Consider the following 71,598-nt stretch of genomic DNA (forward strand, 5'->3'; position numbering starts at 1 on the left):
CTCCATGTAATCTGTTCTCTCACGTCCTACATGTCATGCAAATTGCCTCAATGCCCTAGGCTGAGCGGCACTGAGAAATCAAAACTGCTTCGCATTCCTTCCACAAAGTCATACCTTGAGGCCCCACACTTACAGGAGAAACTCGGCTTGCGTTCCTGCTGTAACCAAAGCACAGTTCTTCCTCTTACACGGCAGGGTTTTAGAAGAGCCTAAGCCCCGATAGCGTTACCAAAGCGTTCCTTGGGAGAGGCAGTTCGCTACATGCAGAACTCCGTGCCAAGAAAACATTCTTCAGGGAAGGGACCACTGTGTAGTTTGAGGGAATATTTACTTGGTAGAAATCACAAGGGGGTAGGCTGCGTGTTCACTGGAAACGGGGACCTGATGGCACAAGGCTTGCTTTCCCATTTTGAAAGCTCCATTCATGCCGCCTTGAACCTACCTAAATACCAGTGTTTTGGACGAGTTTCTAGTCACTGTAGGCAGGGCTCTGGGAAGGGAACGAGTTTCTTCTAAATCAACAGGGTGCTTTCGTAGCCTGGGTGGGAGCTCCACCTGAGCCGCTCTAGAGCTCAAAGGAAACTTGACGTGAGTCGTTTCCTCAAGGTAAAGCCTTGAATAGCCCCGCTGAAGCCGAAGCGTGGAGCAGTTTCCTGGAGACATGACTTGCAGTTCTGCTTTCTTTTAACCTTAGTACGCTTATGAAGACACCTAGTAACTCTCGTGGGCACCCTATTCCCTGCAAGAACACCGAGGACCGGCATGCTCGACTGGGAAGCTAAGAAACATCCAGGCCCGGAAACCTTTCCCAGTCACTCTCAATATGCTAAGTGTAGGGCAACACACTGCACGCCTCCTTGGGAGAGCTAGATTTCCTCAGCACTCCAACAGCTCCGGGCAACCGGTTGTCTCACGTCTACATGTCATGCATATCTGCCTCAATGCCCTAGGCTGAGCGGCACTGAGAAACCAACACTGTTTCACATTCCTTCTACAAAGTCATACCTTAAGACCCCATACTTACAGGAGAAAGTTGCCTTGCGTTCCTGCTGTAACCAAAGCACAGTTCTTCCTCTTACACTGCAGGGATTTAGAAGAGGCTAAGCCCCTATAGCGAACCTAGAGCATTCCTTGGGAGAGGCAGTTCGCTACATGCAGAACTCCGTGCCAAGAACACGTTCTTCAGGGAAGGGACCAGTGTGTAGCTAGAGTGTATAGTAACTTGGTAGAAATCACAAGGAGGTAGGCTGCGTGTTCACTGGAAACGGAGACCTGATGGCACAAGGCTTGCTTTCCCATTTTGAAAGCTCCATTCATGCCGCCTTGAACCTACCTAAATACCAGTGTTTTGGACAAGTTTCTAGTCACTGTAGGCAGGGCTCTGGGCAGGGAACGAGTTGTTTCTAAATCAACAGGGTGCTTTCATAGCCTGGGTGGGAGCTCCTCCTGAGACGCTCTAGAGCTACAAGGAAACTTGACGTGAGTCCTTTCCTCCAGGTAAAGCCTTGAATATCCCTGCTGAAGCGGAACGTGGAGCAGTTGCCTTGAGGCGTTACTTGCAGTTCTCCTTTCTTTTAACGTTAGTACGCTTTGCAAGACACCTAGGATCTCGCTGGGCACCCGATTCCGTGCAAGAACACCGAGTACCGGCAGGCTCCACTGGGTTGCTAAGAAACCTCCAGTCCCGGATACCTTTCCCAGTCACTCTGTGTATGTTAAGTGTAGGGCAACACACTGCACTCTTCCTTGGGAGAGCTACATTTCCTCAGCACTCCAACAGCTCCATGGAATCTGTTCTCTCACGTCCTACATGTCATGCAAATTGCCTCAATGCCCTAGGCTGAGCGGCACGGAGAAATCAAAACTGCTTCGCATTCCTTCCACAAAGTCATACCTTGAGGCCCCACACTTACAGGAGAAACTCGGCTTGCGTTCCTCCTGTAACCAAAGCACAGTTCTTCCTCTTACACGGCAGGGTTTTAGAAGAGCCAAAGCCCCGATAGCGTTACCAAAGCGTTCCTTGGGAGAGGCAGTTCGCTACATGCAGAACTCCGTGCCAAGAAAACATTCTTCAGGGAAGGGACCACTGTGTAGTTTGAGGGAATATTTACTTGGTAGAAATCACAAGGGGGTAGGCTGCGTGTTCACTGGAAACGGGGACCTGATGGCACAAGGCTTGCTTTCCCATTTTGAAAGCTCCATTCATGCCGCCTTGAACCTACCTAAATACCAGTGTTTTGGACGAGTTTCTAGTCACTGTAGGCAGGGCTCTGGGAAGGGAACGAGTTTTTTCTAAATCAACAGGGTGCTTTCGTAGCCTGGGTGGGAGCTCCACCTGAGCCGCTCTAGAGCTCAAAGGAAACTTGACGTGAGTCGTTTCCTCAAGGTAAAGCCTTGAATAGCCCCGCTGAAGCCGAAGCGTGGAGCAGTTTCCTGGAGACATGAGTTGCAGTTCGGCTTTCTTTTAACCTTAGTACGCTTATGAAGACACCTAGTAACTCTCGTGGGCACCCTATTCCCTGCAAGAACACCGAGGACCGGCATGCTCGACTGGGAAGCTAAGAAACATCCAGGCCCGGAAACCTTTCCCAGTCACTCTCAATATGCTAAGTGTAGGGCAACACACTGCACGCCTCCTTGGGAGAGCTAGATTTCCTCAGCACTCCAACAGCTCCGGGCCATCGGTTGTCTCACGTCTACATGTCATGCATATCTGCCTCAATGCCCTAGGCTGAGCGGCACTGAGAAACCAATACTGTTTCACATTCCTTCTACAAAGTCATACCTTAAGACCCCATACTTACAGGAGAAAGTTGCCTTGCGTTCCTGCTGTAACCAAAGCACAGTTCTTCCTCTTACACTGCAGGGATTTAGAAGAGGCTAAGCCCCTATAGCGAACCTAGAGCATTCCTTGGGAGAGGCAGTTCGCTACATGCAGAACTCCGTGCCAAGAACACGTTCTTCAGGGAAGGGACCAGTGTGTAGCTAGAGTGTATAGTAACTTGGTAGAAATCACAAGGAGGTAGGCTGCGTGTTCACTGGAAACGGAGACCTGATGGCACAAGGCTTGCTTTCCCATTTTGAAAGCTCCATTCATGCCGCCTTGAACCTACCTAAATACCAGTGTTTTGGACAAGTTTCTAGTCACTGTAGGCAGGGCTCTGGGCAGGGAACGAGTTGTTTCTAAATCAACAGGGTGCTTTCATAGCCTGGGTGGGAGCTCCTCCTGAGACGCTCTAGAGCTACAAGGAAACTTGACGTGAGTCCTTTCCTCCAGGTAAAGCCTTGAATATCCCTGCTGAAGCGGAACGTGGAGCAGTTGCCTTGAGACATTACTTGCAGTTCTCCTTTCTTTTAACGTTAGTACGCTTTGCAAGACACCTAGGATCTCGCTGGGCACCCGATTCCGTGCAAGAACACCGAGTACCGGCAGGCTCCACTGGGTTGCTAAGAAACCTCCAGGCCCGGATACCTTTCCCAGTCACTCTGTGTATGTTAAGTGTAGGGCAACACACTGCACTCTTCCTTGGGAGAGCTACATTTCCTCAGCACTCCAACAGCTCCATGGAATCTGTTCTCTCACGTCCTACATGTCATGCAAATTGCCTCAATGCCCTAGGCTGAGCGGCACGGAGAAATCAAAACTGCTTCGCATTCCTTCCACAAAGTCATACCTTGAGGCCCCACACTTACAGGAGAAACTCGGCTTGCGTTCCTCCTGTAACCAAAGCACAGTTCTTCCTCTTACACGGCAGGGTTTTGGAAGAGCCTAAGCCCCAATAGCGTTACCAAAGCGTTCCTTGGGAGAGGCAGTTCGCTACATGCAGAACTCCGTGCCAAGAAAACATTCTTCAGGGAAGGGACCACTGTGTAGTTTGAGGGAATATTTACTTGGTAGAAGCCACAAGGGGGTAGGCTGCGTGTTCACTGGAAACGGGGACCTGATGGCACAAGGCTTGCTTTCCCATTTTCAAAGCTCCATTCATGCCGCCTTGAACCTACCTAAATACCAGTGTTTTGGACGAGTTTCTAGTCACTGTAGGCAGGGCTCTGGGAAGGGAACGAGTTTTTTCTAAATCAACAGGGTGCTTTCGTAGCCTGGGTGGGAGCTCCACCTGAGCCGCTCTAGAGCTCAAAGGAAACTTGACGTGAGTCGTTTCCTCAAGGTAAAGCCTTGAATAGCCCCGCTGAAGCCGAAGCGTGGAGCAGTTTCCTGGAGACATGAGTTGCAGTTCGGCTTTCTTTTAACCTTAGTACGCTTATGAAGACACCTAGTAACTCTCGTGGGCACCCTATTCCCTGCAAGAACACCGAGGACCGGCATGCTCGACTGGGAAGCTAAGAAACATCCAGGCCCGGAAACCTTTCCCAGTCACTCTCAATATGCTAAGTGTAGGGCAACACACTGCACGCCTCCTTGGGAGAGCTAGATTTCCTCAGCACTCCAACAGCTCCGGGCCATCGGTTGTCTCACGTCTACATGTCATGCATATCTGCCTCAATGCCCTAGGCTGAGCGGCACTGAGAAACCAATACTGTTTCACATTCCTTCTACAAAGTCATACCTTAAGACCCCATACTTACAGGAGAAAGTTGCCTTGCGTTCCTGCTGTAACCAAAGCACAGTTCTTCCTCTTACACTGCAGGGATTTAGAAGAGGCTAAGCCCCTATAGCGAACCTAGAGCATTCCTTGGGAGAGGCAGTTCGCTACATGCAGAACTCCGTGCCAAGAACACGTTCTTCAGGGAAGGGACCAGTGTGTAGCTAGAGTGTATAGTAACTTGGTAGAAATCACAAGGAGGTAGGCTGCGTGTTCACTGGAAACGGAGACCTGATGGCACAAGGCTTGCTTTCCCATTTTGAAAGCTCCATTCATGCCGCCTTGAACCTACCTAAATACCAGTGTTTTGGACAAGTTTCTAGTCACTGTAGGCAGGGCTCTGGGCAGGGAACGAGTTTTTTCTAAATCAACAGGGTGCTTTCATAGCCTGGGTGGGAGCTCCTCCTGAGACGCTCTAGAGCTACAAGGAAACTTGACGTGAGTCCTTTCCTCCAGGTAAAGCCTTGAATATCCCTGCTGAAGCGGAACGTGGAGCAGTTGCCTTGAGACATTACTTGCAGTTCTCCTTTCTTTTAACGTTAGTACGCTTTGCAAGACACCTAGGATCTCGCTGGGCACCCGATTCCGTGCAAGAACACCGAGTACCGGCAGGCTCCACTGGGTTGCTAAGAAACCTCCAGGCCCGGATACCTTTCCCAGTCACTCTGTGTATGTTAAGTGTAGGGCAACACACTGCACTCTTCCTTGGGAGAGCTACATTTCCTCAGCACTCCAACAGCTCCATGGAATCTGTTCTCTCACGTCCTACATGTCATGCAAATTGCCTCAATGCCCTAGGCTGAGCGGCACGGAGAAATCAAAACTGCTTCGCATTCCTTCCACAAAGTCATACCTTGAGGCCCCACACTTACAGGAGAAACTCGGCTTGCGTTCCTCCTGTAACCAAAGCACAGTTCTTCCTCTTACACGGCAGGGTTTTGGAAGAGCCTAAGCCCCAATAGCGTTACCAAAGCGTTCCTTGGGAGAGGCAGTTCGCTACATGCAGAACTCCGTGCCAAGAAAACATTCTTCAGGGAAGGGACCACTGTGTAGTTTGAGGGAATATTTACTTGGTAGAAACCACAAGGGGGTAGGCTGCGTGTTCACTGGAAACGGGGACCTGATGGCACAAGGCTTGCTTTCCCATTTTCAAAGCTCCATTCATGCCGCCTTGAACCTACCTAAATACCAGTGTTTTGGACGAGTTTCTAGTCACTGTAGGCAGGGCTCTGGGAAGGGAACGAGTTTTTTCTAAATCAACAGGGTGCTTTCGTAGCCTGGGTGGGAGCTCCACCTGAGCCGCTCTAGAGCTCAAAGGAAACTTGACGTGAGTCGTTTCCTCAAGGTAAAGCCTTGAATAGCCCCGCTGAAGCCGAAGCGTGGAGCAGTTTCCTGGAGACATGAGTTGCAGTTCGGCTTTCTTTTAACCTTAGTACGCTTATGAAGACACCTAGTAACTCTCGTGGGCACCCTATTCCCTGCAAGAACACCGAGGACCGGCATGCTCGACTGGGAAGCTAAGAAACATCCAGGCCCGGAAACCTTTCCCAGTCACTCTCAATATGCTAAGTGTAGGGCAACACACTGCACGCCTCCTTGGGAGAGCTAGATTTCCTCAGCACTCCAACAGCTCCGGGCCATCGGTTGTCTCACGTCTACATGTCATGCATATCTGCCTCAATGCCCTAGGCTGAGCGGCACTGAGAAACCAATACTGTTTCACATTCCTTCTACAAAGTCATACCTTAAGACCCCATACTTACAGGAGAAAGTTGCCTTGCGTTCCTGCTGTAACCAAAGCACAGTTCTTCCTCTTACACTGCAGGGATTTAGAAGAGGCTAAGCCCCTATAGCGAACCTAGAGCATTCCTTGGGAGAGGCAGTTCGCTACATGCAGAACTCCGTGCCAAGAACACGTTCTTCAGGGAAGGGACCAGTGTGTAGCTAGAGTGTATAGTAACTTGGTAGAAATCACAAGGAGGTAGGCTGCGTGTTCACTGGAAACGGAGACCTGATGGCACAAGGCTTGCTTTCCCATTTTGAAAGCTCCATTCATGCCGCCTTGAACCTACCTAAATACCAGTGTTTTGGACAAGTTTCTAGTCACTGTAGGCAGGGCTCTGGGCAGGGAACGAGTTGTTTCTAAATCAACAGGGTGCTTTCATAGCCTGGGTGGGAGCTCCTCCTGAGACGCTCTAGAGCTACAAGGAAACTTGACGTGAGTCCTTTCCTCCAGGTAAAGCCTTGAATATCCCTGCTGAAGCGGAACGTGGAGCAGTTGCCTTGAGGCGTTACTTGCAGTTCTCCTTTCTTTTAACGTTAGTACGCTTTGCAAGACACCTAGGATCTCGCTGGGCACCCGATTCCGTGCAAGAACACCGAGTACCGGCAGGCTCCACTGGGTTGCTAAGAAACCTCCAGGCCCGGATACCTTTCCCAGTCACTCTGTGTATGTTAAGTGTAGGGCAACACACTGCACTCTTCCTTGGGAGAGCTACATTTCCTCAGCACTCCAACAGCTCCATGGAATCTGTTCTCTCACGTCCTACATGTCATGCAAATTGCCTCAATGCCCTAGGCTGAGCGGCACGGAGAAATCAAAACTGCTTCGCATTCCTTCCACAAAGTCATACCTTGAGGCCCCACACTTACAGGAGAAACTCGGCTTGCGTTCCTGCTGTAACCAAAGCACAGTTCTTCCTCTTACACGGCAGGGTTTTAGAAGAGCCTAAGCCCCGATAGCGTTACCAAAGCGTTCCTTGGGAGAGGCAGTTCGCTACATGCAGAACTCCGTGCCAAGAAAACATTCTTCAGGGAAGGGACCACTGTGTAGTTTGAGGGAATATTTACTTGGTAGAAACCACAAGGGGGTAGGCTGCGTGTTCACTGGAAACGGGGACCTGATGGCACAAGGCTTGCTTTCCCATTTTCAAAGCTCCATTCATGCCGCCTTGAACCTACCTAAATACCAGTGTTTTGGACGAGTTTCTAGTCACTGTAGGCAGGGCTCTGGGCAGGGAACGAGTTGTTTCTAAATCAACAGGGTGCTTTCGTAGCCTGGGTGGGAGCTCCACCTGAGCCGCTCTAGAGCTCAAAGGAAACTTGACGTGAGTCGTTTCCTCAAGGTAAAGCCTTGAATAGCCCCGCTGAAGCCGAAGCGTGGAGCAGTTTCCTGGAGACATGACTTGCAGTTCTGCTTTCTTTTAACCTTAGTACGCTTATGAAGACACCTAGTAACTCTCGTGGGCACCCTATTCCCTGCAAGAACACCGAGGACCGGCATGCTCGACTGGGAAGCTAAGAAACATCCAGGCCCGGAAACCTTTCCCAGTCACTCTCAATATGCTAAGTGTAGGGCAACACACTGCACGCCTCCTTGGGAGAGCTAGATTTCCTCAGCACTCCAACAGCTCCGGGCAACCGGTTGTCTCACGTCTACATGTCATGCATATCTGCCTCAATGCCCTAGGCTGAGCGGCACTGAGAAACCAACACTGTTTCACATTCCTTCTACAAAGTCATACCTTAAGACCCCATACTTACAGGAGAAAGTTGCCTTGCGTTCCTGCTGTAACCAAAGCACAGTTCTTCCTCTTACACTGCAGGGATTTAGAAGAGGCTAAGCCCCTATAGCGAACCTAGAGCATTCCTTGGGAGAGGCAGTTCGCTACATGCAGAACTCCGTGCCAAGAACACGTTCTTCAGGGAAGGGACCAGTGTGTAGCTAGAGTGTATAGTAACTTGGTAGAAATCACAAGGAGGTAGGCTGCGTGTTCACTGGAAACGGAGACCTGATGGCACAAGGCTTGCTTTCCCATTTTGAAAGCTCCATTCATGCCGCCTTGAACCTACCTAAATACCAGTGTTTTGGACAAGTTTCTAGTCACTGTAGGCAGGGCTCTGGGCAGGGAACGAGTTGTTTCTAAATCAACAGGGTGCTTTCATAGCCTGGGTGGGAGCTCCTCCTGAGACGCTCTAGAGCTACAAGGAAACTTGACGTGAGTCCTTTCCTCCAGGTAAAGCCTTGAATATCCCTGCTGAAGCGGAACGTGGAGCAGTTGCCTTGAGGCGTTACTTGCAGTTCTCCTTTCTTTTAACGTTAGTACGCTTTGCAAGACACCTAGGATCTCGCTGGGCACCCGATTCCGTGCAAGAACACCGAGTACCGGCAGGCTCCACTGGGTTGCTAAGAAACCTCCAGGCCCGGATACCTTTCCCAGTCACTCTGTGTATGTTAAGTGTAGGGCAACACACTGCACTCTTCCTTGGGAGAGCTACATTTCCTCAGCACTCCAACAGCTCCATGGAATCTGTTCTCTCACGTCCTACATGTCATGCAAATTGCCTCAATGCCCTAGGCTGAGCGGCACGGAGAAATCAAAACTGCTTCGCATTCCTTCCACAAAGTCATACCTTGAGGCCCCACACTTACAGGAGAAACTCGGCTTGCGTTCCTGCTGTAACCAAAGCACAGTTCTTCCTCTTACACGGCAGGGTTTTAGAAGAGCCTAAGCCCCGATAGCGTTACCAAAGCGTTCCTTGGGAGAGGCAGTTCGCTACATGCAGAACTCCGTGCCAAGAAAACATTCTTCAGGGAAGGGACCACTGTGTAGTTTGAGGGAATATTTACTTGGTAGAAACCACAAGGGGGTAGGCTGCGTGTTCACTGGAAACGGGGACCTGATGGCACAAGGCTTGCTTTCCCATTTTCAAAGCTCCATTCATGCCGCCTTGAACCTACCTAAATACCAGTGTTTTGGACGAGTTTCTAGTCACTGTAGGCAGGGCTCTGGGCAGGGAACGAGTTGTTTCTAAATCAACAGGGTGCTTTCGTAGCCTGGGTGGGAGCTCCACCTGAGCCGCTCTAGAGCTCAAAGGAAACTTGACGTGAGTCGTTTCCTCAAGGTAAAGCCTTGAATAGCCCCGCTGAAGCCGAAGCGTGGAGCAGTTTCCTGGAGACATGACTTGCAGTTCTGCTTTCTTTTAACCTTAGTACGCTTATGAAGACACCTAGTAACTCTCGTGGGCACCCTATTCCCTGCAAGAACACCGAGGACCGGCATGCTCGACTGGGAAGCTAAGAAACATCCAGGCCCGGAAACCTTTCCCAGTCACTCTCAATATGCTAAGTGTAGGGCAACACACTGCACGCCTCCTTGGGAGAGCTAGATTTCCTCAGCACTCCAACAGCTCCGGGCAACCGGTTGTCTCACGTCTACATGTCATGCATATCTGCCTCAATGCCCTAGGCTGAGCGGCACTGAGAAACCAACACTGTTTCACATTCCTTCTACAAAGTCATACCTTAAGACCCCATACTTACAGGAGAAAGTTGCCTTGCGTTCCTGCTGTAACCAAAGCACAGTTCTTCCTCTTACACTGCAGGGATTTAGAAGAGGCTAAGCCCCTATAGCGAACCTAGAGCATTCCTTGGGAGAGGCAGTTCGCTACATGCAGAACTCCGTGCCAAGAACACGTTCTTCAGGGAAGGGACCAGTGTGTAGCTAGAGTGTATAGTAACTTGGTAGAAATCACAAGGAGGTAGGCTGCGTGTTCACTGGAAACGGAGACCTGATGGCACAAGGCTTGCTTTCCCATTTTGAAAGCTCCATTCATGCCGCCTTGAACCTACCTAAATACCAGTGTTTTGGACAAGTTTCTAGTCACTGTAGGCAGGGCTCTGGGCAGGGAACGAGTTGTTTCTAAATCAACAGGGTGCTTTCATAGCCTGGGTGGGAGCTCCTCCTGAGACGCTCTAGAGCTACAAGGAAACTTGACGTGAGTCCTTTCCTCCAGGTAAAGCCTTGAATATCCCTGCTGAAGCGGAACGTGGAGCAGTTGCCTTGAGGCGTTACTTGCAGTTCTCCTTTCTTTTAACGTTAGTACGCTTTGCAAGACACCTAGGATCTCGCTGGGCACCCGATTCCGTGCAAGAACACCGAGTACCGGCAGGCTCCACTGGGTTGCTAAGAAACCTCCAGGCCCGGATACCTTTCCCAGTCACTCTGTGTATGTTAAGTGTAGGGCAACACACTGCACTCTTCCTTGGGAGAGCTACATTTCCTCAGCACTCCAACAGCTCCATGGAATCTGTTCTCTCACGTCCTACATGTCATGCAAATTGCCTCAATGCCCTAGGCTGAGCGGCACGGAGAAATCAAAACTGCTTCGCATTCCTTCCACAAAGTCATACCTTGAGGCCCCACACTTACAGGAGAAACTCGGCTTGCGTTCCTCCTGTAACCAAAGCACAGTTCTTCCTCTTACACGGCAGGGTTTTAGAAGAGCCTAAGCCCCGATAGCGTTACCAAAGCGTTCCTTGGGAGAGGCAGTTCGCTACATGCAGAACTCCGTGCCAAGAAAACATTCTTCAGGGAAGGGACCACTGTGTAGTTTGAGGGAATATTTACTTGGTAGAAATCACAAGGGGGTAGGCTGCGTGTTCACTGGAAACGGGGACCTGATGGCACAAGGCTTGCTTTCCCATTTTGAAAGCTCCATTCATGCCGCCTTGAACCTACCTAAATACCAGTGTTTTGGACGAGTTTCTAGTCACTGTAGGCAGGGCTCTGGGAAGGGAACGAGTTTTTTCTAAATCAACAGGGTGCTTTCGTAGCCTGGGTGGGAGCTCCACCTGAGCCGCTCTAGAGCTCAAAGGAAACTTGACGTGAGTCGTTTCCTCAAGGTAAAGCCTTGAATAGCCCCGCTGAAGCCGAAGCGTGGAGCAGTTTCCTGGAGACATGACTTGCAGTTCTGCTTTCTTTTAACCTTAGTACGCTTATGAAGACACCTAGTAACTCTCGTGGGCACCCTATTCCCTGCAAGAACACCGAGGACCGGCATGCTCGACTGGGAAGCTAAGAAACATCCAGGCCCGGAAACCTTTCCCAGTCACTCTCAATATGCTAAGTGTAGGGCAACACACTGCACGCCTCCTTGGGAGAGCTAGATTTCCTCAGCACTCCAACAGCTCCGGGCAACCGGTTGTCTCACGTCTACATGTCATGCATATCTGCCTCAATGCCCTAGGCTGAGCGGCACTGAGAAACCAACACTGTTTCACATTCCTTCTACAAAGTCATACCTTAAGACCCCATACTTACAGGAGAAAGTTGCCTTGCGTTCCTGCTGTAACCAAAGCACAGTTCTTCCTCTTACACTGCAGGGATTTAGAAGAGGCTAAGCCCCTATAGCGAACCTAGAGCATTCCTTGGGAGAGGCAGTTCGCTACATGCAGAACTCCGTGCCAAGAACACGTTCTTCAGGGAAGGGACCAGTGTGTAGCTAGAGTGTATAGTAACTTGGTAGAAATCACAAGGAGGTAGGCTGCGTGTTCACTGGAAACGGAGACCTGATGGCACAAGGCTTGCTTTCCCATTTTGAAAGCTCCATTCATGCCGCCTTGAACCTACCTAAATACCAGTGTTTTGGACAAGTTTCTAGTCACTGTAGGCAGGGCTCTGGGCAGGGAACGAGTTGTTTCTAAATCAACAGGGTGCTTTCATAGCCTGGGTGGGAGCTCCTCCTGAGACGCTCTAGAGCTACAAGGAAACTTGACGTGAGTCCTTTCCTCCAGGTAAAGCCTTGAATATCCCTGCTGAAGCGGAACGTGGAGCAGTTGCCTTGAGGCGTTACTTGCAGTTCTCCTTTCTTTTAACGTTAGTACGCTTTGCAAGACACCTAGGATCTCGCTGGGCACCCGATTCCGTGCAAGAACACCGAGTACCGGCAGGCTCCACTGGGTTGCTAAGAAACCTCCAGGCCCGGATACCTTTCCCAGTCACTCTGTGTATGTTAAGTGTAGGGCAACACACTGCACTCTTCCTTGGGAGAGCTACATTTCCTCAGCACTCCAACAGCTCCATGGAATCTGTTCTCTCACGTCCTACATGTCATGCAAATTCCCTCAATGCCCTAGGCTGAGCGGCACGGAGAAATCAAAACTGCTTCGCATTCCTTCCACAAAGTCATACCTTGAGGCCCCACACTTACAGGAGAAACTCGGCTTGCGTTCCTGCTGTAACCAAAGCACAGTTCTTCCTCTTACACGGCAGGGTTTTAGAAGAGCCTAAGCCCCGATAGCGTTACCAAAGCGTTCCTTGGGAGAGGCAGTTCGCTACATGCAGAACTCCGTGCCAAGAAAACATTCTTCAGGGAAGGGACCACTGTGTAGTTTGAGGGAATATTTACTTGGTAGAAATCACAAGGGGGTAGGCTGCGTGTTCACTGGAAACGGGGACCTGATGGCACAAGGCTTGCTTTCCCATTTTGAAAGCTCCATTCATGCCGCCTTGAACCTACCTAAATACCAGTGTTTTGGACGAGTTTCTAGTCACTGTAGGCAGGGCTCTGGGAAGGGAACGAGTTTCTTCTAAATCAACAGGGTGCTTTCGTAGCCTGGGTGGGAGCTCCACCTGAGCCGCTCTAGAGCTCAAAGGAAACTTGACGTGAGTCGTTTCCTCAAGGTAAAGCCTTGAATAGCCCTGCTGAAGCCGAAGCGTGGAGCAGTTTCCTGGAGACATGACTTGCAGTTCTGCTTTCTTTTAACCTTAGTACGCTTATGAAGACACCTAGTAACTCTCGTGGGCACCCTATTCCCTGCAAGAACACCGAGGACCGGCATGCTCGACTGGGAAGCTAAGAAACATCCAGGCCCGGAAACCTTTCCCAGTCACTCTCAATATGCTAAGTGTAGGGCAACACACTGCACGCCTCCTTGGGAGAGCTAGATTTCCTCAGCACTCCAACAGCTCCGGGCAACCGGTTGTCTCACGTCTACATGTCATGCATATCTGCCTCAATGCCCTAGGCTGAGCGGCACTGAGAAACCAACACTGTTTCACATTCCTTCTACAAAGTCATACCTTAAGACCCCATACTTACAGGAGAAAGTTGCCTTGCGTTCCTGCTGTAACCAAAGCACAGTTCTTCCTCTTACACTGCAGGGATTTAGAAGAGGCTAAGCCCCTATAGCGAACCTAGAGCATTCCTTGGGAGAGGCAGTTCGCTACATGCAGAACTCCGTGCCAAGAACACGTTCTTCAGGGAAGGGACCAGTGTGTAGCTAGAGTGTATAGTAACTTGGTAGAAATCACAAGGAGGTAGGCTGCGTGTTCACTGGAAACGGAGACCTGATGGCACAAGGCTTGCTTTCCCATTTTGAAAGCTCCATTCATGCCGCCTTGAACCTACCTAAATACCAGTGTTTTGGACAAGTTTCTAGTCACTGTAGGCAGGGCTCTGGGCAGGGAACGAGTTGTTTCTAAATCAACAGGGTGCTTTCATAGCCTGGGTGGGAGCTCCTCCTGAGACGCTCTAGAGCTACAAGGAAACTTGACGTGAGTCCTTTCCTCCAGGTAAAGCCTTGAATATCCCTGCTGAAGCGGAACGTGGAGCAGTTGCCTTGAGGCGTTACTTGCAGTTCTCCTTTCTTTTAACGTTAGTACGCTTTGCAAGACACCTAGGATCTCGCTGGGCACCCGATTCCGTGCAAGAACACCGAGTACCGGCAGGCTCCACTGGGTTGCTAAGAAACCTCCAGTCCCGGATACCTTTCCCAGTCACTCTGTGTATGTTAAGTGTAGGGCAACACACTGCACTCTTCCTTGGGAGAGCTACATTTCCTCAGCACTCCAACAGCTCCATGGAATCTGTTCTCTCACGTCCTACATGTCATGCAAATTGCCTCAATGCCCTAGGCTGAGCGGCACTGAGAAATCAAAACTGCTTCGCATTCCTTCCACAAAGTCATACCTTGAGGCCCCACACTTACAGGAGAAACTCGGCTTGCGTTCCTCCTGTAAACAAAGCACAGTTCTTCCTCTTACACGGCAGGGTTTTAGAAGAGTCAAAGCCCCGATAGCGTTACCAAAGCGTTCCTTGGGAGAGGCAGTTCGCTACATGCAGAACTCCGTGCCAAGAAAACATTCTTCAGGGAAGGGACCACTGTGTAGTTTGAGGGAATATTTACTTGGTAGAAATCACAAGGGGGTAGGCTGCGTGTTCACTGGAAACGGGGACCTGATGGCACAAGGCTTGCTTTCCCATTTTGAAAGCTCCATTCATGCCGCCTTGAACCTACCTAAATACCAGTGTTTTGGACGAGTTTCTAGTCACTGTAGGCAGGGCTCTGGGAAGGGAACGAGTTTTTTCTAAATCAACAGGGTGCTTTCGTAGCCTGGGTGGGAGCTCCACCTGAGCCGCTCTAGAGCTCAAAGGAAACTTGACGTGAGTCGTTTCCTCAAGGTAAAGCCTTGAATAGCCCTGCTGAAGCCGAAGCGTGGAGCAGTTTCCTGGAGACATGACTTGCAGTTCTGCTTTCTTTTAACCTTAGTACGCTTATGAAGACACCTAGTAACTCTCGTGGGCACCCTATTCCCTGCAAGAACACCGAGGACCGGCATGCTCGACTGGGAAGCTAAGAAACATCCAGGCCCGGAAACCTTTCCCAGTCACTCTCAATATGCTAAGTGTAGGGCAACACACTGCACGCCTCCTTGGGAGAGCTAGATTTCCTCAGCACTCCAACAGCTCCGGGCAACCGGTTGTCTCACGTCTACATGTCATGCATATCTGCCTCAATGCCCTAGGCTGAGCGGCACTGAGAAACCAACACTGTTTCACATTCCTTCTACAAAGTCATACCTTAAGACCCCATACTTACAGGAGAAAGTTGCCTTGCGTTCCTGCTGTAACCAAAGCACAGTTCTTCCTCTTACACTGCAGGGATTTAGAAGAGGCTAAGCCCCTATAGCGAACCTAGAGCATTCCTTGGGAGAGGCAGTTCGCTACATGCAGAACTCCGTGCCAAGAACACGTTCTTCAGGGAAGGGACCAGTGTGTAGCTAGAGTGTATAGTAACTTGGTAGAAATCACAAGGAGGTAGGCTGCGTGTTCACTGGAAACGGAGACCTGATGGCACAAGGCTTGCTTTCCCATTTTGAAAGCTCCATTCATGCCGCCTTGAACCTACCTAAATACCAGTGTTTTGGACAAGTTTCTAGTCACTGTAGGCAGGGCTCTGGGCAGGGAACGAGTTGTTTCTAAATCAACAGGGTGCTTTCATAGCCTGGGTGGGAGCTCCTCCTGAGACGCTCTAGAGCTACAAGGAAACTTGACGTGAGTCCTTTCCTCCAGGTAAAGCCTTGAATATCCCTGCTGAAGCGGAACGTGGAGCAGTTGCCTTGAGGCGTTACTTGCAGTTCTCCTTTCTTTTAACGTTAGTACGCTTTGCAAGACACCTAGGATCTCGCTGGGCACCCGATTCCGTGCAAGAACACCGAGTACCGGCAGGCTCCACTGGGTTGCTAAGAAACCTCCAGTCCCGGATACCTTTCCCAGTCACTCTGTGTATGTTAAGTGTAGGGCAACACACTGCACTCTTCCTTGGGAGAGCTACATTTCCTCAGCACTCCAACAGCTCCATGTAATCTGTTCTCTCACGTCCTACATGTCATGCAAATTGCCTCAATGCCCTAGGCTGAGCGGCACTGAGAAATCAAAACTGCTTCGCATTCCTTCCACAAAGTCATACCTTGAGGCCCCACACTTACAGGAGAAACTCGGCTTGCGTTCCTGCTGTAACCAAAGCACAGTTCTTCCTCTTACACGGCAGGGTTTTAGAAGAGCCTAAGCCCCGATAGCGTTACCAAAGCGTTCCTTGGGAGAGGCAGTTCGCTACATGCAGAACTCCGTGCCAAGAAAACATTCTTCAGGGAAGGGACCACTGTGTAGTTTGAGGGAATATTTACTTGGTAGAAATCACAAGGGGGTAGGCTGCGTGTTCACTGGAAACGGGGACCTGATGGCACAAGGCTTGCTTTCCCATTTTGAAAGCTCCATTCATGCCGCCTTGAACCTACCTAAATACCAGTGTTTTGGACGAGTTTCTAGTCACTGTAGGCAGGGCTCTGGGAAGGGAACGAGTTTCTTCTAAATCAACAGGGTGCTTTCGTAGCCTGGGTGGGAGCTCCACCTGAGCCGCTCTAGAGCTCAAAGGAAACTTGACGTGAGTCGTTTCCTCAAGGTAAAGCCTTGAATAGCCCCGCTGAAGCCGAAGCGTGGAGCAGTTTCCTGGAGACATGACTTGCAGTTCTGCTTTCTTTTAACCTTAGTACGCTTATGAAGACACCTAGTAACTCTCGTGGGCACCCTATTCCCTGCAAGAACACCGAGGACCGGCATGCTCGACTGGGAAGCTAAGAAACATCCAGGCCCGGAAACCTTTCCCAGTCACTCTCAATATGCTAAGTGTAGGGCAACACACTGCACGCCTCCTTGGGAGAGCTAGATTTCCTCAGCACTCCAACAGCTCCGGGCAACCGGTTGTCTCACGTCTACATGTCATGCATATCTGCCTCAATGCCCTAGGCTGAGCGGCACTGAGAAACCAACACTGTTTCACATTCCTTCTACAAAGTCATACCTTAAGACCCCATACTTACAGGAGAAAGTTGCCTTGCGTTCCTGCTGTAACCAAAGCACAGTTCTTCCTCTTACACTGCAGGGATTTAGAAGAGGCTAAGCCCCTATAGCGAACCTAGAGCATTCCTTGGGAGAGGCAGTTCGCTACATGCAGAACTCCGTGCCAAGAACACGTTCTTCAGGGAAGGGACCAGTGTGTAGCTAGAGTGTATAGTAACTTGGTAGAAATCACAAGGAGGTAGGCTGCGTGTTCACTGGAAACGGAGACCTGATGGCACAAGGCTTGCTTTCCCATTTTGAAAGCTCCATTCATGCCGCCTTGAACCTACCTAAATACCAGTGTTTTGGACAAGTTTCTAGTCACTGTAGGCAGGGCTCTGGGCAGGGAACGAGTTGTTTCTAAATCAACAGGGTGCTTTCATAGCCTGGGTGGGAGCTCCTCCTGAGACGCTCTAGAGCTACAAGGAAACTTGACGTGAGTCCTTTCCTCCAGGTAAAGCCTTGAATATCCCTGCTGAAGCGGAACGTGGAGCAGTTGCCTTGAGGCGTTACTTGCAGTTCTCCTTTCTTTTAACGTTAGTACGCTTTGCAAGACACCTAGGATCTCGCTGGGCACCCGATTCCGTGCAAGAACACCGAGTACCGGCAGGCTCCACTGGGTTGCTAAGAAACCTCCAGTCCCGGATACCTTTCCCAGTCACTCTGTGTATGTTAAGTGTAGGGCAACACACTGCACTCTTCCTTGGGAGAGCTACATTTCCTCAGCACTCCAACAGCTCCATGGAATCTGTTCTCTCACGTCCTACATGTCATGCAAATTGCCTCAATGCCCTAGGCTGAGCGGCACGGAGAAATCAAAACTGCTTCGCATTCCTTCCACAAAGTCATACCTTGAGGCCCCACACTTACAGGAGAAACTCGGCTTGCGTTCCTCCTGTAACCAAAGCACAGTTCTTCCTCTTACACGGCAGGGTTTTAGAAGAGCCAAAGCCCCGATAGCGTTACCAAAGCGTTCCTTGGGAGAGGCAGTTCGCTACATGCAGAACTCCGTGCCAAGAAAACATTCTTCAGGGAAGGGACCACTGTGTAGTTTGAGGGAATATTTACTTGGTAGAAATCACAAGGGGGTAGGCTGCGTGTTCACTGGAAACGGGGACCTGATGGCACAAGGCTTGCTTTCCCATTTTGAAAGCTCCATTCATGCCGCCTTGAACCTACCTAAATACCAGTGTTTTGGACGAGTTTCTAGTCACTGTAGGCAGGGCTCTGGGAAGGGAACGAGTTTTTTCTAAATCAACAGGGTGCTTTCGTAGCCTGGGTGGGAGCTCCACCTGAGCCGCTCTAGAGCTCAAAGGAAACTTGACGTGAGTCGTTTCCTCAAGGTAAAGCCTTGAATAGCCCCGCTGAAGCCGAAGCGTGGAGCAGTTTCCTGGAGACATGAGTTGCAGTTCGGCTTTCTTTTAACCTTAGTACGCTTATGAAGACACCTAGTAACTCTCGTGGGCACCCTATTCCCTGCAAGAACACCGAGGACCGGCATGCTCGACTGGGAAGCTAAGAAACATCCAGGCCCGGAAACCTTTCCCAGTCACTCTCAATATGCTAAGTGTAGGGCAACACACTGCACGCCTCCTTGGGAGAGCTAGATTTCCTCAGCACTCCAACAGCTCCGGGCCATCGGTTGTCTCACGTCTACATGTCATGCATATCTGCCTCAATGCCCTAGGCTGAGCGGCACTGAGAAACCAATACTGTTTCACATTCCTTCTACAAAGTCATACCTTAAGACCCCATACTTACAGGAGAAAGTTGCCTTGCGTTCCTGCTGTAACCAAAGCACAGTTCTTCCTCTTACACTGCAGGGATTTAGAAGAGGCTAAGCCCCTATAGCGAACCTAGAGCATTCCTTGGGAGAGGCAGTTCGCTACATGCAGAACTCCGTGCCAAGAACACGTTCTTCAGGGAAGGGACCAGTGTGTAGCTAGAGTGTATAGTAACTTGGTAGAAATCACAAGGAGGTAGGCTGCGTGTTCACTGGAAACGGAGACCTGATGGCACAAGGCTTGCTTTCCCATTTTGAAAGCTCCATTCATGCCGCCTTGAACCTACCTAAATACCAGTGTTTTGGACAAGTTTCTAGTCACTGTAGGCAGGGCTCTGGGCAGGGAACGAGTTGTTTCTAAATCAACAGGGTGCTTTCATAGCCTGGGTGGGAGCTCCTCCTGAGACGCTCTAGAGCTACAAGGAAACTTGACGTGAGTCCTTTCCTCCAGGTAAAGCCTTGAATATCCCTGCTGAAGCGGAACGTGGAGCAGTTGCCTTGAGACATTACTTGCAGTTCTCCTTTCTTTTAACGTTAGTACGCTTTGCAAGACACCTAGGATCTCGCTGGGCACCCGATTCCGTGCAAGAACACCGAGTACCGGCAGGCTCCACTGGGTTGCTAAGAAACCTCCAGGCCCGGATACCTTTCCCAGTCACTCTGTGTATGTTAAGTGTAGGGCAACACACTGCACTCTTCCTTGGGAGAGCTACATTTCCTCAGCACTCCAACAGCTCCATGGAATCTGTTCTCTCACGTCCTACATGTCATGCAAATTGCCTCAATGCCCTAGGCTGAGCGGCACGGAGAAATCAAAACTGCTTCGCATTCCTTCCACAAAGTCATACCTTGAGGCCCCACACTTACAGGAGAAACTCGGCTTGCGTTCCTCCTGTAACCAAAGCACAGTTCTTCCTCTTACACGGCAGGGTTTTGGAAGAGCCTAAGCCCCAATAGCGTTACCAAAGCGTTCCTTGGGAGAGGCAGTTCGCTACATGCAGAACTCCGTGCCAAGAAAACATTCTTCAGGGAAGGGACCACTGTGTAGTTTGAGGGAATATTTACTTGGTAGAAGCCACAAGGGGGTAGGCTGCGTGTTCACTGGAAACGGGGACCTGATGGCACAAGGCTTGCTTTCCCATTTTCAAAGCTCCATTCATGCCGCCTTGAACCTACCTAAATACCAGTGTTTTGGACGAGTTTCTAGTCACTGTAGGCAGGGCTCTGGGAAGGGAACGAGTTTTTTCTAAATCAACAGGGTGCTTTCGTAGCCTGGGTGGGAGCTCCACCTGAGCCGCTCTAGAGCTCAAAGGAAACTTGACGTGAGTCGTTTCCTCAAGGTAAAGCCTTGAATAGCCCCGCTGAAGCCGAAGCGTGGAGCAGTTTCCTGGAGACATGAGTTGCAGTTCGGCTTTCTTTTAACCTTAGTACGCTTATGAAGACACCTAGTAACTCTCGTGGGCACCCTATTCCCTGCAAGAACACCGAGGACCGGCATGCTCGACTGGGAAGCTAAGAAACATCCAGGCCCGGAAACCTTTCCCAGTCACTCTCAATATGCTAAGTGTAGGGCAACACACTGCACGCCTCCTTGGGAGAGCTAGATTTCCTCAGCACTCCAACAGCTCCGGGCCATCGGTTGTCTCACGTCTACATGTCATGCATATCTGCCTCAATGCCCTAGGCTGAGCGGCACTGAGAAACCAATACTGTTTCACATTCCTTCTACAAAGTCATACCTTAAGACCCCATACTTACAGGAGAAAGTTGCCTTGCGTTCCTGCTGTAACCAAAGCACAGTTCTTCCTCTTACACTGCAGGGATTTAGAAGAGGCTAAGCCCCTATAGCGAACCTAGAGCATTCCTTGGGAGAGGCAGTTCGCTACATGCAGAACTCCGTGCCAAGAACACGTTCTTCAGGGAAGGGACCAGTGTGTAGCTAGAGTGTATAGTAACTTGGTAGAAATCACAAGGAGGTAGGCTGCGTGTTCACTGGAAACGGAGACCTGATGGCACAAGGCTTGCTTTCCCATTTTGAAAGCTCCATTCATGCCGCCTTGAACCTACCTAAATACCAGTGTTTTGGACAAGTTTCTAGTCACTGTAGGCAGGGCTCTGGGCAGGGAACGAGTTGTTTCTAAATCAACAGGGTGCTTTCATAGCCTGGGTGGGAGCTCCTCCTGAGACGCTCTAGAGCTACAAGGAAACTTGACGTGAGTCCTTTCCTCCAGGTAAAGCCTTGAATATCCCTGCTGAAGCGGAACGTGGAGCAGTTGCCTTGAGACATTACTTGCAGTTCTCCTTTCTTTTAACGTTAGTACGCTTTGCAAGACACCTAGGATCTCGCTGGGCACCCGATTCCGTGCAAGAACACCGAGTACCGGCAGGCTCCACTGGGTTGCTAAGAAACCTCCAGGCCCGGATACCTTTCCCAGTCACTCTGTGTATGTTAAGTGTAGGGCAACACACTGCACTCTTCCTTGGGAGAGCTACATTTCCTCAGCACTCCAACAGCTCCATGGAATCTGTTCTCTCACGTCCTACATGTCATGCAAATTGCCTCAATGCCCTAGGCTGAGCGGCACGGAGAAATCAAAACTGCTTCGCATTCCTTCCACAAAGTCATACCTTGAGGCCCCACACTTACAGGAGAAACTCGGCTTGCGTTCCTCCTGTAACCAAAGCACAGTTCTTCCTCTTACACGGCAGGGTTTTGGAAGAGCCTAAGCCCCAATAGCGTTACCAAAGCGTTCCTTGGGAGAGGCAGTTCGCTACATGCAGAACTCCGTGCCAAGAAAACATTCTTCAGGGAAGGGACCACTGTGTAGTTTGAGGGAATATTTACTTGGTAGAAACCACAAGGGGGTAGGCTGCGTGTTCACTGGAAACGGGGACCTGATGGCACAAGGCTTGCTTTCCCATTTTCAAAGCTCCATTCATGCCGCCTTGAACCTACCTAAATACCAGTGTTTTGGACGAGTTTCTAGTCACTGTAGGCAGGGCTCTGGGAAGGGAACGAGTTTTTTCTAAATCAACAGGGTGCTTTCGTAGCCTGGGTGGGAGCTCCACCTGAGCCGCTCTAGAGCTCAAAGGAAACTTGACGTGAGTCGTTTCCTCAAGGTAAAGCCTTGAATAGCCCCGCTGAAGCCGAAGCGTGGAGCAGTTTCCTGGAGACATGAGTTGCAGTTCGGCTTTCTTTTAACCTTAGTACGCTTATGAAGACACCTAGTAACTCTCGTGGGCACCCTATTCCCTGCAAGAACACCGAGGACCGGCATGCTCGACTGGGAAGCTAAGAAACATCCAGGCCCGGAAACCTTTCCCAGTCACTCTCAATATGCTAAGTGTAGGGCAACACACTGCACGCCTCCTTGGGAGAGCTAGATTTCCTCAGCACTCCAACAGCTCCGGGCCATCGGTTGTCTCACGTCTACATGTCATGCATATCTGCCTCAATGCCCTAGGCTGAGCGGCACTGAGAAACCAATACTGTTTCACATTCCTTCTACAAAGTCATACCTTAAGACCCCATACTTACAGGAGAAAGTTGCCTTGCGTTCCTGCTGTAACCAAAGCACAGTTCTTCCTCTTACACTGCAGGGATTTAGAAGAGGCTAAGCCCCTATAGCGAACCTAGAGCATTCCTTGGGAGAGGCAGTTCGCTACATGCAGAACTCCGTGCCAAGAACACGTTCTTCAGGGAAGGGACCAGTGTGTAGCTAGAGTGTATAGTAACTTGGTAGAAATCACAAGGAGGTAGGCTGCGTGTTCACTGGAAACGGAGACCTGATGGCACAAGGCTTGCTTTCCCATTTTGAAAGCTCCATTCATGCCGCCTTGAACCTACCTAAATACCAGTGTTTTGGACAAGTTTCTAGTCACTGTAGGCAGGGCTCTGGGCAGGGAACGAGTTGTTTCTAAATCAACAGGGTGCTTTCATAGCCTGGGTGGGAGCTCCTCCTGAGACGCTCTAGAGCTACAAGGAAACTTGACGTGAGTCCTTTCCTCCAGGTAAAGCCTTGAATATCCCTGCTGAAGCGGAACGTGGAGCAGTTGCCTTGAGACATTACTTGCAGTTCTCCTTTCTTTTAACGTTAGTACGCTTTGCAAGACACCTAGGATCTCGCTGGGCACCCGATTCCGTGCAAGAACACCGAGTACCGGCAGGCTCCACTGGGTTGCTAAGAAACCTCCAGGCCCGGATACCTTTCCCAGTCACTCTGTGTATGTTAAGTGTAGGGCAACACACTGCACTCTTCCTTGGGAGAGCTACATTTCCTCAGCACTCCAACAGCTCCATGGAATCTGTTCTCTCACGTCCTACATGTCATGCAAATTGCCTCAATGCCCTAGGCTGAGCGGCACGGAGAAATCAAAACTGCTTCGCATTCCTTCCACAAAGTCATACCTTGAGGCCCCACACTTACAGGAGAAACTCGGCTTGCGTTCCTCCTGTAACCAAAGCACAGTTCTTCCTCTTACACGGCAGGGTTTTGGAAGAGCCTAAGCCCCGATAGCGTTACCAAAGCGTTCCTTGGGAGAGGCAGTTCGCTACATGCAGAACTCCGTGCCAAGAAAACATTCTTCAGGGAAGGGACCACTGTGTAGTTTGAGGGAATATTTACTTGGTAGAAACCACAAGGGGGTAGGCTGCGTGTTCACTGGAAACGGGGACCTGATGGCACAAGGCTTGCTTTCCCATTTTCAAAGCTCCATTCATGCCGCCTTGAACCTACCTAAATACCAGTGTTTTGGACGAGTTTCTAGTCACTGTAGGCAGGGCTCTGGGAAGGGAACGAGTTTTTTCTAAATCAACAGGGTGCTTTCGTAGCCTGGGTGGGAGCTCCACCTGAGCCGCTCTAGAGCTCAAAGGAAACTTGACGTGAGTCGTTTCCTCAAGGTAAAGCCTTGAATAGCCCCGCTGAAGCCGAAGCGTGGAGCAGTTTCCTGGAGACATGAGTTGCAGTTCGGCTTTCTTTTAACCTTAGTACGCTTATGAAGACACCTAGTAACTCTCGTGGGCACCCTATTCCCTGCAAGAACACCGAGGACCCGCATGCTCGACTGGGAAGCTAAGAAACATCCAGGCCCGGAAACCTTTCCCAGTCACTCTCAATATGCTAAGTGTAGGGCAACACACTGCACGCCTCCTTGGGAGAGCTAGATTTCCTCAGCACTCCAACAGCTCCGGGCCATCGGTTGTCTCACGTCTACATGTCATGCATATCTGCCTCAATGCCCTAGGCTGAGCGGCACTGAGAAACCAATACTGTTTCACATTCCTTCTACAAAGTCATACCTTAAGACCCCATACTTACAGGAGAAAGTTGCCTTGCGTTCCTGCTGTAACCAAAGCACAGTTCTTCCTCTTACACTGCAGGGATTTAGAAGAGGCTAAGCCCCTATAGCGAACCTAGAGCATTCCTTGGGAGAGGCAGTTCGCTACATGCAGAACTCCGTGCCAAGAACACGTTCTTCAGGGAAGGGACCAGTGTGTAGCTAGAGTGTATAGTAACTTGGTAGAAATCACAAGGAGGTAGGCTGCGTGTTCACTGGAAACGGAGACCTGATGGCACAAGGCTTGCTTTCCCATTTTGAAAGCTCCATTCATGCCGCCTTTAACCTACCTAAATACCAGTGTTTTGGACATGTTTCTAGTCACTGTAGGCAGGGCTCTGGGCAGGGAACGAGTTGTTTCTAAATCAACAGGGTGCTTTCATAGCCTGGGTGGGAGCTCCTCCTGAGACGCTCTAGAGCTACAAGGAAACTTGACGTGAGTCCTTTCCTCCAGGTAAAGCCTTGAATATCCCTGCTGAAGCGGAACGTGGAGCAGTTGCCTTGAGACATTACTTGCAGTTCTCCTTTCTTTTAACGTTAGTACGCTTTGCAAGACACCTAGGATCTCGCTGGGCACCCGATTCCGTGCAAGAACACCGAGTACCGGCAGGCTCCACTGGGTTGCTAAGAAACCTCCAGGCCCGGATACCTTTCCCAGTCACTCTGTGTATGTTAAGTGTAGGGCAACACACTGCACTCTTCCTTGGGAGAGCTACATTTCCTCAGCACTCCAACAGCTCCATGGAATCTGTTCTCTCACGTCCTACATGTCATGCAAATTGCCTCAATGCCCTAGGCTGAGCGGCACGGAGAAATCAAAACTGCTTCGCATTCCTTCCACAAAGTCATACCTTGAGGCCCCACACTTACAGGAGAAACTCGGCTTGCGTTCCTCCTGTAACCAAAGCACAGTTCTTCCTCTTACACGGCAGGGTTTTGGAAGAGCCTAAGCCCCGATAGCGTTACCAAAGCGTTCCTTGGGAGAGGCAGTTCGCTACATGCAGAACTCCGTGCCAAGAAAACATTCTTCAGGGAAGGGACCACTGTGTAGTTTGAGGGAATATTTACTTGGTAGAAACCACAAGGGGGTAGGCTGCGTGTTCACTGGAAACGGGGACCTGATGGCACAAGGCTTGCTTTCCCATTTTGAAAGCTCCATTCATGCCGCCTTGAACCTACCTAAATACCAGTGTTTTGGACGAGTTTCTAGTCACTGTAGGCAGGGCTCTGGGAAGGGAACGAGTTTTTTCTAAATCAACAGGGTGCTTTCGTAGCCTGGGTGGGAGCTCCACCTGAGCCGCTCTAGAGCTCAAAGGAAACTTGACGTGAGTCGTTTCCTCAAGGTAAAGCCTTGAATAGCCCCGCTGAAGCCGAAGCGTGGAGCAGTTTCCTGGAGACATGAGTTGCAGTTCGGCTTTCTTTTAACCTTAGTACGCTTATGAAGACACCTAGTAACTCTCGTGGGCACCCTATTCCCTGCAAGAACACCGAGGACCGGCATGCTCGACTGGGAAGCTAAGAAACATCCAGGCCCGGAAACCTTTCCCAGTCACTCTCAATATGCTAAGTGTAGGGCAACACACTGCACGCCTCCTTGGGAGAGCTAGATTTCCTCAGCACTCCAACAGCTCCGGGCCATCGGTTGTCTCACGTCTACATGTCATGCATATCTGCCTCAATGCCCTAGGCTGAGCGGCACTGAGAAACCAATACTGTTTCACATTCCTTCTACAAAGTCATACCTTAAGACCCCATACTTACAGGAGAAAGTTGCCTTGCGTTCCTGCTGTAACCAAAGCACAGTTCTTCCTCTTACACTGCAGGGATTTAGAAGAGGCTAAGCCCCTATAGCGAACCTAGAGCATTCCTTGGGAGAGGCAGTTCGCTACATGCAGAACTCCGTGCCAAGAACACGTTATTCAGGGAAGGGACCAGTGTGTAGCTAGAGTGTATAGTAACTTGGTAGAAATCACAAGGAGGTAGGCTGCGTGTTCACTGGAAACGGAGACCTGATGGCACAAGGCTTGCTTTCCCATTTTGAAAGCTCCATTCATGCCGCCTTGAACCTACCTAAATACCAGTGTTTTGGACAAGTTTCTAGTCACTGTAGGCAGGGCTCTGGGCAGGGAACGAGTTGTTTCTAAATCAACAGGGTGCTTTCATAGCCTGGGTGGGAGCTCCTCCTGAGACGCTCTAGAGCTACAAGGAAACTTGACGTGAGTCCTTTCCTCCAGGTAAAGCCTTGAATATCCCTGCTGAAGCGGAACGTGGAGCAGTTGCCTTGAGGCGTTACTTGCAGTTCTCCTTTCTTTTAACGTTAGTACGCTTTTCAAGACACCTAGGATCTCGCTGGGCACGCGAGTCCGTGCAAGAACACCGAGTACCGGCAGGCTCCACTGGGTTGCTAAGAAACCTCCAGGCCCGGATACCTTTCCCAGTCACTCTGTGTATGTTAAGTGTAGGGCAACACACTGCACTCTTCCTTGGGAGAGCTACATTTCCTCAGCACTCCAACAGCTCCATGGAATCTGTTCTCTCACGTCCTACATGTCATGCAAATTGCCTCAATGCCCTAGGCTGAGCGGCACGGAGAAATCAAAACTGCTTCGCATTCCTTCCACAAAGTCATACCTTGAGGCCCCACACTTACAGGAGAAACTCGGCTTGCGTTCCTCCTGTAACCAAAGCACAGTTCTTCCTCTTACACGGCAGGGTTTTAGAAGAGCCTAAGCCCCGATAGCGTTACCAAAGCGTTCCTTGGGAGAGGCAGTTCGCTACATGCAGAACTCCGTGCCAAGAAAACATTCTTCAGGGAAGGGACCACTGTGTAGTTTGAGGGAATATTTACTTGGTAGAAACCACAAGGGGGTAGGCTGCGTGTTCACTGGAAACGGGGACCTGATGGCACAAGGCTTGCTTTCCCATTTTGAAAGCTCCATTCATGCCGCCTTGAACCTACCTAAATACCAGTGTTTTGGACGAGTTTCTAGTCACTGTAGGCAGGGCTCTGGGAAGGGAACGAGTTTTTTCTAAATCAACAGGGTGCTTTCGTAGCCTGGGTGGGAGCTCCACCTGAGCCGCTCTAGAGCTCAAAGGAAACTTGACGTGAGTCGTTTCCTCAAGGTAAAGCCTTGAATAGCCCCGCTGAAGCCGAAGCGTGGAGCAGTTTCCTGGAGACATGAGTTGCAGTTCGGCTTTCTTTTAACCTTAGTACGCTTATGAAGACACCTAGTAACTCTCGTGGGCACCCTATTCCCTGCAAGAACACCGAGGACCGGCATGCTCGACTGGGAAGCTAAGAAACATCCAGGCCCGGAAACCTTTCCCAGTCACTCTCAATATGCTAAGTGTAGGGCAACACACTGCACGCCTCCTTGGGAGAGCTAGATTTCCTCAGCACTCCAACAGCTCCGGGCCATCGGTTGTCTCACGTCTACATGTCATGCATATCTGCCTCAATGCCCTAGGCTGAGCGGCACTGAGAAACCAATACTGTTTCACATTCCTTCTACAAAGTCATACCTTAAGACCCCATACTTACAGGAGAAAGTTGCCTTGCGTTCCTGCTGTAACCAAAGCACAGTTCTTCCTCTTACACTGCAGGGATTTAGAAGAGGCTAAGCCCCTATAGCGAACCTAGAGCATTCCTTGGGAGAGGCAGTTCGCTACATGCAGAACTCCGTGCCAAGAACACGTTCTTCAGGGAAGGGACCAGTGTGTAGCTAGAGTGTATAGTAACTTGGTAGAAATCACAAGGAGGTAGGCTGCGTGTTCACTGGAAACGGAGACCTGATGGCACAAGGCTTGCTTTCCCATTTTGAAAGCTCCATTCATGCCGCCTTGAACCTACCTAAATACCAGTGTTTTGGACAAGTTTCTAGTCACTGTAGGCAGGGCTCTGGGCAGGGAACGAGTTGTTTCTAAATCAACAGGGTGCTTTCATAGCCTGGGTGGGAGCTCCTCCTGAGACGCTCTAGAGCTACAAGGAAACTTGACGTGAGTCCTTTCCTCCAGGTAAAGCCTTGAATATCCCTGCTGAAGCGGAACGTGGAGCAGTTGCCTTGAGACATTACTTGCAGTTCTCCTTTCTTTTAACGTTAGTACGCTTTGCAAGACACCTAGGATCTCGCTGGGCACCCGATTCCGTGCAAGAACACCGAGTACCGGCAGGCTCCACTGGGTTGCTAAGAAACCTCCAGGCCCGGATACCTTTCCCAGTCACTCTGTGTATGTTAAGTGTAGGGCAACACACTGCACTCTTCCTTGGGAGAGCTACATTTCCTCAGCACTCCAACAGCTCCATGGAATCTGTTCTCTCACGTCCTACATGTCATGCAAATTGCCTCAATGCCCTAGGCTGAGCGGCACGGAGAAATCAAAACTGCTTCGCATTCCTTCCACAAATTCATACCTTGAGGCCCCACACTTACAGGAGAAACTCGGCTTGCGTTCCTCCTGTAACCAAAGCACAGTTCTTCCTCTTACACGGCAGGGTTTTAGAAGAGCCTAAGCCCCGATAGCGTTACCAAAGCGTTCCTTGGGAGAGGCAGTTCGCTACATGCAGAACTCCGTGCCAAGAAAACATTCTTCAGGGAAGGGACCACTGTGTAGTTTGAGGGAATATTTACTTGGTAGAAACCACAAGGGGGTAGGCTGCGTGTTCACTGGAAACGGGGACCTGATGGCACAAGGCTTACTTTCCCATTTTCAAAGCTCCATTCATGCCGCCTTGAACCTACCTAAATACCAGTGTTTTGGACGAGTTTCTAGTCACTGTAGGCAGGGCTCTGGGAAGGGAACGAGTTTTTTCTAAATCAACAGGGTGCTTTCGTAGCCTGGGTGGGAGCTCCACCTGAGCCGCTCTAGAGCTCAAAGGAAACTTGACGTGAGTCGTTTCCTCAAGGTAAAGCCTTGAATAGCCCCGCTGAAGCCGAAGCGTGGAGCAGTTTCCTGGAGACATGAGTTGCAGTTCGGCTTTCTTTTAACCTTAGTACGCTTATGAAGACACCTAGTAACTCTCGTGGGCACCCTATTCCCTGCAAGAACACCGAGGACCGGCATGCTCGACTGGGAAGCTAAGAAACATCCAGGCCCGGAAACCTTTCCCAGTCACTCTCAATATGCTAAGTGTAGGGCAACACACTGCACGCCTCCTTGGGAGAGCTAGATTTCCTCAGCACTCCAACAGCTCCGGGCCATCGGTTGTCTCACGTCTACATGTCATGCATATCTGCCTCAATGCCCTAGGCTGAGCGGCACTGAGAAACCAATACTGTTTCACATTCCTTCTACAAAGTCATACCTTAAGACCCCATACTTACAGGAGAAAGTTGCCTTGCGTTCCTGCTGTAACCAAAGCACAGTTCTTCCTCTTACACTGCAGGGATTTAGAAGAGGCTAAGCCCCTATAGCGAACCTAGAGCATTCCTTGGGAGAGGCAGTTCGCTACATGCAGAACTCCGTGCCAAGAAAACATCCTTCAGGGAAGGGACCACTGTGTAGTTTGAGGGAATATTTACTTGGTAGAAACCACAAGGGGGTAGGCTGCGTGTTCACTGGAAACGGGGACCTGATGGCACAAGGCTTGCTTTCCCATTTTCAAAGCTCCATTCATGCCGCCTTGAACCTACCTAAATACCAGTGTTTTGGACGAGTTTCTAGTCACTGTAGGCAGGGCTCTGGGAAGGGAACGAGTTTTTTCTAAATCAACAGGGTGCTTTCGTAGCCTGGGTGGGAGCTCCACCTGAGCCGCTCTAGAGCTCAAAGGAAACTTGACGTGAGTCGTTTCCTCAAGGTAAAGCCTTGAATAGCCCCGCTGAAGCCGAAGCGTGGAGCAGTTTCCTGGAGACATGAGTTGCAGTTCGGCTTTCTTTTAACCTTAGTACGCTTATGAAGACACCTAGTAACTCTCGTGGGCACCCTATTCCCTGCAAGAACACCGAGGACCGGCATGCTCGACTGGGAAGCTAAGAAACATCCAGGCCCGGAAACCTTTCCCAGTCACTCTCAATATGCTAAGTGTAGGGCAACACACTGCACGCCTCCTTGGGAGAGCTAGATTTCCTCAGCACTCCAACAGCTCCGGGCCATCGGTTGTCTCACGTCTACATGTCATGCATATCTGCCTCAATGCCCTAGGCTGAGCGGCACTGAGAAACCAATACTGTTTCACATTCCTTCTACAAAGTCATACCTTAAGACCCCATACTTACAGGAGAAAGTTGCCTTGCGTTCCTGCTGTAACCAAAGCACAGTTCTTCCTCTTACACTGCAGGGATTTAGAAGAGGCTAAGCCCCTATAGCGAACCTAGAGCATTCCTTGGGAGAGGCAGTTCGCTACATGCAGAACTCCGTGCCAAGAACACGTTCTTCAGGGAAGGGACCAGTGTGTAGCTAGAGTGTATAGTAACTTGGTAGAAATCACAAGGAGGTAGGCTGCGTGTTCACTGGAAACGGAGACCTGATGGCACAAGGCTTGCTTTCCCATTTTGAAAGCTCCATTCATGCCGCCTTGAACCTACCTAAATACCAGTGTTTTGGACAAGTTTCTAGTCACTGTAGGCAGGGCTCTGGGCAGGGAACGAGTTGTTTCTAAATCAACAGGGTGCTTTCATAGCCTGGGTGGGAGCTCCTCCTGAGACGCTCTAGAGCTACAAGGAAACTTGACGTGAGTCCTTTCCTCCAGGTAAAACCTTGAATATCCCTGCTGAAGCGGAACGTGGAGCAGTTGCCTTGAGACATTACTTGCAGTTCTCCTTTCTTTTAACGTTAGTACGCTTTGCAAGACACCTAGGATCTCGCTGGGCACCCGATTCCGTGCAAGAACACCGAGTACCGGCAGGCTCCAGTGGGTTGCTAAGAAACCTCCAGGCCCGGATACCTTTCCCAGTCACTCTGTGTATGTTAAATGTAGGGCAACACACTGCACTCTTCCTTGGGAGAGCTACATTTCCTCAGCACTCCAACAGCTCCATGTAATCTGTTCTCTCACGTCCTACATGTCATGCAAATTGCCTCAATGCCCTAGGCTGAGCGGCACGGAGAAATCAAAACTGCTTCGCATTCCTTCCACAAAGTCATACCTTGAGGCCCCACACTTACAGGAGAAACTCGGCTTGCGTTCCTCCTGTAACCAAAGCACAGTTCTTCCTCTTACACGGCAGGGTTTTAGAAGAGCCTAAGCCCCGATAGCGTTACCAAAGCGTTCCTTGGGAGAGGCAGTTCGCTACATGCAGAACTCCATGCCAAGAAAACATTCTTCAGGGAAGGGACCACTGTGTAGTTTGAGGGAATATTTACTTGGTAGAAACCACAAGGGGGTAGGCTGCGTGTTCACTGGAAACGGGGACCTGATGGCACAAGGCTTGCTATCCCATTTTGAAAGCTCCATTCATGCCGCCTTGAACCTACCTAAATACCAGTGTTTTGGACGAGTTTCTAGTCACTGTAGGCAGGGCTCTGGGAAGGGAACGAGTTTTTTCTAAATCAACAGGGTGCTTTCGTAGCCTGGGTGGGAGCTCCACCTGAGCCGCTCTAGAGCTCAAAGGAAACTTGACGTGAGTCGTTTCCTCAAGGTAAAGCCTTGAATAGCCCCGCTGAAGCCGAAGCGTGGAGCAGTTTCCTGGAGACATGAGTTGCAGTTCGGCTTTCTTTTAACCTTAGTACGCTTATGAAGACACCTAGTAACTCTCGTGGGCACCCTATTCCCTGCAAGAACACCGAGGACCGGCATGCTCGACTGGGAAGCTAAGAAACATCCAGGCCCGGAAACCTTTCCCAGTCACTCTCAATATGCTAAGTGTAGGGCAACACACTGCACGCCTCCTTGGGAGAGCTAGATTTCCTCAGCACTCCAACAGCTCCGGGCCATCGGTTGTCTCATGTCTACATGTCATGCATATCTGCCTCAATGCCCTAGGCTGAGCGGCACTGAGAAACCAATACTGTTTCACATTCCTTCTACAAAGTCATACCTTAAGACCCCACACTTACAGGAGAAAGTTGCCTTGCGTTCCTGCTGTAACCAAAGCACAGTTCTTCCTCTTACACTGCAGGGATTTAGAAGAGCCTAAGCCCCGATAGCGTTACCAAAGCGTTCCTTGGGAGAGGCAGTTCGCTACATGCAGAACTCCGTGCCAAGAAAACATTCTTCAGGGAAGGGACCACTGTGTAGTTTGAGGGAATATTTACTTGGTAGAAACCACAAGGGGGTAGGCTGCGTGTTCCCTGGAAACGGGGACCTGATGGCACAAGGCTTGCTTTCCCATTTTGAAAGCTCCATTCATGCCGCCTTGAACCTACCTAAATACCAGTGTTTTGGACGAGTTTCTAGTCACTGTAGGCAGGGCTCTGGGAAGGGAACGAGTTTTTTCTAAATCAACAGGGTGCTTTCGTAGCCTGGGTGGGAGCTCCACCTGAGCCGCTCTAGAGCTCAAAGGAAACTTGACGTGAGTCGTTTCCTCAAGGTAAAGCCTTGAATAGCCCCGCTGAAGCCGAAGCGTGGAGCAGTTTCCTGGAGACATGAGTTGCAGTTCGGCTTTCTTTTAACCTTAGTACGCTTATGAAGACACCTAGTAACTCTCGTGGGCACCCTATTCCCTGCAAGAACACCGAGGACCGGCATGCTCGACTGGGAAGCTAAGAAACATCCAGGCCCGGAAACCTTTCCCAGTCACTCTCAATATGCTAAGTGTAGGGCAACACACTGCACGCCTCCTTGGGAGAGCTAGATTTCCTCAGCACTCCAACAGCTCCGGGCCATCGGTTGTCTCACGTCTACATGTCATGCATATCTGCCTCAATGCCCTAGGCTGAGCGGCACTGAGAAACCAATACTGTTTCACATTCCTTCTACAAAGTCATACCTTAAGACCCCATACTTACAGGAGAAAGTTGCCTTGCGTTCCTGCTGTAACCAAAGCACAGTTCTTCCTCTTACACTGCAGGGATTTAGAAGAGGCTAAGCCCCTATAGCGAACCTAGAGCATTCCTTGGGAGAGGCAGTTCGCTACATGCAGAACTCCGTGCCAAGAACACGTTATTCAGGGAAGGGACCAGTGTGTAGCTAGAGTGTATAGTAACTTGGTAGAAATCACAAGGAGGTAGGCTGCGTGTTCACTGGAAACGGAGACCTGATGGCACAAGGCTTGCTTTCCCATTTTGAAAGCTCCATTCATGCCGCCTTGAACCTACCTAAATACCAGTGTTTTGGACAAGTTTCTAGTCACTGTAGGCAGGGCTCTGGGCAGGGAACGAGTTGTTTCTAAATCAACAGGGTGCTTTCATAGCCTGGGTGGGAGCTCCTCCTGAGACGCTCTAGAGCTACAAGGAAACTTGACGTGAGTCCTTTCCTCCAGGTAAAGCCTTGAATATCCCTGCTGAAGCGGAACGTGGAGCAGTTGCCTTGAGACATTACTTGCAGTTCTCCTTTCTTTTAACGTTAGTACGCTTTGCAAGACACCTAGGATCTCGCTGGGCACCCTATTCCGTGCAAGAACACCGAGTACCGGCAGGCTCCACTGGGTTGCTAAGAAACCTCCAGGCCCGGATACCTTTCCCAGTCACTCTGTGTATGTTAAGTGTAGGGCAACACACTGCACTCTTCCTTGGGAGAGCTACATTTCCTCAGCACTCCAACAGCTCCATGTAATCTGTTCTCTCACGTCCTACATGTCATGCAAATTGCCTCAATGCCCTAGGCTGAGCGGCACGGAGAAATCAAAACTGCTTCGCATTCCTTCCACAAAGTCATACCTTGAGGCCCCACACTTACAGGAGAAACTCGGCTTGCGTTCCTCCTGTAACCAAAGCACAGTTCTTCCTCTTACACGGCAGGGTTTTAGAAGAGCCTAAGCCCCGATAGCGTTACCAAAGCGTTCCTTGGGAGAGGCAGTTCGCTACATGCAGAACTCCGTGCCAAGAAAACATTCTTCAGGGAAGGGACCACTGTGTAGTTTGAGGGAATATTTACTTGGTAGAAACCACAAGGGGGTAGGCTGCGTGTTCACTGGAAACGGGGACCTGATGGCACAAGGCTTGCTTTCCCATTTTGAAAGCTCCATTCATGCCGCCTTGAACCTACCTAAATACCAGTGTTTTGGACGAGTTTCTAGTCACTGTAGGCAGGGCTCTGGGAAGGGAACGAGTTTTTTCTAAATCAACAGGGTGCTTTCGTAGCCTGGGTGGGAGCTCCACCTGAGCCGCTCTAGAGCTCAAAGGAAACTTGACGTGAGTCGTTTCCTCAAGGTAAAGCCTTGAATAGCCCCGCTGAAGCCGAAGCGTGGAGCAGTTTCCTGGAGACATGAGTTGCAGTTCGGCTTTCTTTTAACCTTAGTACGCTTATGAAGACACCTAGTAACTCTCGTGGGCACCCTATTCCCTGCAAGAACACCGAGGACCGGCATGCTCGACTGGGAAGCTAAGAAACATCCAGGCCCGGAAACCTTTCCCAGTCACTCTCAATATGCTAAGTGTAGGGCAACACACTGCACGCCTCCTTGGGAGAGCTAGATTTCCTCAGCACTCCAACAGCTCCGGGCCATCGGTTGTCTCACGTCTACATGTCATGCATATCTGCCTCAATGCCCTAGGCTGAGCGGCACTGAGAAACCAATACTGTTTCACATTCCTTCTACAAAGTCATACCTTAAGACCCCATACTTACAGGAGAAAGTTGCCTTGCGTTCCTGCTGTAACCAAAGCACAGTTCTTCCTCTTACACTGCAGGGATTTAGAAGAGGCTAAGCCCCTATAGCGAACCTAGAGCATTCCTTGGGAGAGGCAGTTCGCTACATGCAGAACTCCGTGCCAAGAACACGTTATTCAGGGAAGGGACCAGTGTGTAGCTAGAGTGTATAGTAACTTGGTAGAAATCACAAGGAGGTAGGCTGCGTGTTCACTGGAAACGGAGACCTGATGGCACAAGGCTTGCTTTCCCATTTTGAAAGCTCCATTCATGCCGCCTTGAACCTACCTAAATACCAGTGTTTTGGACAAGTTTCTAGTCACTGTAGGCAGGGCTCTGGGCAGGGAACGAGTTGTTTCTAAATCAACAGGGTGCTTTCATAGCCTGGGTGGGAGCTCCTCCTGAGACGCTCTAGAGCTACAAGGAAACTTGACGTGAGTCCTTTCCTCCAGGTAAAGCCTTGAATATCCCTGCTGAAGCGGAACGTGGAGCAGTTGCCTTGAGACATTACTTGCAGTTCTCCTTTCTTTTAACGTTAGTACGCTTTGCAAGACACCTAGGATCTCGCTGGGCACCCGATTCCGTGCAAGAACACCGAGTACCGGCAGGCTCCACTGGGTTGCTAAGAAACCTCCAGGCCCGGATACCTTTCCCAGTCACTCTGTGTATGTTAAGTGTAGGGCAACACACTGCACTCTTCCTTGGGAGAGCTACATTTCCTCAGCACTCCAACAGCTCCATGTAATCTGTTCTCTCACGTCCTACATGTCATGCAAATTGCCTCAATGCCCTAGACTGAGCGGCACGGAGAAATCAAAACTGCTTCGCATTCCTTCCACAAAGTCATACCTTGAGGCCCCACACTTACAGGAGAAACTCGGCTTGCGTTCCTCCTGTAACCAAAGCACAGTTCTTCCTCTTACACGGCAGGGTTTTAGAAGAGCCTAAGCCCCGATAGCGTTACCAAAGCGTTCCTTGGGAGAGGCAGTTCGCTACATGCAGAACTCCGTGCCAAGAAAACATTCTTCAGGGAAGGGACCACTGTGTAGTTTGAGGGAATATTTACTTGGTAGAAACCACAAGGGGGTAGGCTGCGTGTTCACTGGAAACGGGGACCTGATGGCACAAGGCTTGCTTTCCCATTTTGAAAGCTCCATTCATGCCGCCTTGAACCTACCTAAATACCAGTGTTTTGGACGAGTTTCTAGTCACTGTAGGCAGGGCTCTGGGAAGGGAACGAGTTTTTTCTAAATCAACAGGGTGCTTTCGTAGCCTGGGTGGGAGCTCCACCTGAGCCGCTCTAGAGCTCAAAGGAAACTTGACGTGAGTCGTTTCCTCAAGGTAAAGCCTTGAATAGCCCCGCTGAAGCCGAAGCGTGGAGCAGTTTCCTGGAGACATGAGTTGCAGTTCGGCTTTCTTTTAACCTTAGTACGCTTATGAAGACACCTAGTAACTCTCGTGGGCACCCTATTCCCTGCAAGAACACCGAGGACCGGCATGCTCGACTGGGAAGCTAAGAAACATCCAGGCCCGGAAACCTTTCCCAGTCACTCTCAATATGCTAAGTGTAGGGCAACACACTGCACGCCTCCTTGGGAGAGCTAGATTTCCTCAGCACTCCAACAGCTCCGGGCCATCGGTTGTCTCACGTCTACATGTCATGCATATCTGCCTCAATGCCCTAGGCTGAGCGGCACTGAGAAACCAATACTGTTTCACATTCCTTCTACAAAGTCATACCTTAAGACCCCATACTTACAGGAGAAAGTTGCCTTGCGTTCCTGCTGTAACCAAAGCACAGTTCTTCCTCTTACACTGCAGGGATTTAGAAGAGGCTAAGCCCCTATAGCGAACCTAGAGCATTCCTTGGGAGAGGCAGTTCGCTACATGCAGAACTCCGTGCCAAGAACACGTTATTCAGGGAAGGGACCAGTGTGTAGCTAGAGTGTATAGTAACTTGGTAGAAATCACAAGGAGGTAGGCTGCGTGTTCACTGGAAACGGAGACCTGATGGCACAAGGCTTGCTTTCCCATTTTGAAAGCTCCATTCATGCCGCCTTGAACCTACCTAAATACCAGTGTTTTGGACAAGTTTCTAGTCACTGTAGGCAGGGCTCTGGGCAGGGAACGAGTTGTTTCTAAATCAACAGGGTGCTTTCATAGCCTGGGTGGGAGCTCCTCCTGAGACGCTCTAGAGCTACAAGGAAACTTGACGTGAGTCCTTTCCTCCAGGTAAAGCCTTGAATATCCCTGCTGAAGCGGAACGTGGAGCAGTTGCCTTGAGACATTACTTGCAGTTCTCCTTTCTTTTAACGTTAGTACGCTTTGCAAGACACCTAGGATCTCGCTGGGCACCCGATTCCGTGCAAGAACACCGAGTACCGGCAGGCTCCACTGGGTTGCTAAGAAACCTCCAGGCCCGGATACCTTTCCCAGTCACTCTGTGTATGTTAAGTGTAGGGCAACACACTGCACTCTTCCTTGGGAGAGCTACATTTCCTCAGCACTCCAACAGCTCCATGTAATCTGTTCTCTCACGTCCTACATGTCATGCAAATTGCCTCAATGCCCTAGACTGAGCGGCACGGAGAAATCAAAACTGCTTCGCATTCCTTCCACAAAGTCATACCTTGAGGCCCCACACTTACAGGAGAAACTCGGCTTGCGTTCCTCCTGTAACCAAAGCACAGTTCTTCCTCTTACACGGCAGGGTTTTAGAAGAGCCTAAGCCCCGATAGCGTTACCAAAGCGTTCCTTGGGAGAGGCAGTTCGCTACATGCAGAACTCCGTGCCAAGAAAACATTCTTCAGGGAAGGGACCACTGTGTAGTTTGAGGGAATATTTACTTGGTAGAAACCACAAGGGGGTAGGCTGCGTGTTCACTGGAAACGGGGACCTGATGGCACAAGGCTTGCTTTCCCATTTTGAAAGCTCCATTCATGCCGCCTTGAACCTACCTAAATACCAGTGTTTTGGACGAGTTTCTAGTCACTGTAGGCAGGGCTCTGGGAAGGGAACGAGTTTTTTCTAAATCAACAGGGTGCTTTCGTAGCCTGGGTGGGAGCTCCACCTGAGCCGCTCTAGAGCTCAAAGGAAACTTGACGTGAGTCGTTTCCTCAAGGTAAAGCCTTGAATAGCCCCGCTGAAGCCGAAGCGTGGAGCAGTTTCCTGGAGACATGAGTTGCAGTTCGGCTTTCTTTTAACCTTAGTACGCTTATGAAGACACCTAGTAACTCTCGTGGGCACCCTATTCCCTGCAAGAACACCGAGGACCGGCATGCTCGACTGGGAAGCTAAGAAACATCCAGGCCCGGAAACCTTTCCCAGTCACTCTCAATATGCTAAGTGTAGGGCAACACACTGCACGCCTCCTTGGGAGAGCTAGATTTCCTCAGCACTCCAACAGCTCCGGGCCATCGGTTGTCTCACGTCTACATGTCATGCATATCTGCCTCAATGCCCTAGGCTGAGCGGCACTGAGAAACCAATACTGTTTCACATTCCTTCTACAAAGTCATACCTTAAGACCCCATACTTACAGGAGAAAGTTGCCTTGCGTTCCTGCTGTAACCAAAGCACAGTTCTTCCTCTTACACTGCAGGGATTTAGAAGAGGCTAAGCCCCTATAGCGAACCTAGAGCATTCCTTGGGAGAGGCAGTTCGCTACATGCAGAACTCCGTGCCAAGAACACGTTCTTCAGGGAAGGGACCAGTGTGTAGCTAGAGTGTATAGTAACTTGGTAGAAATCACAAGGAGGTAGGCTGCGTGTTCACTGGAAACGGAGACCTGATGGCACAAGGCTTGCTTTCCCATTTTGAAAGCTCCATTCATGCCGCCTTGAACCTACCTAAATACCAGTGTTTTGGACAAGTTTCTAGTCACTGTAGGCAGGGCTCTGGGCAGGGAACGAGTTGTTTCTAAATCAACAGGGTGCTTTCATAGCCTGGGTGGGAGCTCCTCCTGAGACGCTCTAGAGCTACAAGGAAACTTGACGTGAGTCCTTTCCTCCAGGTAAAGCCTTGAATATCCCTGCTGAAGCGGAACGTGGAGCAGTTGCCTTGAGACATTACTTGCAGTTCTCCTTTCTTTTAACGTTAGTACGCTTTGCAAGACACCTAGGATCTCGCTGGGCACCCGATTCCGTGCAAGAACACCGAGTACCGGCAGGCTCCACTGGGTTGCTAAGAAACCTCCAGGCCCGGATACCTTTCCCAGTCACTCTGTGTATGTTAAGTGTAGGGCAACACACTGCACTCTTCCTTGGGAGAGCTACATTTCCTCAGCACTCCAACAGCTCCATGGAATCTGTTCTCTCACGTCCTACATGTCATGCAAATTGCCTCAATGCCCTAGACTGAGCGGCACGGAGAAATCAAAACTGCTTCGCATTCCTTCCACAAAGTCATACCTTGAGGCCCCACACTTACAGGAGAAACTCGGCTTGCGTTCCTCCTGTAACCAAAGCACAGTTCTTCCTCTTACACGGCAGGGTTTTAGAAGAGCCTAAGCCCCGATAGCGTTACCAAAGCGTTCCTTGGGAGAGGCAGTTCGCTACATGCAGAACTCCGTGCCAAGAAAACATTCTTCAGGGAAGGGACCACTGTGTAGTTTGAGGGAATATTTACTTGGTAGAAACCACAAGGGGGTAGGCTGCGTGTTCACTGGAAACGGGGACCTGATGGCACAAGGCTTGCTTTCCCATTTTGAAAGCTCCATTCATGCCGCCTTGAACCTACCTAAATACCAGTGTTTTGGACGAGTTTCTAGTCACTGTAGGCAGGGCTCTGGGAAGGGAACGAGTTTTTTCTAAATCAACAGGGTGCTTTCGTAGCCTGGGTGGGAGCTCCACCTGAGCCGCTCTAGAGCTCAAAGGAAACTTGACGTGAGTCGTTTCCTCAAGGTAAAGCCTTGAATAGCCCCGCTGAAGCCGAAGCGTGGAGCAGTTTCCTGGAGACATGAGTTGCAGTTCGGCTTTCTTTTAACCTTAGTACGCTTATGAAGACACCTAGTAACTCTCGTGGGCACCCTATTCCCTGCAAGAACACCGAGGACCGGCATGCTCGACTGGGAAGCTAAGAAACATCCAGGCCCGGAAACCTTTCCCAGTCACTCTCAATATGCTAAGTGTAGGGCAACACACTGCACGCCTCCTTGGGAGAGCTAGATTTCCTCAGCACTCCAACAGCTCCGGGCCATCGGTTGTCTCACGTCTACATGTCATGCATATCTGCCTCAATGCCCTAGGCTGAGCGGCACTGAGAAACCAATACTGTTTCACATTCCTTCTACAAAGTCATACCTTAAGACCCCATACTTACAGGAGAAAGTTGCCTTGCGTTCCTGCTGTAACCAAAGCACAGTTCTTCCTCTTACACTGCAGGGATTTAGAAGAGGCTAAGCCCCTATAGCGAACCTAGAGCATTCCTTGGGAGAGGCAGTTCGCTACATGCAGAACTCCGTGCCAAGAAAACATTCTTCAGGGAAGGGACCACTGTGTAGTTTGAGGGAATATTTACTTGGTAGAAACCACAAGGGGGTAGGCTGCGTGTTCACTGGAAACGGGGACCTGATGGCACAAGGCTTGCTTTCCCATTTTCAAAGCTCCATTCATGCCGCCTTGAACCTACCTAAATACCAGTGTTTTGGACGAGTTTCTAGTCACTGTAGGCAGGGCTCTGGGCAGGGAACGAGTTGTTTCTAAATCAACAGGGTGCTTTCGTAGCCTGGGTGGGAGCTCCACCTGAGCCGCTCTAGAGCTCAAAGGAAACTTGACGTGAGTCGTTTCCTCAAGGTAAAGCCTTGAATAGCCCCGCTGAAGCCGAAGCGTGGAGCAGTTTCCTGGAGACATGACTTGCAGTTCTGCTTTCTTTTAACCTTAGTACGCTTATGAAGACACCTAGTAACTCTCGTGGGCACCCTATTCCCTGCAAGAACACCGAGGACCGGCATGCTCGACTGGGAAGCTAAGAAACATCCAGGCCCGGAAACCTTTCCCAGTCACTCTCAATATGCTAAGTGTAGGGCAACACACTGCACGCCTCCTTGGGAGAGCTAGATTTCCTCAGCACTCCAACAGCTCCGGGCAACCGGTTGTCTCACGTCTACATGTCATGCATATCTGCCTCAATGCCCTAGGCTGAGCGGCACTGAGAAACCAACACTGTTTCACATTCCTTCTACAAAGTCATACCTTAAGACCCCATACTTACAGGAGAAAGTTGCCTTGCGTTCCTGCTGTAACCAAAGCACAGTTCTTCCTCTTACACTGCAGGGATTTAGAAGAGGCTAAGCCCCTATAGCGAACCTAGAGCATTCCTTGGGAGAGGCAGTTCGCTACATGCAGAACTCCGTGCCAAGAACACGTTCTTCAGGGAAGGGACCAGTGTGTAGCTAGAGTGTATAGTAACTTGGTAGAAATCACAAGGAGGTAGGCTGCGTGTTCACTGGAAACGGAGACCTGATGGCACAAGGCTTGCTTTCCCATTTTGAAAGCTCCATTCATGCCGCCTTGAACCTACCTAAATACCAGTGTTTTGGACAAGTTTCTAGTCACTGTAGGCAGGGCTCTGGGCAGGGAACGAGTTGTTTCTAAATCAACAGGGTGCTTTCATAGCCTGGGTGGGAGCTCCTCCTGAGACGCTCTAGAGCTACAAGGAAACTTGACGTGAGTCCTTTCCTCCAGGTAAAGCCTTGAATATCCCTGCTGAAGCGGAACGTGGAGCAGTTGCCTTGAGGCGTTACTTGCAGTTCTCCTTTCTTTTAACGTTAGTACGCTTTGCAAGACACCTAGGATCTCGCTGGGCACCCGATTCCGTGCAAGAACACCGAGTACCGGCAGGCTCCACTGGGTTGCTAAGAAACCTCCAGGCCCGGATACCTTTCCCAGTCACTCTGTGTATGTTAAGTGTAGGGCAACACACTGCACTCTTCCTTGGGAGAGCTACATTTCCTCAGCACTCCAACAGCTCCATGGAATCTGTTCTCTCACGTCCTACATGTCATGCAAATTGCCTCAATGCCCTAGGCTGAGCGGCACGGAGAAATCAAAACTGCTTCGCATTCCTTCCACAAAGTCATACCTTGAGGCCCCACACTTACAGGAGAAACTCGGCTTGCGTTCCTCCTGTAACCAAAGCACAGTTCTTCCTCTTACACGGCAGGGTTTTAGAAGAGCCTAAGCCCCGATAGCGTTACCAAAGCGTTCCTTGGGAGAGGCAGTTCGCTACATGCAGAACTCCGTGCCAAGAAAACATTCTTCAGGGAAGGGACCACTGTGTAGTTTGAGGGAATATTTACTTGGTAGAAATCACAAGGGGGTAGGCTGCGTGTTCACTGGAAACGGGGACCTGATGGCACAAGGCTTGCTTTCCCATTTTGAAAGCTCCATTCATGCCGCCTTGAACCTACCTAAATACCAGTGTTTTGGACGAGTTTCTAGTCACTGTAGGCAGGGCTCTGGGAAGGGAACGAGTTTTTTCTAAATCAACAGGGTGCTTTCGTAGCCTGGGTGGGAGCTCCACCTGAGCCGCTCTAGAGCTCAAAGGAAACTTGACGTGAGTCGTTTCCTCAAGGTAAAGCCTTGAATAGCCCCGCTGAAGCCGAAGCGTGGAGCAGTTTCCTGGAGACATGACTTGCAGTTCTGCTTTCTTTTAACCTTAGTACGCTTATGAAGACACCTAGTAACTCTCGTGGGCACCCTATTCCCTGCAAGAACACCGAGGACCGGCATGCTCGACTGGGAAGCTAAGAAACATCCAGGCCCGGAAACCTTTCCCAGTCACTCTCAATATGCTAAGTGTAGGGCAACACACTGCACGCCTCCTTGGGAGAGCTAGATTTCCTCAGCACTCCAACAGCTCCGGGCAACCGGTTGTCTCACGTCTACATGTCATGCATATCTGCCTCAATGCCCTAGGCTGAGCGGCACTGAGAAACCAACACTGTTTCACATTCCTTCTACAAAGTCATACCTTAAGACCCCATACTTACAGGAGAAAGTTGCCTTGCGTTCCTGCTGTAACCAAAGCACAGTTCTTCCTCTTACACTGCAGGGATTTAGAAGAGGCTAAGCCCCTATAGCGAACCTAGAGCATTCCTTGGGAGAGGCAGTTCGCTACATGCAGAACTCCGTGCCAAGAACACGTTCTTCAGGGAAGGGACCAGTGTGTAGCTAGAGTGTATAGTAACTTGGTAGAAATCACAAGGAGGTAGGCTGCGTGTTCACTGGAAACGGAGACCTGATGGCACAAGGCTTGCTTTCCCATTTTGAAAGCTCCATTCATGCCGCCTTGAACCTACCTAAATACCAGTGTTTTGGACAAGTTTCTAGTCACTGTAGGCAGGGCTCTGGGCAGGGAACGAGTTGTTTCTAAATCAACAGGGTGCTTTCATAGCCTGGGTGGGAGCTCCTCCTGAGACGCTCTAGAGCTACAAGGAAACTTGACGTGAGTCCTTTCCTCCAGGTAAAGCCTTGAATATCCCTGCTGAAGCGGAACGTGGAGCAGTTGCCTTGAGGCGTTACTTGCAGTTCTCCTTTCTTTTAACGTTAGTACGCTTTGCAAGACACCTAGGATCTCGCTGGGCACCCGATTCCGTGCAAGAACACCGAGTACCGGCAGGCTCCACTGGGTTGCTAAGAAACCTCCAGGCCCGGATACCTTTCCCAGTCACTCTGTGTATGTTAAGTGTAGGGCAACACACTGCACTCTTCCTTGGGAGAGCTACATTTCCTCAGCACTCCAACAGCTCCATGGAATCTGTTCTCTCACGTCCTACATGTCATGCAAATTCCCTCAATGCCCTAGGCTGAGCGGCACGGAGAAATCAAAACTGCTTCGCATTCCTTCCACAAAGTCATACCTTGAGGCCCCACACTTACAGGAGAAACTCGGCTTGCGTTCCTGCTGTAACCAAAGCACAGTTCTTCCTCTTACACGGCAGGGTTTTAGAAGAGCCTAAGCCCCGATAGCGTTACCAAAGCGTTCCTTGGGAGAGGCAGTTCGCTACATGCAGAACTCCGTGCCAAGAAAACATTCTTCAGGGAAGGGACCACTGTGTAGTTTGAGGGAATATTTACTTGGTAGAAATCACAAGGGGGTAGGCTGCGTGTTCACTGGAAACGGGGACCTGATGGCACAAGGCTTGCTTTCCCATTTTGAAAGCTCCATTCATGCCGCCTTGAACCTACCTAAATACCAGTGTTTTGGACGAGTTTCTAGTCACTGTAGGCAGGGCTCTGGGAAGGGAACGAGTTTCTTCTAAATCAACAGGGTGCTTTCGTAGCCTGGGTGGGAGCTCCACCTGAGCCGCTCTAGAGCTCAAAGGAAACTTGACGTGAGTCGTTTCCTCAAGGTAAAGCCTTGAATAGCCCTGCTGAAGCCGAAGCGTGGAGCAGTTTCCTGGAGACATGACTTGCAGTTCTGCTTTCTTTTAACCTTAGTACGCTTATGAAGACACCTAGTAACTCTCGTGGGCACCCTATTCCCTGCAAGAACACCGAGGACCGGCATGCTCGACTGGGAAGCTAAGAAACATCCAGGCCCGGAAACCTTTCCCAGTCACTCTCAATATGCTAAGTGTAGGGCAACACACTGCACGCCTCCTTGGGAGAGCTAGATTTCCTCAGCACTCCAACAGCTCCGGGCAACCGGTTGTCTCACGTCTACATGTCATGCATATCTGCCTCAATGCCCTAGGCTGAGCGGCACTGAGAAACCAACACTGTTTCACATTCCTTCTACAAAGTCATACCTTAAGACCCCATACTTACAGGAGAAAGTTGCCTTGCGTTCCTGCTGTAACCAAAGCACAGTTCTTCCTCTTACACTGCAGGGATTTAGAAGAGGCTAAGCCCCTATAGCGAACCTAGAGCATTCCTTGGGAGAGGCAGTTCGCTACATGCAGAACTCCGTGCCAAGAACACGTTCTTCAGGGAAGGGACCAGTGTGTAGCTAGAGTGTATAGTAACTTGGTAGAAATCACAAGGAGGTAGGCTGCGTGTTCACTGGAAACGGAGACCTGATGGCACAAGGCTTGCTTTCCCATTTTGAAAGCTCCATTCATGCCGCCTTGAACCTACCTAAATACCAGTGTTTTGGACAAGTTTCTAGTCACTGTAGGCAGGGCTCTGGGCAGGGAACGAGTTGTTTCTAAATCAACAGGGTGCTTTCATAGCCTGGGTGGGAGCTCCTCCTGAGACGCTCTAGAGCTACAAGGAAACTTGACGTGAGTCCTTTCCTCCAGGTAAAGCCTTGAATATCCCTGCTGAAGCGGAACGTGGAGCAGTTGCCTTGAGGCGTTACTTGCAGTTCTCCTTTCTTTTAACGTTAGTACGCTTTGCAAGACACCTAGGATCTCGCTGGGCACCCGATTCCGTGCAAGAACACCGAGTACCGGCAGGCTCCACTGGGTTGCTAAGAAACCTCCAGTCCCGGATACCTTTCCCAGTCACTCTGTGTATGTTAAGTGTAGGGCAACACACTGCACTCTTCCTTGGGAGAGCTACATTTCCTCAGCACTCCAACAGCTCCATGGAATCTGTTCTCTCACGTCCTACATGTCATGCAAATTGCCTCAATGCCCTAGGCTGAGCGGCACTGAGAAATCAAAACTGCTTCGCATTCCTTCCACAAAGTCATACCTTGAGGCCCCACACTTACAGGAGAAACTCGGCTTGCGTTCCTCCTGTAAACAAAGCACAGTTCTTCCTCTTACACGGCAGGGTTTTAGAAGAGTCAAAGCCCCGATAGCGTTACCAAAGCGTTCCTTGGGAGAGGCAGTTCGCTACATGCAGAACTCCGTGCCAAGAAAACATTCTTCAGGGAAGGGACCACTGTGTAGTTTGAGGGAATATTTACTTGGTAGAAATCACAAGGGGGTAGGCTGCGTGTTCACTGGAAACGGGGACCTGATGGCACAAGGCTTGCTTTCCCATTTTGAAAGCTCCATTCATGCCGCCTTGAACCTACCTAAATACCAGTGTTTTGGACGAGTTTCTAGTCACTGTAGGCAGGGCTCTGGGAAGGGAACGAGTTTTTTCTAAATCAACAGGGTGCTTTCGTAGCCTGGGTGGGAGCTCCACCTGAGCCGCTCTAGAGCTCAAAGGAAACTTGACGTGAGTCGTTTCCTCAAGGTAAAGCCTTGAATAGCCCTGCTGAAGCCGAAGCGTGGAGCAGTTTCCTGGAGACATGACTTGCAGTTCTGCTTTCTTTTAACCTTAGTACGCTTATGAAGACACCTAGTAACTCTCGTGGGCACCCTATTCCCTGCAAGAACACCGAGGACCGGCATGCTCGACTGGGAAGCTAAGAAACATCCAGGCCCGGAAACCTTTCCCAGTCACTCTCAATATGCTAAGTGTAGGGCAACACACTGCACGCCTCCTTGGGAGAGCTAGATTTCCTCAGCACTCCAACAGCTCCGGGCAACCGGTTGTCTCACGTCTACATGTCATGCATATCTGCCTCAATGCCCTAGGCTGAGCGGCACTGAGAAACCAACACTGTTTCACATTCCTTCTACAAAGTCATACCTTAAGACCCCATACTTACAGGAGAAAGTTGCCTTGCGTTCCTGCTGTAACCAAAGCACAGTTCTTCCTCTTACACTGCAGGGATTTAGAAGAGGCTAAGCCCCTATAGCGAACCTAGAGCATTCCTTGGGAGAGGCAGTTCGCTACATGCAGAACTCCGTGCCAAGAACACGTTCTTCAGGGAAGGGACCAGTGTGTAGCTAGAGTGTATAGTAACTTGGTAGAAATCACAAGGAGGTAGGCTGCGTGTTCACTGGAAACGGAGACCTGATGGCACAAGGCTTGCTTTCCCATTTTGAAAGCTCCATTCATGCCGCCTTGAACCTACCTAAATACCAGTGTTTTGGACAAGTTTCTAGTCACTGTAGGCAGGGCTCTGGGCAGGGAACGAGTTGTTTCTAAATCAACAGGGTGCTTTCATAGCCTGGGTGGGAGCTCCTCCTGAGACGCTCTAGAGCTACAAGGAAACTTGACGTGAGTCCTTTCCTCCAGGTAAAGCCTTGAATATCCCTGCTGAAGCGGAACGTGGAGCAGTTGCCTTGAGGCGTTACTTGCAGTTCTCCTTTCTTTTAACGTTAGTACGCTTTGCAAGACACCTAGGATCTCGCTGGGCACCCGATTCCGTGCAAGAACACCGAGTACCGGCAGGCTCCACTGGGTTGCTAAGAAACCTCCAGTCCCGGATACCTTTCCCAGTCACTCTGTGTATGTTAAGTGTAGGGCAACACACTGCACTCTTCCTTGGGAGAGCTACATTTCCTCAGCACTCCAACAGCTCCATGTAATCTGTTCTCTCACGTCCTACATGTCATGCAAATTGCCTCAATGCCCTAGGCTGAGCGGCACTGAGAAATCAAAACTGCTTCGCATTCCTTCCACAAAGTCATACCTTGAGGCCCCACACTTACAGGAGAAACTCGGCTTGCGTTCCTGCTGTAACCAAAGCACAGTTCTTCCTCTTACACGGCAGGGTTTTAGAAGAGCCTAAGCCCCGATAGCGTTACCAAAGCGTTCCTTGGGAGAGGCAGTTCGCTACATGCAGAACTCCGTGCCAAGAAAACATTCTTCAGGGAAGGGACCACTGTGTAGTTTGAGGGAATATTTACTTGGTAGAAATCACAAGGGGGTAGGCTGCGTGTTCACTGGAAACGGGGACCTGATGGCACAAGGCTTGCTTTCCCATTTTGAAAGCTCCATTCATGCCGCCTTGAACCTACCTAAATACCAGTGTTTTGGACGAGTTTCTAGTCACTGTAGGCAGGGCTCTGGGAAGGGAACGAGTTTCTTCTAAATCAACAGGGTGCTTTCGTAGCCTGGGTGGGAGCTCCACCTGAGCCGCTCTAGAGCTCAAAGGAAACTTGACGTGAGTCGTTTCCTCAAGGTAAAGCCTTGAATAGCCCCGCTGAAGCCGAAGCGTGGAGCAGTTTCCTGGAGACATGACTTGCAGTTCTGCTTTCTTTTAACCTTAGTACGCTTATGAAGACACCTAGTAACTCTCGTGGGCACCCTATTCCCTGCAAGAACACCGAGGACCGGCATGCTCGACTGGGAAGCTAAGAAACATCCAGGCCCGGAAACCTTTCCCAGTCACTCTCAATATGCTAAGTGTAGGGCAACACACTGCACGCCTCCTTGGGAGAGCTAGATTTCCTCAGCACTCCAACAGCTCCGGGCAACCGGTTGTCTCACGTCTACATGTCATGCATATCTGCCTCAATGCCCTAGGCTGAGCGGCACTGAGAAACCAACACTGTTTCACATTCCTTCTACAAAGTCATACCTTAAGACCCCATACTTACAGGAGAAAGTTGCCTTGCGTTCCTGCTGTAACCAAAGCACAGTTCTTCCTCTTACACTGCAGGGATTTAGAAGAGGCTAAGCCCCTATAGCGAACCTAGAGCATTCCTTGGGAGAGGCAGTTCGCTACATGCAGAACTCCGTGCCAAGAACACGTTCTTCAGGGAAGGGACCAGTGTGTAGCTAGAGTGTATAGTAACTTGGTAGAAATCACAAGGAGGTAGGCTGCGTGTTCACTGGAAACGGAGACCTGATGGCACAAGGCTTGCTTTCCCATTTTGAAAGCTCCATTCATGCCGCCTTGAACCTACCTAAATACCAGTGTTTTGGACAAGTTTCTAGTCACTGTAGGCAGGGCTCTGGGCAGGGAACGAGTTGTTTCTAAATCAACAGGGTGCTTTCATAGCCTGGGTGGGAGCTCCTCCTGAGACGCTCTAGAGCTACAAGGAAACTTGACGTGAGTCCTTTCCTCCAGGTAAAGCCTTGAATATCCCTGCTGAAGCGGAACGTGGAGCAGTTGCCTTGAGGCGTTACTTGCAGTTCTCCTTTCTTTTAACGTTAGTACGCTTTGCAAGACACCTAGGATCTCGCTGGGCACCCGATTCCGTGCAAGAACACCGAGTACCGGCAGGCTCCACTGGGTTGCTAAGAAACCTCCAGTCCCGGATACCTTTCCCAGTCACTCTGTGTATGTTAAGTGTAGGGCAACACACTGCACTCTTCCTTGGGAGAGCTACATTTCCTCAGCACTCCAACAGCTCCATGGAATCTGTTCTCTCACGTCCTACATGTCATGCAAATTGCCTCAATGCCCTAGGCTGAGCGGCACGGAGAAATCAAAACTGCTTCGCATTCCTTCCACAAAGTCATACCTTGAGGCCCCACACTTACAGGAGAAACTCGGCTTGCGTTCCTCCTGTAACCAAAGCACAGTTCTTCCTCTTACACGGCAGGGTTTTAGAAGAGCCAAAGCCCCGATAGCGTTACCAAAGCGTTCCTTGGGAGAGGCAGTTCGCTACATGCAGAACTCCGTGCCAAGAAAACATTCTTCAGGGAAGGGACCACTGTGTAGTTTGAGGGAATATTTACTTGGTAGAAATCACAAGGGGGTAGGCTGCGTGTTCACTGGAAACGGGGACCTGATGGCACAAGGCTTGCTTTCCCATTTTGAAAGCTCCATTCATGCCGCCTTGAATCTACCTAAATAACAGTGTTTTGGACGAGTTTCTAGTCACTGTAGGCAGGGCTCTGGGAAGGGAACGAGTTTCTTCTAAATCAACAGGGTGCTTTCGTAGCCTGGGTGGGAGCTCCACCTGAGCCGCTCTAGAGCTCAAAGGAAACTTGACGTGAGTCGTTTCCTCAAGGTAAAGCCTTGAATAGCCCTGCTGAAGCCGAAGCGTGGAGCAGTTTCCTGGAGACATGACTTGCAGTTCTGCTTTCTTTTAACCTTAGTACGCTTATGAAGACACCTAGTAACTCTCGTGGGCACCCTATTCCCTGCAAGAACACCGAGGACCGGCATGCTCGACTGGGAAGCTAAGAAACATCCAGGCCCGGAAACCTTTCCCAGTCACTCTCAATATGCTAAGTGTAGGGCAACACACTGCACGCCTCCTTGGGAGAGCTAGATTTCCTCAGCACTCCAACAGCTCCGGGCAACCGGTTGTCTCACGTCTACATGTCATGCATATCTGCCTCAATGCCCTAGGCTGAGCGGCACTGAGAAACCAACACTGTTTCACATTCCTTCTACAAAGTCATACCTTAAGACCCCATACTTACAGGAGAAAGTTGCCTTGCGTTCCTGCTGTAACCAAAGCACAGTTCTTCCTCTTACACTGCAGGGATTTAGAAGAGGCTAAGCCCCTATAGCGAACCTAGAGCATTCCTTGGGAGAGGCAGTTCGCTACATGCAGAACTCCGTGCCAAGAACACGTTCTTCAGGGAAGGGACCAGTGTGTAGCTAGAGTGTATAGTAACTTGGTAGAAATCACAAGGAGGTAGGCTGCGTGTTCACTGGAAACGGAGACCTGATGGCACAAGGCTTGCTTTCCCATTTTGAAAGCTCCATTCATGCCGCCTTGAACCTACCTAAATACCAGTGTTTTGGACAAGTTTCTAGTCACTGTAGGCAGGGCTCTGGGCAGGGAACGAGTTTTTTCTAAATCAACAGGGTGCTTTCATAGCCTGGGTGGGAGCTCCTCCTGAGACGCTCTAGAGCTACAAGGAAACTTGACGTGAGTCCTTTCCTCCAGGTAAAGCCTTGAATATCCCTGCTGAAGCGGAACGTGGAGCAGTTGCCTTGAGGCGTTACTTGCAGTTCTCCTTTCTTTTAACGTTAGTACGCTTTTCAAGACACCTAGGATCTCGCTGGGCACCCGATTCCGTGCAAGAACACCGAGTACCGGCAGGCTCCACTGGGTTGCTAAGAAACCTCCAGGCCCGGATACCTTTCCCAGTCACTCTGTGTATGTTAAGTGTAGGGCAACACACTGCACTCTTCCTTGGGAGAGCTACATTTCCTCAGCACTCCAACAGCTCCATGGAATCTGTTCTCTCACGTCCTACATGTCATGCAAATTGCCTCAATGCCCTAGGCTGAGCGGCACGGAGAAATCAAAACTGCTTCGCATTCCTTCCACAAAGTCATACCTTGAGGCCCCACACTTACAGGAGAAACTCGGCTTGCGTTCCTCCTGTAACCAAAGCACAGTTCTTCCTCTTACACGGCAGGGTTTTAGAAGAGCCTAAGCCCCGATAGCGTTACCAAAGCGTTCCTTGGGAGAGGCAGTTCGCTACATGCAGAACTCCGTGCCAAGAAAACATTCTTCAGGGAAGGGACCACTGTGTAGTTTGAGGGAATATTTACTTGGTAGAAATCACAAGGGGGTAGGCTGCGTGTTCACTGGAAACGGGGACCTGATGGCACAAGGCTTGCTTTCCCATTTTCAAAGCTCCATTCATGCCGCCTTGAATCTACCTAAATACCAGTGTTTTGGACGAGTTTCTAGTCACTGTAGGCAGGGCTCTGGGAAGGGAACGAGTTTCTTCTAAATCAACAGGGTGCTTTCGTAGCCTGGGTGGGAGCTCCACCTGAGCCGCTCTAGAGCTCAAAGGAAACTTGACGTGAGTCGTTTCCTCAAGGTAAAGCCTTGAATAGCCCCGCTGAAGCCGAAGCGTGGAGCAGTTTCCTGGAGACATGAGTTGCAGTTCGGCTTTCTTTTAACCTTAGTACGCTTATGAAGACACCTAGTAACTCTCGTGGGCACCCTATTCCCTGCAAGAACACCGAGGACCGGCATGCTCGACTGGGAAGCTAAGAAACATCCAGGCCCGGAAACCTTTCCCAGTCACTCTCAATATGCTAAGTGTAGGGCAACACACTGCACGCCTCCTTGGGAGAGCTAGATTTCCTCAGCACTCCAACAGCTCCGGGCCATCGGTTGTCTCACGTCTACATGTCATGCATATCTGCCTCAATGCCCTAGGCTGAGCGGCACTGAGAAACCAATACTGTTTCACATTCCTTCTACAAAGTCATACCTTAAGACCCCATACTTACAGGAGAAAGTTGCCTTGCGTTCCTGCTGTAACCAAAGCACAGTTCTTCCTCTTACACTGCAGGGATTTAGAAGAGGCTAAGCCCCTATAGCGAACCTAGAGCATTCCTTGGGAGAGGCAGTTCGCTACATGCAGAACTCCGTGCCAAGAACACGTTCTTCAGGGAAGGGACCAGTGTGTAGCTAGAGTGTATAGTAACTTGGTAGAAATCACAAGGAGGTAGGCTGCGTGTTCACTGGAAACGGAGACCTGATGGCACAAGGCTTGCTTTCCCATTTTGAAAGCTCCATTCATGCCGCCTTGAACCTACCTAAATACCAGTGTTTTGGACAAGTTTCTAGTCACTGTAGGCAGGGCTCTGGGCAGGGAACGAGTTGTTTCTAAATCAACAGGGTGCTTTCATAGCCTGGGTGGGAGCTCCTCCTGAGACGCTCTAGAGCTACAAGGAAACTTGACGTGAGTCCTTTCCTCCAGGTAAAGCCTTGAATATCCCTGCTGAAGCGGAACGTGGAGCAGTTGCCTTGAGACATTACTTGCAGTTCTCCTTTCTTTTAACGTTAGTACGCTTTGCAAGACACCTAGGATCTCGCTGGGCACCCGATTCCGTGCAAGAACACCGAGTACCGGCAGGCTCCACTGGGTTGCTAAGAAACCTCCAGTCCCGGATACCTTTCCCAGTCACTCTGTGTATGTTAAGTGTAGGGCAACACACTGCACTCTTCCTTGGGAGAGCTACATTTCCTCAGCACTCCAACAGCTCCATGGAATCTGTTCTCTCACGTCCTACATGTCATGCAAATTGCCTCAATGCCCTAGGCTGAGCGGCACGGAGAAATCAAAACTGCTTCGCATTCCTTCCACAAAGTCATACCTTGAGGCCCCACACTTACAGGAGAAACTCGGCTTGCGTTCCTCCTGTAACCAAAGCACAGTTCTTCCTCTTACACGGCAGGGTTTTGGAAGAGCCTAAGCCCCAATAGCGTTACCAAAGCGTTCCTTGGGAGAGGCAGTTCGCTACATGCAGAACTCCGTGCCAAGAAAACATTCTTCAGGGAAGGGACCACTGTGTAGTTTGAGGGAATATTTACTTGGTAGAAGCCACAAGGGGGTAGGCTGCGTGTTCACTGGAAACGGGGACCTGATGGCACAAGGCTTGCTTTCCCATTTTCAAAGCTCCATTCATGCCGCCTTGAACCTACCTAAATACCAGTGTTTTGGACGAGTTTCTAGTCACTGTAGGCAGGGCTCTGGGAAGGGAACGAGTTTTTTCTAAATCAACAGGGTGCTTTCGTAGCCTGGGTGGGAGCTCCACCTGAGCCGCTCTAGAGCTCAAAGGAAACTTGACGTGAGTCGTTTCCTCAAGGTAAAGCCTTGAATAGCCCCGCTGAAGCCGAAGCGTGGAGCAGTTTCCTGGAGACATGAGTTGCAGTTCGGCTTTCTTTTAACCTTAGTACGCTTATGAAGACACCTAGTAACTCTCGTGGGCACCCTATTCCCTGCAAGAACACCGAGGACCGGCATGCTCGACTGGGAAGCTAAGAAACATCCAGGCCCGGAAACCTTTCCCAGTCACTCTCAATATGCTAAGTGTAGGGCAACACACTGCACGCCTCCTTGGGAGAGCTAGATTTCCTCAGCACTCCAACAGCTCCGGGCCATCGGTTGTCTCACGTCTACATGTCATGCATATCTGCCTCAATGCCCTAGGCTGAGCGGCACTGAGAAACCAATACTGTTTCACATTCCTTCTACAAAGTCATACCTTAAGACCCCATACTTACAGGAGAAAGTTGCCTTGCGTTCCTGCTGTAACCAAAGCACAGTTCTTCCTCTTACACTGCAGGGATTTAGAAGAGGCTAAGCCCCTATAGCGAACCTAGAGCATTCCTTGGGAGAGGCAGTTCGCTACATGCAGAACTCCGTGCCAAGAACACGTTCTTCAGGGAAGGGACCAGTGTGTAGCTAGAGTGTATAGTAACTTGGTAGAAATCACAAGGAGGTAGGCTGCGTGTTCACTGGAAACGGAGACCTGATGGCACAAGGCTTGCTTTCCCATTTTGAAAGCTCCATTCATGCCGCCTTGAACCTACCTAAATACCAGTGTTTTGGACAAGTTTCTAGTCACTGTAGGCAGGGCTCTGGGCAGGGAACGAGTTGTTTCTAAATCAACAGGGTGCTTTCATAGCCTGGGTGGGAGCTCCTCCTGAGACGCTCTAGAGCTACAAGGAAACTTGACGTGAGTCCTTTCCTCCAGGTAAAGCCTTGAATATCCCTGCTGAAGCGGAACGTGGAGCAGTTGCCTTGAGACATTACTTGCAGTTCTCCTTTCTTTTAACGTTAGTACGCTTTGCAAGACACCTAGGATCTCGCTGGGCACCCGATTCCGTGCAAGAACACCGAGTACCGGCAGGCTCCACTGGGTTGCTAAGAAACCTCCAGGCCCGGATACCTTTCCCAGTCACTCTGTGTATGTTAAGTGTAGGGCAACACACTGCACTCTTCCTTGGGAGAGCTACATTTCCTCAGCACTCCAACAGCTCCATGGAATCTGTTCTCTCACGTCCTACATGTCATGCAAATTGCCTCAATGCCCTAGGCTGAGCGGCACGGAGAAATCAAAACTGCTTCGCATTCCTTCCACAAAGTCATACCTTGAGGCCCCACACTTACAGGAGAAACTCGGCTTGCGTTCCTCCTGTAACCAAAGCACAGTTCTTCCTCTTACACGGCAGGGTTTTGGAAGAGCCTAAGCCCCAATAGCGTTACCAAAGCGTTCCTTGGGAGAGGCAGTTCGCTACATGCAGAACTCCGTGCCAAGAAAACATTCTTCAGGGAAGGGACCACTGTGTAGTTTGAGGGAATATTTACTTGGTAGAAGCCACAAGGGGGTAGGCTGCGTGTTCACTGGAAACGGGGACCTGATGGCACAAGGCTTGCTTTCCCATTTTCAAAGCTCCATTCATGCCGCCTTGAACCTACCTAAATACCAGTGTTTTGGACGAGTTTCTAGTCACTGTAGGCAGGGCTCTGGGAAGGGAACGAGTTTTTTCTAAATCAACAGGGTGCTTTCGTAGCCTGGGTGGGAGCTCCACCTGAGCCGCTCTAGAGCTCAAAGGAAACTTGACGTGAGTCGTTTCCTCAAGGTAAAGCCTTGAATAGCCCCGCTGAAGCCGAAGCGTGGAGCAGTTTCCTGGAGACATGAGTTGCAGTTCGGCTTTCTTTTAACCTTAGTACGCTTATGAAGACACCTAGTAACTCTCGTGGGCACCCTATTCCCTGCAAGAACACCGAGGACCGGCATGCTCGACTGGGAAGCTAAGAAACATCCAGGCCCGGAAACCTTTCCCAGTCACTCTCAATATGCTAAGTGTAGGGCAACACACTGCACGCCTCCTTGGGAGAGCTAGATTTCCTCAGCACTCCAACAGCTCCGGGCCATCGGTTGTCTCACGTCTACATGTCATGCATATCTGCCTCAATGCCCTAGGCTGAGCGGCACTGAGAAACCAATACTGTTTCACATTCCTTCTACAAAGTCATACCTTAAGACCCCATACTTACAGGAGAAAGTTGCCTTGCGTTCCTGCTGTAACCAAAGCACAGTTCTTCCTCTTACACTGCAGGGATTTAGAAGAGGCTAAGCCCCTATAGCGAACCTAGAGCATTCCTTGGGAGAGGCAGTTCGCTACATGCAGAACTCCGTGCCAAGAACACGTTCTTCAGGGAAGGGACCAGTGTGTAGCTAGAGTGTATAGTAACTTGGTAGAAATCACAAGGAGGTAGGCTGCGTGTTCACTGGAAACGGAGACCTGATGGCACAAGGCTTGCTTTCCCATTTTGAAAGCTCCATTCATGCCGCCTTGAACCTACCTAAATACCAGTGTTTTGGACAAGTTTCTAGTCACTGTAGGCAGGGCTCTGGGCAGGGAACGAGTTTTTTCTAAATCAACAGGGTGCTTTCATAGCCTGGGTGGGAGCTCCTCCTGAGACGCTCTAGAGCTACAAGGAAACTTGACGTGAGTCCTTTCCTCCAGGTAAAGCCTTGAATATCCCTGCTGAAGCGGAACGTGGAGCAGTTGCCTTGAGACATTACTTGCAGTTCTCCTTTCTTTTAACGTTAGTACGCTTTGCAAGACACCTAGGATCTCGCTGGGCACCCGATTCCGTGCAAGAACACCGAGTACCGGCAGGCTCCACTGGGTTGCTAAGAAACCTCCAGGCCCGGATACCTTTCCCAGTCACTCTGTGTATGTTAAGTGTAGGGCAACACACTGCACTCTTCCTTGGGAGAGCTACATTTCCTCAGCACTCCAACAGCTCCATGGAATCTGTTCTCTCACGTCCTACATGTCATGCAAATTGCCTCAATGCCCTAGGCTGAGCGGCACGGAGAAATCAAAACTGCTTCGCATTCCTTCCACAAAGTCATACCTTGAGGCCCCACACTTACAGGAGAAACTCGGCTTGCGTTCCTCCTGTAACCAAAGCACAGTTCTTCCTCTTACACGGCAGGGTTTTGGAAGAGCCTAAGCCCCAATAGCGTTACCAAAGCGTTCCTTGGGAGAGGCAGTTCGCTACATGCAGAACTCCGTGCCAAGAAAACATTCTTCAGGGAAGGGACCACTGTGTAGTTTGAGGGAATATTTACTTGGTAGAAACCACAAGGGGGTAGGCTGCGTGTTCACTGGAAACGGGGACCTGATGGCACAAGGCTTGCTTTCCCATTTTCAAAGCTCCATTCATGCCGCCTTGAACCTACCTAAATACCAGTGTTTTGGACGAGTTTCTAGTCACTGTAGGCAGGGCTCTGGGAAGGGAACGAGTTTTTTCTAAATCAACAGGGTGCTTTCGTAGCCTGGGTGGGAGCTCCACCTGAGCCGCTCTAGAGCTCAAAGGAAACTTGACGTGAGTCGTTTCCTCAAGGTAAAGCCTTGAATAGCCCCGCTGAAGCCGAAGCGTGGAGCAGTTTCCTGGAGACATGAGTTGCAGTTCGGCTTTCTTTTAACCTTAGTACGCTTATGAAGACACCTAGTAACTCTCGTGGGCACCCTATTCCCTGCAAGAACACCGAGGACCGGCATGCTCGACTGGGAAGCTAAGAAACATCCAGGCCCGGAAACCTTTCCCAGTCACTCTCAATATGCTAAGTGTAGGGCAACACACTGCACGCCTCCTTGGGAGAGCTAGATTTCCTCAGCACTCCAACAGCTCCGGGCCATCGGTTGTCTCACGTCTACATGTCATGCATATCTGCCTCAATGCCCTAGGCTGAGCGGCACTGAGAAACCAATACTGTTTCACATTCCTTCTACAAAGTCATACCTTAAGACCCCATACTTACAGGAGAAAGTTGCCTTGCGTTCCTGCTGTAACCAAAGCACAGTTCTTCCTCTTACACTGCAGGGATTTAGAAGAGGCTAAGCCCCTATAGCGAACCTAGAGCATTCCTTGGGAGAGGCAGTTCGCTACATGCAGAACTCCGTGCCAAGAACACGTTCTTCAGGGAAGGGACCAGTGTGTAGCTAGAGTGTATAGTAACTTGGTAGAAATCACAAGGAGGTAGGCTGCGTGTTCACTGGAAACGGAGACCTGATGGCACAAGGCTTGCTTTCCCATTTTGAAAGCTCCATTCATGCCGCCTTGAACCTACCTAAATACCAGTGTTTTGGACAAGTTTCTAGTCACTGTAGGCAGGGCTCTGGGCAGGGAACGAGTTGTTTCTAAATCAACAGGGTGCTTTCATAGCCTGGGTGGGAGCTCCTCCTGAGACGCTCTAGAGCTACAAGGAAACTTGACGTGAGTCCTTTCCTCCAGGTAAAGCCTTGAATATCCCTGCTGAAGCGGAACGTGGAGCAGTTGCCTTGAGACATTACTTGCAGTTCTCCTTTCTTTTAACGTTAGTACGCTTTGCAAGACACCTAGGATCTCGCTGGGCACCCGATTCCGTGCAAGAACACCGAGTACCGGCAGGCTCCACTGGGTTGCTAAGAAACCTCCAGGCCCGGATACCTTTCCCAGTCACTCTGTGTATGTTAAGTGTAGGGCAACACACTGCACTCTTCCTTGGGAGAGCTACATTTCCTCAGCACTCCAACAGCTCCATGGAATCTGTTCTCTCACGTCCTACATGTCATGCAAATTGCCTCAATGCCCTAGGCTGAGCGGCACGGAGAAATCAAAACTGCTTCGCATTCCTTCCACAAAGTCATACCTTGAGGCCCCACACTTACAGGAGAAACTCGGCTTGCGTTCCTCCTGTAACCAAAGCACAGTTCTTCCTCTTACACGGCAGGGTTTTGGAAGAGCCTAAGCCCCGATAGCGTTACCAAAGCGTTCCTTGGGAGAGGCAGTTCGCTACATGCAGAACTCCGTGCCAAGAAAACATTCTTCAGGGAAGGGACCACTGTGTAGTTTGAGGGAATATTTACTTGGTAGAAACCACAAGGGGGTAGGCTGCGTGTTCACTGGAAACGGGGACCTGATGGCACAAGGCTTGCTTTCCCATTTTCAAAGCTCCATTCATGCCGCCTTGAACCTACCTAAATACCAGTGTTTTGGACGAGTTTCTAGTCACTGTAGGCAGGGCTCTGGGAAGGGAACGAGTTTTTTCTAAATCAACAGGGTGCTTTCGTAGCCTGGGTGGGAGCTCCACCTGAGCCGCTCTAGAGCTCAAAGGAAACTTGACGTGAGTCGTTTCCTCAAGGTAAAGCCTTGAATAGCCCCGCTGAAGCCGAAGCGTGGAGCAGTTTCCTGGAGACATGAGTTGCAGTTCGGCTTTCTTTTAACCTTAGTACGCTTATGAAGACACCTAGTAACTCTCGTGGGCACCCTATTCCCTGCAAGAACACCGAGGACCCGCATGCTCGACTGGGAAGCTAAGAAACATCCAGGCCCGGAAACCTTTCCCAGTCACTCTCAATATGCTAAGTGTAGGGCAACACACTGCACGCCTCCTTGGGAGAGCTAGATTTCCTCAGCACTCCAACAGCTCCGGGCCATCGGTTGTCTCACGTCTACATGTCATGCATATCTGCCTCAATGCCCTAGGCTGAGCGGCACTGAGAAACCAATACTGTTTCACATTCCTTCTACAAAGTCATACCTTAAGACCCCATACTTACAGGAGAAAGTTGCCTTGCGTTCCTGCTGTAACCAAAGCACAGTTCTTCCTCTTACACTGCAGGGATTTAGAAGAGGCTAAGCCCCTATAGCGAACCTAGAGCATTCCTTGGGAGAGGCAGTTCGCTACATGCAGAACTCCGTGCCAAGAACACGTTCTTCAGGGAAGGGACCAGTGTGTAGCTAGAGTGTATAGTAACTTGGTAGAAATCACAAGGAGGTAGGCTGCGTGTTCACTGGAAACGGAGACCTGATGGCACAAGGCTTGCTTTCCCATTTTGAAAGCTCCATTCATGCCGCCTTGAACCTACCTAAATACCAGTGTTTTGGACAAGTTTCTAGTCACTGTAGGCAGGGCTCTGGGCAGGGAACGAGTTGTTTCTAAATCAACAGGGTGCTTTCATAGCCTGGGTGGGAGCTCCTCCTGAGACGCTCTAGAGCTACAAGGAAACTTGACGTGAGTCCTTTCCTCCAGGTAAAGCCTTGAATATCCCTGCTGAAGCGGAACGTGGAGCAGTTGCCTTGAGACATTACTTGCAGTTCTCCTTTCTTTTAACGTTAGTACGCTTTGCAAGACACCTAGGATCTCGCTGGGCACCCGATTCCGTGCAAGAACACCGAGTACCGGCAGGCTCCACTGGGTTGCTAAGAAACCTCCAGGCCCGGATACCTTTCCCAGTCACTCTGTGTATGTTAAGTGTAGGGCAACACACTGCACTCTTCCTTGGGAGAGCTACATTTCCTCAGCACTCCAACAGCTCCATGGAATCTGTTCTCTCACGTCCTACATGTCATGCAAATTGCCTCAATGCCCTAGGCTGAGCGGCACGGAGAAATCAAAACTGCTTCGCATTCCTTCCACAAAGTCATACCTTGAGGCCCCACACTTACAGGAGAAACTCGGCTTGCGTTCCTCCTGTAACCAAAGCACAGTTCTTCCTCTTACACGGCAGGGTTTTGGAAGAGCCTAAGCCCCGATAGCGTTACCAAAGCGTTCCTTGGGAGAGGCAGTTCGCTACATGCAGAACTCCGTGCCAAGAAAACATTCTTCAGGGAAGGGACCACTGTGTAGTTTGAGGGAATATTTACTTGGTAGAAACCACAAGGGGGTAGGCTGCGTGTTCACTGGAAACGGGGACCTGATGGCACAAGGCTTGCTTTCCCATTTTCAAAGCTCCATTCATGCCGCCTTGAACCTACCTAAATACCAGTGTTTTGGACGAGTTTCTAGTCACTGTAGGCAGGGCTCTGGGAAGGGAACGAGTTTTTTCTAAATCAACAGGGTGCTTTCGTAGCCTGGGTGGGAGCTCCACCTGAGCCGCTCTAGAGCTCAAAGGAAACTTGACGTGAGTCGTTTCCTCAAGGTAAAGCCTTGAATAGCCCCGCTGAAGCCGAAGCGTGGAGCAGTTTCCTGGAGACATGAGTTGCAGTTCGGCTTTCTTTTAACCTTAGTACGCTTATGAAGACACCTAGTAACTCTCGTGGGCACCCTATTCCCTGCAAGAACACCGAGGACCCGCATGCTCGACTGGGAAGCTAAGAAACATCCAGGCCCGGAAACCTTTCCCAGTCACTCTCAATATGCTAAGTGTAGGGCAACACACTGCACGCCTCCTTGGGAGAGCTAGATTTCCTCAGCACTCCAACAGCTCCGGGCCATCGGTTGTCTCACGTCTACATGTCATGCATATCTGCCTCAATGCCCTAGGCTGAGCGGCACTGAGAAACCAATACTGTTTCACATTCCTTCTACAAAGTCATACCTTAAGACCCCATACTTACAGGAGAAAGTTGCCTTGCGTTCCTGCTGTAACCAAAGCACAGTTCTTCCTCTTACACTGCAGGGATTTAGAAGAGGCTAAGCCCCTATAGCGAACCTAGAGCATTCCTTGGGAGAGGCAGTTCGCTACATGCAGAACTCCGTGCCAAGAACACGTTCTTCAGGGAAGGGACCAGTGTGTAGCTAGAGTGTATAGTAACTTGGTAGAAATCACAAGGAGGTAGGCTGCGTGTTCACTGGAAACGGAGACCTGATGGCACAAGGCTTGCTTTCCCATTTTGAAAGCTCCATTCATGCCGCCTTGAACCTACCTAAATACCAGTGTTTTGGACAAGTTTCTAGTCACTGTAGGCAGGGCTCTGGGCAGGGAACGAGTTGTTTCTAAATCAACAGGGTGCTTTCATAGCCTGGGTGGGAGCTCCTCCTGAGACGCTCTAGAGCTACAAGGAAACTTGACGTGAGTCCTTTCCTCCAGGTAAAGCCTTGAATATCCCTGCTGAAGCGGAACGTGGAGCAGTTGCCTTGAGACATTACTTGCAGTTCTCCTTTCTTTTAACGTTAGTACGCTTTGCAAGACACCTAGGATCTCGCTGGGCACCCGATTCCGTGCAAGAACACCGAGTACCGGCAGGCTCCACTGGGTTGCTAAGAAACCTCCAGGCCCGGATACCTTTCCCAGTCACTCTGTGTATGTTAAGTGTAGGGCAACACACTGCACTCTTCCTTGGGAGAGCTACATTTCCTCAGCACTCCAACAGCTCCATGGAATCTGTTCTCTCACGTCCTACATGTCATGCAAATTGCCTCAATGCCCTAGGCTGAGCGGCACGGAGAAATCAAAACTGCTTCGCATTCCTTCCACAAAGTCATACCTTGAGGCCCCACACTTACAGGAGAAACTCGGCTTGCGTTCCTCCTGTAACCAAAGCACAGTTCTTCCTCTTACACGGCAGGGTTTTGGAAGAGCCTAAGCCCCGATAGCGTTACCAAAGCGTTCCTTGGGAGAGGCAGTTCGCTACATGCAGAACTCCGTGCCAAGAAAACATTCTTCAGGGAAGGGACCACTGTGTAGTTTGAGGGAATATTTACTTGGTAGAAACCACAAGGGGGTAGGCTGCGTGTTCACTGGAAACGGGGACCTGATGGCACAAGGCTTGCTTTCCCATTTTCAAAGCTCCATTCATGCCGCCTTGAACCTACCTAAATACCAGTGTTTTGGACGAGTTTCTAGTCACTGTAGGCAGGGCTCTGGGAAGGGAACGAGTTTTTTCTAAATCAACAGGGTGCTTTCGTAGCCTGGGTGGGAGCTCCACCTGAGCCGCTCTAGAGCTCAAAGGAAACTTGACGTGAGTCGTTTCCTCAAGGTAAAGCCTTGAATAGCCCCGCTGAAGCCGAAGCGTGGAGCAGTTTCCTGGAGACATGAGTTGCAGTTCGGCTTTCTTTTAACCTTAGTACGCTTATGAAGACACCTAGTAACTCTCGTGGGCACCCTATTCCCTGCAAGAACACCGAGGACCCGCATGCTCGACTGGGAAGCTAAGAAACATCCAGGCCCGGAAACCTTTCCCAGTCACTCTCAATATGCTAAGTGTAGGGCAACACACTGCAGGCCTCCTTGGGAGAGCTAGATTTCCTCAGCACTCCAACAGCTCCGGGCCATCGGTTGTCTCACGTCTACATGTCATGCATATCTGCCTCAATGCCCTAGGCTGAGCGGCACTGAGAAACCAATACTGTTTCACATTCCTTCTACAAAGTCATACCTTAAGACCCCATACTTACAGGAGAAAGTTGCCTTGCGTTCCTGCTGTAACCAAAGCACAGTTCTTCCTCTTACACTGCAGGGATTTAGAAGAGGCTAAGCCCCTATAGCGAACCTAGAGCATTCCTTGGGAGAGGCAGTTCGCTACATGCAGAACTCCGTGCCAAGAACACGTTCTTCAGGGAAGGGACCAGTGTGTAGCTAGAGTGTATAGTAACTTGGTAGAAATCACAAGGAGGTAGGCTGCGTGTTCACTGGAAACGGAGACCTGATGGCACAAGGCTTGCTTTCCCATTTTGAAAGCTCCATTCATGCCGCCTTTAACCTACCTAAATACCAGTGTTTTGGACATGTTTCTAGTCACTGTAGGCAGGGCTCTGGGCAGGGAACGAGTTGTTTCTAAATCAACAGGGTGCTTTCATAGCCTGGGTGGGAGCTCCTCCTGAGACGCTCTAGAGCTACAAGGAAACTTGACGTGAGTCCTTTCCTCCAGGTAAAGCCTTGAATATCCCTGCTGAAGCGGAACGTGGAGCAGTTGCCTTGAGACATTACTTGCAGTTCTCCTTTCTTTTAACGTTAGTACGCTTTGCAAGACACCTAGGATCTCGCTGGGCACCCGATTCCGTGCAAGAACACCGAGTACCGGCAGGCTCCACTGGGTTGCTAAGAAACCTCCAGGCCCGGATACCTTTCCCAGTCACTCTGTGTATGTTAAGTGTAGGGCAACACACTGCACTCTTCCTTGGGAGAGCTACATTTCCTCAGCACTCCAACAGCTCCATGGAATCTGTTCTCTCACGTCCTACATGTCATGCAAATTGCCTCAATGCCCTAGGCTGAGCGGCACGGAGAAATCAAAACTGCTTCGCATTCCTTCCACAAAGTCATACCTTGAGGCCCCACACTTACAGGAGAAACTCGGCTTGCGTTCCTCCTGTAACCAAAGCACAGTTCTTCCTCTTACACGGCAGGGTTTTGGAAGAGCCTAAGCCCCGATAGCGTTACCAAAGCGTTCCTTGGGAGAGGCAGTTCGCTACATGCAGAACTCCGTGCCAAGAAAACATTCTTCAGGGAAGGGACCACTGTGTAGTTTGAGGGAATATTTACTTGGTAGAAACCACAAGGGGGTAGGCTGCGTGTTCACTGGAAACGGGGACCTGATGGCACAAGGCTTGCTTTCCCATTTTGAAAGCTCCATTCATGCCGCCTTGAACCTACCTAAATACCAGTGTTTTGGACGAGTTTCTAGTCACTGTAGGCAGGGCTCTGGGAAGGGAACGAGTTTTTTCTAAATCAACAGGGTGCTTTCGTAGCCTGGGTGGGAGCTCCACCTGAGCCGCTCTAGAGCTCAAAGGAAACTTGACGTGAGTCGTTTCCTCAAGGTAAAGCCTTGAATAGCCCCGCTGAAGCCGAAGCGTGGAGCAGTTTCCTGGAGACATGAGTTGCAGTTCGGCTTTCTTTTAACCTTAGTACGCTTATGAAGACACCTAGTAACTCTCGTGGGCACCCTATTCCCTGCAAGAACACCGAGGACCGGCATGCTCGACTGGGAAGCTAAGAAACATCCAGGCCCGGAAACCTTTCCCAGTCACTCTCAATATGCTAAGTGTAGGGCAACACACTGCACGCCTCCTTGGGAGAGCTAGATTTCCTCAGCACTCCAACAGCTCCGGGCCATCGGTTGTCTCACGTCTACATGTCATGCATATCTGCCTCAATGCCCTAGGCTGAGCGGCACTGAGAAACCAATACTGTTTCACATTCCTTCTACAAAGTCATACCTTAAGACCCCATACTTACAGGAGAAAGTTGCCTTGCGTTCCTGCTGTAACCAAAGCACAGTTCTTCCTCTTACACTGCAGGGATTTAGAAGAGGCTAAGCCCCTATAGCGAACCTAGAGCATTCCTTGGGAGAGGCAGTTCGCTACATGCAGAACTCCGTGCCAAGAACACGTTATTCAGGGAAGGGACCAGTGTGTAGCTAGAGTGTATAGTAACTTGGTAGAAATCACAAGGAGGTAGGCTGCGTGTTCACTGGAAACGGAGACCTGATGGCACAAGGCTTGCTTTCCCATTTTGAAAGCTCCATTCATGCCGCCTTGAACCTACCTAAATACCAGTGTTTTGGACAAGTTTCTAGTCACTGTAGGCAGGGCTCTGGGCAGGGAACGAGTTGTTTCTAAATCAACAGGGTGCTTTCATAGCCTGGGTGGGAGCTCCTCCTGAGACGCTCTAGAGCTACAAGGAAACTTGACGTGAGTCCTTTCCTCCAGGTAAAGCCTTGAATATCCCTGCTGAAGCGGAACGTGGAGCAGTTGCCTTGAGGCGTTACTTGCAGTTCTCCTTTCTTTTAACGTTAGTACGCTTTTCAAGACACCTAGGATCTCGCTGGGCACGCGAGTCCGTGCAAGAACACCGAGTACCGGCAGGCTCCACTGGGTTGCTAAGAAACCTCCAGGCCCGGATACCTTTCCCAGTCACTCTGTGTATGTTAAGTGTAGGGCAACACACTGCACTCTTCCTTGGGAGAGCTACATTTCCTCAGCACTCCAACAGCTCCATGGAATCTGTTCTCTCACGTCCTACATGTCATGCAAATTGCCTCAATGCCCTAGGCTGAGCGGCACGGAGAAATCAAAACTGCTTCGCATTCCTTCCACAAAGTCATACCTTGAGGCCCCACACTTACAGGAGAAACTCGGCTTGCGTTCCTCCTGTAACCAAAGCACAGTTCTTCCTCTTACACGGCAGGGTTTTAGAAGAGCCTAAGCCCCGATAGCGTTACCAAAGCGTTCCTTGGGAGAGGCAGTTCGCTACATGCAGAACTCCGTGCCAAGAAAACATTCTTCAGGGAAGGGACCACTGTGTAGTTTGAGGGAATATTTACTTGGTAGAAACCACAAGGGGGTAGGCTGCGTGTTCACTGGAAACGGGGACCTGATGGCACAAGGCTTGCTTTCCCATTTTGAAAGCTCCATTCATGCCGCCTTGAACCTACCTAAATACCAGTGTTTTGGACGAGTTTCTAGTCACTGTAGGCAGGGCTCTGGGAAGGGAACGAGTTTTTTCTAAATCAACAGGGTGCTTTCGTAGCCTGGGTGGGAGCTCCACCTGAGCCGCTCTAGAGCTCAAAGGAAACTTGACGTGAGTCGTTTCCTCAAGGTAAAGCCTTGAATAGCCCCGCTGAAGCCGAAGCGTGGAGCAGTTTCCTGGAGACATGAGTTGCAGTTCGGCTTTCTTTTAACCTTAGTACGCTTATGAAGACACCTAGTAACTCTCGTGGGCACCCTATTCCCTGCAAGAACACCGAGGACCGGCATGCTCGACTGGGAAGCTAAGAAACATCCAGGCCCGGAAACCTTTCCCAGTCACTCTCAATATGCTAAGTGTAGGGCAACACACTGCACGCCTCCTTGGGAGAGCTAGATTTCCTCAGCACTCCAACAGCTCCGGGCCATCGGTTGTCTCACGTCTACATGTCATGCATATCTGCCTCAATGCCCTAGGCTGAGCGGCACTGAGAAACCAATACTGTTTCACATTCCTTCTACAAAGTCATACCTTAAGACCCCATACTTACAGGAGAAAGTTGCCTTGCGTTCCTGCTGTAACCAAAGCACAGTTCTTCCTCTTACACTGCAGGGATTTAGAAGAGGCTAAGCCCCTATAGCGAACCTAGAGCATTCCTTGGGAGAGGCAGTTCGCTACATGCAGAACTCCGTGCCAAGAACACGTTCTTCAGGGAAGGGACCAGTGTGTAGCTAGAGTGTATAGTAACTTGGTAGAAATCACAAGGAGGTAGGCTGCGTGTTCACTGGAAACGGAGACCTGATGGCACAAGGCTTGCTTTCCCATTTTGAAAGCTCCATTCATGCCGCCTTGAACCTACCTAAATACCAGTGTTTTGGACAAGTTTCTAGTCACTGTAGGCAGGGCTCTGGGCAGGGAACGAGTTGTTTCTAAATCAACAGGGTGCTTTCATAGCCTGGGTGGGAGCTCCTCCTGAGACGCTCTAGAGCTACAAGGAAACTTGACGTGAGTCCTTTCCTCCAGGTAAAGCCTTGAATATCCCTGCTGAAGCGGAACGTGGAGCAGTTGCCTTGAGACATTACTTGCAGTTCTCCTTTCTTTTAACGTTAGTACGCTTTGCAAGACACCTAGGATCTCGCTGGGCACCCGATTCCGTGCAAGAACACCGAGTACCGGCAGGCTCCACTGGGTTGCTAAGAAACCTCCAGGCCCGGATACCTTTCCCAGTCACTCTGTGTATGTTAAGTGTAGGGCAACACACTGCACTCTTCCTTGGGAGAGCTACATTTCCTCAGCACTCCAACAGCTCCATGGAATCTGTTCTCTCACGTCCTACATGTCATGCAAATTGCCTCAATGCCCTAGGCTGAGCGGCACGGAGAAATCAAAACTGCTTCGCATTCCTTCCACAAATTCATACCTTGAGGCCCCACACTTACAGGAGAAACTCGGCTTGCGTTCCTCCTGTAACCAAAGCACAGTTCTTCCTCTTACACGGCAGGGTTTTAGAAGAGCCTAAGCCCCGATAGCGTTACCAAAGCGTTCCTTGGGAGAGGCAGTTCGCTACATGCAGAACTCCGTGCCAAGAAAACATTCTTCAGGGAAGGGACCACTGTGTAGTTTGAGGGAATATTTACTTGGTAGAAACCACAAGGGGGTAGGCTGCGTGTTCACTGGAAACGGGGACCTGATGGCACAAGGCTTACTTTCCCATTTTCAAAGCTCCATTCATGCCGCCTTGAACCTACCTAAATACCAGTGTTTTGGACGAGTTTCTAGTCACTGTAGGCAGGGCTCTGGGAAGGGAACGAGTTTTTTCTAAATCAACAGGGTGCTTTCGTAGCCTGGGTGGGAGCTCCACCTGAGCCGCTCTAGAGCTCAAAGGAAACTTGACGTGAGTCGTTTCCTCAAGGTAAAGCCTTGAATAGCCCCGCTGAAGCCGAAGCGTGGAGCAGTTTCCTGGAGACATGAGTTGCAGTTCGGCTTTCTTTTAACCTTAGTACGCTTATGAAGACACCTAGTAACTCTCGTGGGCACCCTATTCCCTGCAAGAACACCGAGGACCGGCATGCTCGACTGGGAAGCTAAGAAACATCCAGGCCCGGAAACCTTTCCCAGTCACTCTCAATATGCTAAGTGTAGGGCAACACACTGCACGCCTCCTTGGGAGAGCTAGATTTCCTCAGCACTCCAACAGCTCCGGGCCATCGGTTGTCTCACGTCTACATGTCATGCATATCTGCCTCAATGCCCTAGGCTGAGCGGCACTGAGAAACCAATACTGTTTCACATTCCTTCTACAAAGTCATACCTTAAGACCCCATACTTACAGGAGAAAGTTGCCTTGCGTTCCTGCTGTAACCAAAGCACAGTTCTTCCTCTTACACTGCAGGGATTTAGAAGAGGCTAAGCCCCTATAGCGAACCTAGAGCATTCCTTGGGAGAGGCAGTTCGCTACATGCAGAACTCCGTGCCAAGAAAACATCCTTCAGGGAAGGGACCACTGTGTAGTTTGAGGGAATATTTACTTGGTAGAAACCACAAGGGGGTAGGCTGCGTGTTCACTGGAAACGGGGACCTGATGGCACAAGGCTTGCTTTCCCATTTTCAAAGCTCCATTCATGCCGCCTTGAACCTACCTAAATACCAGTGTTTTGGACGAGTTTCTAGTCACTGTAGGCAGGGCTCTGGGAAGGGAACGAGTTTTTTCTAAATCAACAGGGTGCTTTCGTAGCCTGGGTGGGAGCTCCACCTGAGCCGCTCTAGAGCTCAAAGGAAACTTGACGTGAGTCGTTTCCTCAAGGTAAAGCCTTGAATAGCCCCGCTGAAGCCGAAGCGTGGAGCAGTTTCCTGGAGACATGAGTTGCAGTTCGGCTTTCTTTTAACCTTAGTACGCTTATGAAGACACCTAGTAACTCTCGTGGGCACCCTATTCCCTGCAAGAACACCGAGGACCGGCATGCTCGACTGGGAAGCTAAGAAACATCCAGGCCCGGAAACCTTTCCCAGTCACTCTCAATATGCTAAGTGTAGGGCAACACACTGCACGCCTCCTTGGGAGAGCTAGATTTCCTCAGCACTCCAACAGCTCCGGGCCATCGGTTGTCTCACGTCTACATGTCATGCATATCTGCCTCAATGCCCTAGGCTGAGCGGCACTGAGAAACCAATACTGTTTCACATTCCTTCTACAAAGTCATACCTTAAGACCCCATACTTACAGGAGAAAGTTGCCTTGCGTTCCTGCTGTAACCAAAGCACAGTTCTTCCTCTTACACTGCAGGGATTTAGAAGAGGCTAAGCCCCTATAGCGAACCTAGAGCATTCCTTGGGAGAGGCAGTTCGCTACATGCAGAACTCCGTGCCAAGAACACGTTATTCAGGGAAGGGACCAGTGTGTAGCTAGAGTGTATAGTAACTTGGTAGAAATCACAAGGAGGTAGGCTGCGTGTTCACTGGAAACGGAGACCTGATGGCACAAGGCTTGCTTTCCCATTTTGAAAGCTCCATTCATGCCGCCTTGAACCTACCTAAATACCAGTGTTTTGGACAAGTTTCTAGTCACTGTAGGCAGGGCTCTGGGCAGGGAACGAGTTGTTTCTAAATCAACAGGGTGCTTTCATAGCCTGGGTGGGAGCTCCTCCTGAGACGCTCTAGAGCTACAAGGAAACTTGACGTGAGTCCTTTCCTCCAGGTAAAACCTTGAATATCCCTGCTGAAGCGGAACGTGGAGCAGTTGCCTTGAGACATTACTTGCAGTTCTCCTTTCTTTTAACGTTAGTACGCTTTGCAAGACACCTAGGATCTCGCTGGGCACCCGATTCCGTGCAAGAACACCGAGTACCGGCAGGCTCCACTGGGTTGCTAAGAAACCTCCAGGCCCGGATACCTTTCCCAGTCACTCTGTGTATGTTAAATGTAGGGCAACACACTGCACTCTTCCTTGGGAGAGCTACATTTCCTCAGCACTCCAACAGCTCCATGTAATCTGTTCTCTCACGTCCTACATGTCATGCAAATTGCCTCAATGCCCTAGGCTGAGCGGCACGGAGAAATCAAAACTGCTTCGCATTCCTTCCACAAAGTCATACCTTGAGGCCCCACACTTACAGGAGAAACTCGGCTTGCGTTCCTCCTGTAACCAAAGCACAGTTCTTCCTCTTACACGGCAGGGTTTTAGAAGAGCCTAAGCCCCGATAGCGTTACCAAAGCGTTCCTTGGGAGAGGCAGTTCGCTACATGCAGAACTCCATGCCAAGAAAACATTCTTCAGGGAAGGGACCACTGTGTAGTTTGAGGGAATATTTACTTGGTAGAAACCACAAGGGGGTAGGCTGCGTGTTCACTGGAAACGGGGACCTGATGGCACAAGGCTTGCTATCCCATTTTGAAAGCTCCATTCATGCCGCCTTGAACCTACCTAAATACCAGTGTTTTGGACGAGTTTCTAGTCACTGTAGGCAGGGCTCTGGGAAGGGAACGAGTTTTTTCTAAATCAACAGGGTGCTTTCGTAGCCTGGGTGGGAGCTCCACCTGAGCCGCTCTAGAGCTCAAAGGAAACTTGACGTGAGTCGTTTCCTCAAGGTAAAGCCTTGAATAGCCCCGCTGAAGCCGAAGCGTGGAGCAGTTTCCTGGAGACATGAGTTGCAGTTCGGCTTTCTTTTAACCTTAGTACGCTTATGAAGACACCTAGTAACTCTCGTGGGCACCCTATTCCCTGCAAGAACACCGAGGACCGGCATGCTCGACTGGGAAGCTAAGAAACATCCAGGCCCGGAAACCTTTCCCAGTCACTCTCAATATGCTAAGTGTAGGGCAACACACTGCACGCCTCCTTGGGAGAGCTAGATTTCCTCAGCACTCCAACAGCTCCGGGCCATCGGTTGTCTCATGTCTACATGTCATGCATATCTGCCTCAATGCCCTAGGCTGAGCGGCACTGAGAAACCAATACTGTTTCACATTCCTTCTACAAAGTCATACCTTAAGACCCCACACTTACAGGAGAAAGTTGCCTTGCGTTCCTGCTGTAACCAAAGCACAGTTCTTCCTCTTACACTGCAGGGATTTAGAAGAGCCTAAGCCCCGATAGCGTTACCAAAGCGTTCCTTGGGAGAGGCAGTTCGCTACATGCAGAACTCCGTGCCAAGAAAACATTCTTCAGGGAAGGGACCACTGTGTAGTTTGAGGGAATATTTACTTGGTAGAAACCACAAGGGGGTAGGCTGCGTGTTCCCTGGAAACGGGGACCTGATGGCACAAGGCTTGCTTTCCCATTTTGAAAGCTCCATTCATGCCGCCTTGAACCTACCTAAATACCAGTGTTTTGGACGAGTTTCTAGTCACTGTAGGCAGGGCTCTGGGAAGGGAACGAGTTTTTTCTAAATCAACAGGGTGCTTTCGTAGCCTGGGTGGGAGCTCCACCTGAGCCGCTCTAGAGCTCAAAGGAAACTTGACGTGAGTCGTTTCCTCAAGGTAAAGCCTTGAATAGCCCCGCTGAAGCCGAAGCGTGGAGCAGTTTCCTGGAGACATGAGTTGCAGTTCGGCTTTCTTTTAACCTTAGTACGCTTATGAAGACACCTAGTAACTCTCGTGGGCACCCTATTCCCTGCAAGAACACCGAGGACCGGCATGCTCGACTGGGAAGCTAAGAAACATCCAGGCCCGGAAACCTTTCCCAGTCACTCTCAATATGCTAAGTGTAGGGCAACACACTGCACGCCTCCTTGGGAGAGCTAGATTTCCTCAGCACTCCAACAGCTCCGGGCCATCGGTTGTCTCACGTCTACATGTCATGCATATCTGCCTCAATGCCCTAGGCTGAGCGGCACTGAGAAACCAATACTGTTTCACATTCCTTCTACAAAGTCATACCTTAAGACCCCATACTTACAGGAGAAAGTTGCCTTGCGTTCCTGCTGTAACCAAAGCACAGTTCTTCCTCTTACACTGCAGGGATTTAGAAGAGGCTAAGCCCCTATAGCGAACCTAGAGCATTCCTTGGGAGAGGCAGTTCGCTACATGCAGAACTCCGTGCCAAGAACACGTTATTCAGGGAAGGGACCAGTGTGTAGCTAGAGTGTATAGTAACTTGGTAGAAATCACAAGGAGGTAGGCTGCGTGTTCACTGGAAACGGAGACCTGATGGCACA

This window comes from Eubalaena glacialis, chromosome 17, assembly GCF_028564815.1.
Source record: "Eubalaena glacialis isolate mEubGla1 chromosome 17, mEubGla1.1.hap2.+ XY, whole genome shotgun sequence".
Classification (NCBI taxonomy): Eukaryota; Metazoa; Chordata; class Mammalia; order Artiodactyla; family Balaenidae; genus Eubalaena; species Eubalaena glacialis.